At 39.5% G+C, this 72,089-nt stretch overlaps 1 protein-coding gene across 4 annotated transcripts; it reads left to right on the plus strand.

Moving 5' to 3' along the window:
• The first annotated feature begins 208 nt into the window (after positions 1 to 208).
• On the plus strand, positions 209 to 51,256 carry DCTD (dCMP deaminase). Of its 4 annotated transcripts, XM_032109922.1 has the most exons (7): positions 32,061 to 32,101; positions 33,403 to 33,453; positions 36,095 to 36,206; positions 37,561 to 37,696; positions 46,592 to 46,708; positions 47,904 to 48,000; positions 49,941 to 51,256. In XM_032109922.1, the coding sequence occupies exons 2-7, from the start codon at positions 33,431 to 33,433 to the stop codon at positions 50,017 to 50,019; spliced, it is 564 nt and encodes a 187-aa protein (XP_031965813.1). In that variant the 5' UTR covers positions 32,061 to 32,101; positions 33,403 to 33,430; the 3' UTR covers positions 50,020 to 51,256. The 4 variants fall into 4 exon arrangements, with proteins under 4 accessions (XP_031965812.1, XP_031965814.1, XP_031965813.1 ...); XM_032109921.1 differs by lacking the exons at positions 32,061 to 32,101; positions 33,403 to 33,453 and adding an exon at positions 209 to 243; XM_032109923.1 differs by lacking the exon at positions 33,403 to 33,453 and having other exon boundaries at positions 31,995 to 32,101.
• Positions 51,257 to 72,089: the final 20,833 nt, after the last annotated feature.

Genomic DNA, 72,089 nt, shown 5'->3' on the forward strand with positions numbered 1-72,089 from the left:
CAGCAGGCTCAACAGTCACACTCGCTCAGCCTTTACTGATACATGAGGTACTCAAGTCCCTTACTCATCCTTGTGTGCTGCTTTGCTGGACTCTTGCACAGGGAAGCCCAGAATTGGACCCAGCATGCCAGATGTGACCAGTGCTGAGTAGAAGACAAGGATCACCTTCCTCGATCACCTTGTATCACCAAGGATCACTTTGGCCTGGAGCATGTACTGGAGCATGAGGTTATTCTTCCCCAGGTACAGGACGTTGCATTTTTTTTTGTCGAACTTCATGAGATTCTCGTTTACCCATTTCTCCTCATCTTTAAAGGGCACACAAGCTTGCCACATAATACAAACATACCAAACCAAAGAAACTGCTGAACTGCAAACTGGCTTCTTGAACTGAAGGCCAGAGGTGCCCCTGCAAGCAAGTTTGGAATCAGTGGTGCTTTGCCTTTAGTCTCACTAGAAAATCAGAACAAGTGATAAACTGTCTCAAGATGGTGGTCTCTGCAGCTGTCAGTGATGTTGTGGACATCATCACTCTTAAAAGACCTTGGTTCTTCTACAGAAGCATTAATACGTGACTGTACAACTCAATATGCCACCTTCAGCAATTGAAACAAATAAAAGGGGGTGGGGTGTTAATATAAAGAAGAAAAATGGTGTTTTCAAATGCTAGTTCAGAAACTCACTGATCACTTAACGTTGACACCTTTTTTCCCAAATGTAAATGTGAAAGAAGTACAATACTCTTATGCAGCAGCATGCTTCCCACTCCAAGAACACAGAAACAATAATTTTGGGCATTTCTTTTAGATTGCAGAATTAGGCCTTCCACCCCAAGGAAATAAAGTGGAGTGTATCTTCAAAGTACAGAATGAGGTACAGCTTCCATCTAGTTTCACCCCCGATACTTAAACCAAGATTTGTGGTAATTTTTGATATATCACTGATGATCACTGTGCCCCCCAATGTGTACTGTCATACCTATACCAACCTTGCTGCTCCCTTCTCTGGAGGATCCCCACACCCCCACTTCTTGGAAGAGTCTTTTGAGTGGCTGTAGTATGTCTCTTCCTGTTGCTGTGCACAGGCTGCCAACAGTGACATCTGCTGTTACAGTCAGTGGCTGGGGTTGCCATTCAAACCATTCCACTCAGACAGAAAATAGAATCCAAGCCAAAACAGGAGTGCTTAGCCTGGGTTCTGGTCGGGAAGGGCTCTGAGTGAAGGGGCATACACTGCACATCCTGCTGTGGCCTCTGATAGCCACTCTAGCGGTGAGAGCTGGAAGAAGACTGTGATTCCATAGAGTTCAAGAACGGTTTGGACAACAGTCTCAGATGCATAATGTGATTCTTGTGGTTGTCCTGTCCAGGGCCAGGAGCTGGAGTCAATGATCCTTGTGAGTCCCTTCCAGCTCAGCTTATTCTATGACTCTAAGAAGCAGCAACTGGAGATTGAGGGCTGTTGACCCCTTCCAATTGGTGTGCCTTCTACGCTATTTTCAGGGAACGACCTGTTCTCAAGCTACATGTAACATCACTAATCACAGGTGCCAAGATGCTGTTAAGAGAAAACAGTGATCTGTCCAATTAAAACCATTTCTTAAATTTTAGATGGTTCTCATAGATCATGGGCAGGATAACACAAGCTTTTGTTTTATTTTTGGAAGAGGAGACAAAGAAATACCCTGAGGCAAGGAAGAAAAAGATGAGTTGTTTATGAAAAGAGATTTTTTTGAATGAAGTAAATCCTTAAACGAAATCATGTTTCAGAAAACAAAAAATCACAAAAACAACATTATAAAAATCTCAAAAGTGCATATATGCACATTTTGTATCCATAATACCACATGAAAGAGTAATGCTTTTATGTATTTATCTTTAAGAGCTCTTTTTTAATCTATCAACATAAATGAAGAAAAACTGAAAATAGATAAAACTTTTCCACTGTAGTGAACTTGCAGTGCTGCTCCTGCCCATTATCCTGTATGGCAAGAAAGAAAAAGTAGTGGTACCCTGCCTTTTAATGCAGCAGAGTTTAACCTCTATTCACAGTATTCCACATCTGTGGAATGTACTTCTCCAGCAGTCTCATTTTAATAATATATTCTAATCCATTAAATTCACTCTGGTGAAGTTGCTGTGAACCATGACATTTCCAAATCCAAGTAAAATCAAAAAAAAAACCAGACTACAGAGATAAAATTATTTTCATATGTTTAAATACACAAAACTATCATGACAGAATAATTATGTCATATATTTTGTCATGTCGTATTTTTTAAAACCATGTCAAATACTGAACTGAAGGACCTGCAGAAAACTAAGAAATAGCAAAAGAAAATAAAACCAAAGCCAAGCTATGATGGATGAAAGACAAAGTGTAATGAGCACGTCAAAACTTTGTTTTCTCTGCTGCTGTACCTGTCAGATGATACTTCTGCAGCACCAAGAGAAGTCCTGTTAGTCCAATCATTTCAACTCTTAACCTGATCCCATATTCCAAATGGCATCCAGCCTGGATACAGGGCAAACAATGTCAATTCCAGGGTATGACGGGGCTTCTTCACTTCTGCAAAGCCTTCCTTTTCCTGACCAACACTGGGCTATAATCTACATGGATTGATGCACATTATTTCTGAAATGTGACATTATCTCAATGTGTAGTTAGGCTTATTCATATTTTTGATGTGTATCTGTATAAGCAAATTGTTCTGGGACAAGTCGTAGGAGCAGGCTTTCTTGAAAGCAAACATGTAGCCAGTAGGAAGAAAACTACATTGCTAAACTAATCAAGGATAATGGAATACCAAACCTATTAAAATGCCCTAGGGTACATCACCGTGTCCCGCAGCCATAGGGAGGAGGAGAGAAGATCCAGCAGGCAGGAATTGTGCAGCAAGATTGATTGATTTAATTATTTTACAAACTCTTTTATAGACTTTTTTCTTCATAATCCAATTGGACAAAGGTCAGCCACCCCTTGGGGGTGATTGGCTAAAATCCTAAAACATCCATTGTCGAAATATTTTTCTACTATACTATAAACAAGACTTTTAAAGGTTGCAGGCATTTCATTGTTTACATAACTCTGCTACCTCTTCTGTGAGAGAGAAAAGTCTCTCACGGTCTTAGAAAATAGCAAGAAAATCCTTGCTAGCAGCATTTTTGTATCCACACAAACCAAATAGGAAGGTTGCCTTCAAATGATTCCAGGAAACCCAAAGAGCTGAATGTTAGTAAATGCTGAATTTTTAATTGAAGCAAGACAAGCAGGGGATTTTTGCATCCTCTTCAGATACTAAATTTTAATTTAGGTATACCAGAATTAAGCATAGCTATAGCATTGCCATCTCAGAATTCTTCACTCTTGTATTTTATCAAATGTATTTAAATTTCATCCTGAAAAAGCGGAAATGAATATTTCTATTTTGCAAGTGTACATAATATGATCAAATAACTTCTTAATCTCTTCTTTGGTAAGTTTTCCCTGCAAATCCAACTTCCCAGACACTTAATAATTTTCATTTCTGTCTTCTGTCTCCAATCCAGTCAAAGGAGCTCTTTTCTCTTTGAAATGTCAGAAATAGAGCTAACTCCCTATCACTAGTCACACTAATGCCAGGTATAGAGATAGGAAGCATCTGTCTACCTCTGCTACAGTTCCATTTTATTTTGCCGTAGACTGGATTAACTCCTTCTGTTACAGCACCTCATTGGGAAGAACCTGTGTCAGAGAATTGCTGCTGTGACTGAAGCTCCTCTTCTGAGACAGATTCCTAGGACTAAGGGTCTCCTCTACTGATAACCTGCATACTTCTTCCTAGATAACACAATCTTTTTTTTCCTATTGAATCCCTATTGTTTACTTTTGGCATCATATTCCAAAGCTCAGCCCATTCCAGTGCCATCTCCTGCTTTTTCACAATTTATTGTCAGAACAGGAAACATTTTATTAGTATAAATTTTTAATATTTAATGTGCCTTTTGCCACTTACAAGACAGAAGTATTTCTTGACCACATCTGCCTTTTTTTTTCTACATTATGTCTAATTCTGTTGTTGCTATCCATGAATGGAACAATACCTCCTGTGATACCAGAATGTGAAAAACTAAACTAACACAAAGTCAAAATACAGGACTCAAAATAGACATGTATTTTTGAGCTCTGATGCCATCAGAATTATTTTGAGGAAGCTGACATACATTTTAAGGTTTTCCAAGCAAGGATTTGTATATACCTTTATTTTACTTGACTCCATTTTGATTTATATAATGTATCGTTAAAAATAATTTTTAAAAAGGATTCTTATTCTCTTTTCACAATTTTTAGTATAATCTTAATACCATCCATTAATCTTAAAATCCATAAACTTTCTCCAGAAAGGCCCCACAATTTCCTGTGATTTTTTAAAAATAAGGGCTAATAGTTATAATGATAAGAACAAAAATATCATTAAGACCTTACTTCAGCCCTACTGGTCTTGCTTTATGTCATTGACACTTTATTTCACAATGTGTAATTTTTGACTAACCACAAAATAATTTGGACTGTTTATTAGTCAGTCCAGAATCATTTTGTAAAGATATAATAATTTTTGGTTTATAAAGTAAATTTGCAACCCAAGAAAACACACTCAAAAACCCCTGGGCTTAGAGAAATTCAGTAATCTTGAGTTTCTTTTGCTGAGGGCCCCTTTAACATTTTGACAAATCTCCTGGACACTTTTCATTTCCCATCTATTCCTAGATGGCCCTTTCTGTCCCCAGCCCTGAACCCTGCTTCCTTTCCAGAAAATCTCAGTCATCTTTCCTTCAGGGACAGCTTGACACATCGATGCGGGATAAAGGTTTAGCATTCCTGCTCTGACTCCCCATCTGTCTGGAAGAGCTATAGTAAGAGCACAGAAATGGACATAACCCTTTACTGTAGCATATAATTTTCTGGACATTTTTCTGGCATATGAAGCTGTGATTTATGGCTCAAATTAATGAACACACTACCACCTTCCCCAGGGGTGTTTGGGTGTTTTGGAGCCACCGGTCTGTGGCATTGGAAAGCAGCAGACCCTTGGTTTCTGTAGGAGCAACACCTGGACCTCTCCTTCCTGCTGAGAGCACTGGAACAGCAGGAGGTTTTTTGTCTCCTGGACTGTAGAAATGGGCCCCAGCAGCCAGGCTGCACTGCTTCACTGAAGGGGCCTGGCTGACTGCATCCTTATCCTCCCACAATCAGCAGAACTTTAGGTATGGAGGATTCTGTCATGCTTCTCCTCTCTCAGCAAAGCAGACTGATAGGACTTTTCTTATGGCTCAAGGTTTCTGATTTTCTACAGCCACAGGCAGACATTACAACAGGGATTAAGCATGTTGTGATCTACTTTCAGATTTCTTTTCAAACCACTAGCCCAGGTACTTGAGAAATACTGATCACTATCTGATAATTTTGAAATAATAATAATAGTAGTAGTAGTAGTAGTAGTAGTAGTAGTAGTAGTAGTTTGGAAGGCTCCACAAGAAAGTGTATGTTTAAAATGTATGTAGGAAGGGGATGAGCCAGAACCAATTATGTTAATACATTAATTATTATACTCAATAAATCAACATATTGTTATTATACCCAATTTATATTATTACATCCAGAGGGGAAACAAGTGTCACAAGCAGGTGAGTAAAATGTTTCTCCCGGCAAGACCAAACTGTGCAGAGCTAGAGATCTACAGTGTTTCAGAAGGCTTGAGGCACTTTCAGAATTCAGTCTTTCTAACTACCTATGCAGAAAAGTTTCAAATCTGTTTGCATGCTTAGATTTTAAGATCATGTGTAGATAACAGGTTGCATACATGCAGGTACAGTACAGCGTTTGCAAGAACTGGGCCTTGTAAATCAGCAGAAGCTTGGAAACCTAGCAAAATACAATTTTAAGTTAAATAGCAAAAATAATGGTAAGTGTATATATGTATAATTTGACAATACATTAGATTTTGCTATTGTCTGCTAAGAATGATACCTTTAATCTCTTGCTGCATCCAAACATTTATTTGACAAACATAAGCGCAATTTTTTTCATAAATATTACAGAAATTGTGCCTCAAATAAAAATATTGTTGCCATGGGACAAAACTTTAGATAATATATGCAGAAGTTACAGTAGCATCCAGGAGTTCATATTTTGTAGCTATTTACATTAGGGAAAACCTGTCTTAACAGTTATATTTTTTTCCTCAGCAAAGTGCTTTCAAAACATTTGCTAATTAAAACCTTTATATCTTTTAGACAGTAAAAGTGCTTTTTCCAACCTGCAACAGCTATGTAACTTATTTTATTAGTGGTTTGGTAATAGAGTCAGATAAACCTTTGATTTAATAATTAGCATTTATAGAGTGCTTTCTGCCTTCAGAGCACTTTGCAAACATTAACTAATTAATTCTTGCAACTAACTCTCCTGTAGTTTGGGGAAACAAGTATATTCATAGACAATTGCCAATTCACCCACTATTTGTTCCTCTCTGTGTTTCTAGGTCATTACTGACAGTGAGTTGGCATACAGTGGTGTTGAGCTCTGTATAAACTTCCACACATACCTTTCTCCATTTGGCTGGGTGATATACAACATCTTTCTTGAAGGGATAACTTTCCCTAGGGCCTGACAGGTATCAGCTCCAGAGGCTCGGTACTTATGCCCCTTTTCCTACTACACTGTCAATGCCCTCTTCCCTAGAAAAGAATCCCAGCTGTTTGGCTTTCTTACCCTCTAATTTCAGGGTTATCCCAGCAGCAAAGCTATGAGGTGACAATGTGCTCACCTGGATGATGGCTGAAATATTTTCACATATCTCACATCTCACTCAGGGGTAGGTTACCCTCTCCTTTATGAGTCCTGCATCTTCTTTCTCATGTTCTCCTGATGGTCCTGCTCTGGAGTAGTCTGCCTTATCACTTCTGCCCTTAGTAAGAGAAGAGTTTCTTCCTTTACTAGATGAGTTGACTTTTGCTTCCAACATTTCTTCTTGTGTACTGGGCAACTGATGCTGGCAAGGGTTGGTGCTCTGGTTCAGCTGCAGTGCTTGTCATGGAGGCTGGAGTAGCTGCTGTGCCAGTCACTGGGGTTGGAGTAGCCACGTGCCTGTCAGGGGGCTTGGAGTAGCTGTAGTGCATGTTGCAGGTGTTGGAGTAGCTCTTGTGCATGCTGCAGGTGTTGGAGTAGCTCTTGTGCATGCTGCAGGGTTTGGAGTAGCTGCAATTCCTGTTGTTTTCTTATCAGATCCAGACACTTTCTCTTCCACTCGTGGGTGCTGAGTAGTGTTGAGCAGGGTTTGGTTGTCGTGGGCCAGTCCCCAGCATGTTGCAGTGATTTGTGTCTCTCTGGAATGGTCAGGGTGATGGCATAATTTTTCCAAACATTTTACGAATTATTCAGTTTTCTCCACTTGTTCAGAAGTGAAGTTCTGAAACACTGCATGTTTGCACTGTCTGAGGTACTTGCTCATACTATCCCCCGTACCCTGCCGCTCATTACTGTCCAGCCATGGGGGAGTTCTCTCGGTGATATTCTTAAATAGCTGTTTAAACACGACCTGAAACATTTTCAGGAGTAGGAGACATATCAGCAGGAACACGCTGGTTTGAACATCCTGAGGATATAAAAAATTTTCAAGAGCTGTTTGAACTAGCCTGGAGGAGAAGGGGAAGGTGAAGGAGAAAGGGAAGGTGGAGAAGCAGGGGAAAGTGTCCTCCTTTGTGTTCCCCATAGATTGAATCTCTGAGTTGAAAAGGTAAAGAGTGTCATTATTAATAATTAATAGTTCTGAGATGGCTCCCAGAGTACTGAAATGACGGTAATGCTGAGTACAAATACCAGATTAGTTTCACGGCCAGTAATTTTATCCTATCATAAGCCAGTGTTACAAAGTACAACAAAATTATACCCTTAATCCAGGCCCTGGAGGTGATAAACAGCACAACAGGGATCATACACAGCAAATAAAGTGTTACATAATACAACCCTGAGAACTAGCACAACAGCTCTGACAGGAAATAAGTCAATATTGTGACCAGCAAGTGTTAAACAATTTCAGAAATGCTTATAACAAATTTGTTTTAACACACTTTTGTCAGATCTGCCATTACATCAACCCTTTGTGTGTTGGATGGGGCGTCATGGTTTAATCAAGCAGGCAACTGAACACCGCACAGACACTTGCTCACCAACCTCCTGCTACAGAGATGGGAGAGAGAACTGGGGGCAGGGGAGGGGAATAAAATTCGTAGGTTGAGATGAAGACAGTTCAATAGGACAGAAAAAGGAGGAGAAATAGTAATAATGATTATGATAATAGTAATAATAGTATACAAAACAAGTGATGAACAGTACAATTGCTCACCTCACCCTGATCAATGTGCAGACAGTTCTTGAGCAGTGGCCACTGTCCAGCTTTCCCCTAGTTTGTATACTGAGCATGATGCCATATCCCTTTGGCCAGTTTGGGTCAGCTGTACCAGCTGTGTGCCCTGCTGGCTTCTTGTCCCCAGCCTGCTCACTGCTGGGGGTGGGGTGAGAAGCTGAAGATTCCGTGGCTTAGTGTAAACACTGCTTAGCAACAACTAAAACATCCGTGTGTTACCAACATTATTCTCATCCTAAACCAAAACACAGCACTGTACCAGCTAGTAGGAAGAAAATTAACTGTATTCCAGCTGAAACAATTATTCTCTTCATCCTCTTCTCTACTCCAATCACTCAGCTCTTTTTAGTGATTTTGTCTGGGAGGGTTCAGCGAGGTCTGCCGAAGCCGAGCAAAGCAAAGCAAAGTGAGGCAATGCAAAGCAAAGCAAAGCTTTGGATACTGAGGAGGCCCCTCCATCTTCTCTCAACCCAGCATCACAGGCCACTTGCTGGTGGTACGTGCATACTTCAGGAAAACGTGGCAGTTTACACAACAGCTTTGCCCACAGGTGCTGGGCACAGGGTGCGACCATCAGACAAGGAAGAGGCCTCAGCAAGGGGTTGCAGTGGGGCCTCTCCTTGGGGTTCCCAGTCCCTGCACCTCACACAATCAGTGACATCCAACCAAGCAGGCATGTGAGGCCGGGAGCAGGGAGTGGGCATTGTCAGGGTGCAGCACTGTACCCGAGTGTCAGACTTAGTAGATCTTCCTATATAGTGGTGTTCCTCTGGACTCTCTGACCTCACTAATGAACTCTTCCCACTCTGGTTTACCTGGTGTTAGCTCTCCCAGGCCATCACCACAATATGAAGACAAAATCTGAAAAGAAGCAGTATTCTCCTGCTGACATCTTGCTTTATTTCTGCCTTGAATACCACCTGCTACAAGTATTATTGTAAAACTGGAATATTGTTTGTTCCCTTTCTTTCCTATGGATTTATTGATTTGTGGCCTACAATAATGCAGGTTTCCTGTTTATTGCATCCCGTGTAGCCACTATGTTATACTGCATTTTACCCATATGATAGATCTGTAGCTCTGTGTATGTTACAAGTGGTATGAGGAGAGTAGAAGCTGCAAGGCGGCTGTGACATGGCCCTGATGGTATCAGAGGGTAATGAGGAGTCACTTGCAGGTTTTTGACTCAGCAAGGCAAGTAAGCTCTCTTGATTCACAGGCTTTAGGAAATTTCCTGAAATTAAGATACTCTTTTTACAGAAAATAAAGGCCATTAATAAAATTCAAAATTAATGGCTTGCATTCAGTGAAATTTAGAATTCCATCATGTACAAATGTCCAGTTGTTTATAATTTTTTAGTTTTGCTAAATGTTTGGAATTAGTTTGTCAGATTTTGTAAGTATATTATTTATTGGGTGATGAAATTATGAGCCAGAAATTGATTGTATTACTGCTGTGTATCAATTTCTCATCAACATTTAAAAAATCCAAGAAACTTCAGGATGCTTTTAATAGCTCAACCAAGTTTTCATATATCCTGTGTCTTTGAGCAAGAAAAACAGAGCGAAACAGCAACAGAGAGATATCTGCTAAGGCACACTTTATCATTACATTCAGATAAACAGTACAATTAAATAATGTAGGAGGTTTGTAAAGGTTAGAGAATTAGGGGCTAAGAACCCCTTGGTGATCGGCTGTTTGTTAAGTATTGAAGAGTAACTTTTTGTGATTCTGTTTCTGTAAGCTGAGCCTGTCAAGTGGATAATACTAGGAAACAGAGCAGTGCTGTGTTTTGTAATTGATGTGCCAAGCCTATTTCTCTATGGAAATGAACAGATTTTTTTTAATTTGCTATTTTATTGTATTTATAATTAGCCGTCTGGAAAAAAAAAGTTCTCTTTTAGCATCTGCAGTGATGCATTGATTCTTTCATTACAGCAAATACACATGACCCCCGGTGTTCAACTGTAAACAATAATAGTTACTGGCTTCATTAGGAAGCCAGCAGATGGCTTATAAGTTCTCATGGTAGCATTTATCCATTTGAGGCTTGCAGTGTGCAAATGTTTGTGTTTTAAACAGGATGAAACAATGTAAAAGGGACTCTGTGCTTTGTTTTTATTAGTAGCAATTCATTTGTTTTGCAGATTTGAATCCAAGTATTTGAGTGCACTGTCAATATTTCCTGGCTGCAGGTAAAATGCTCTCTGGGCCTTACTTCTGCCTCTGTGCCATTTTCTGTACCAGAAGAAATGAGGCTAAGTACCACTTCCAGAGCTTTGACAGAGATGTATTTTTCTTAGCAGGACTCATGTTATAGACCCAACCATGTTTCCTTTCCCCTTCTCCTTTCCCTTTCCTTTCCTCTTCCCTTCCCTTTTCCCTTTCCCTTCACCAGTGGTGCCCCCTTTTATCAGAGAGGCCGTACTGCCCATAGTTTACGCTACACAGACTGGGGATCTGACCATGACAATCATTAGTGCCCTTTTGTCATTCCAAAACATTTACAGGGCCAAATTTTTGTGCACAGATTTGGAATACCTGATGAATAACAGCTCATTTACTGTCATCACCAGTCTGGTGCCCAGAGTGTGATGAACTTCAGGGAGCTGCCCAGATAGGCTGCAGGCAGTTGCAATGATTGTCAAACATAACTGCCACATTTATTATCTCAATAGCCAGAGCTATCTAAAGACCAGTTAATGTTCAATAACATTTAGTAGAGCACAATAGCACTTTTAAAGCAGAGCAGTGCGTGAGACTTTGATGGCTTTTCCTGTACTGCAAATACAGCTCAGACTCTCATTCCTCTTTTCACATACTCAGTTTTGTTGTTAGCTGGAATCAAGCTACATTGTCAAGATGTAGAAGCAGGGGTCTTATATTAAATATGGTGTTAAATACCTTCAGTTCTCTTTGAAAGCACAGACGTGGTGGTGCAAACTCCCTCAAAGAGTTGCACCACTGCGTTACAACTGGATCTGCACATGGAGAAGCCAATAATTACTTCATAATTTGTGTTCTTTCAGTATTGGCTGCTCATGGTTTCTTCACATAAGCGTTTGACCATTGGTTTTTACAATATAAAAGTAGAAATCAGCCATTTGTTTTAGAAAGGACAATCAAAAGTAGAAACTTTTTATAGGAAATACCCTATTTTGAGGGTTTAAATGAATCTGACTGCCTGGGTCTCATGTTTCCTTTCTGTACAATAAGAGCATGAGTATCAAGTAGGGAAATTCAAGTAAGCAATGATCTAGTGAATCTTTAGGGTTTCATATTGTATTTTCATTATATTCAGTTTTAAAATTTAAAATTACTTTTGTTTGGAGTGACATCTATATATCCTGGAAGAGGTGTTGGAATTTTGCTTTCAGAGCATGTATTTTCATTTTTTATCCTGTTCTGTTTTATTAAAAATAGTATTTGCATAAAAACTTCCTTTCTTCTAAGCACATCTGCTCTTGCTTCTTCCTCACCTGAAGATCTAACCCTTTGCATCTGACATCTTCAATGAAGAATAAGCAGCAGGAGCTGATGAGCTTTCAAGAAGTAAAGATCCTATTTTCATGCAAATGTACTAGTAATTAAAGTCGATGGGAGAAAAGAAAAAGGGAACTCAATATGCAATACCTTCAAATTTAGTTTGAAGTATAATAGTTTTAAACTTTTCCATAAGAACACCCAGATTCTTTAAGTGGTTTCATTTTGAGAACAGTAATAATTGTCATTCAGATTAATGGGTTAGTTTTTCTAATCAAAAGACACCTTTAAAATAAGTTTAGGGGTAATACTAAGAAGTTTTAAAGGTTGGGGGTTTTTTTTCCCTGTGGTTTGAAATAAAGTTAGTTAAATTCCTAAGTAAACTGAAATTGCATTCAAGCCTGTGGGTGAAGTATGGCTGTACTTAAACATTCAGCCTAAGGCCTGCTACAATCCCAACATGACTTCCACTACAGAAAGTATGTCAAGCTGTATCTTCAGCATTTACTGTTGTGTCATTAACCATCTCACTTTCCTGAAGGAAGCAGTTTATTGAAAAACAAAGACTGGTTTTTATTAAGTTTTACCATTCCTTTCAATCACTTCAAATCTTACAAAATCAAGGAGAAGATACTTTGTGGTAGTAATGCATTCCATAATTCTATCCTTTTAAAATTACTGCAGGAATTCAGAGAGAATTAACTTTCGCCTCAGAGAGACTTAACTTACACCGCTTCTCTTCTCTTCTAACATTTGAGATCTTGAGCATTCTCTATTCTCATGACATGAGCACAATTCCCAATAAAATAAAGCCATTGCCTAAACATTGAACCTAGTTCCATTCATCTTTGAAGCTCTAAGGCTGCAAATTTGGAATGCATAAACAACTTTTGCCATTTTATCTTATGCTATTTAAATTCCTTACTCTGTATGTAGAACTAGTCACAGTTCCCAGGAGATATGTGTGTCTTTATTGATTAGAAGTAAGTTTATTTCTGGTGGGTTTGGAAAGACAGGGCATAATATATATATATATATACACACTTATATACATACATATATATACTTTTTTTTTTTTTTTTAAAGCTACATAATTTAGATCACATAGAATAAAGGATTGAAGTGTCGATGATTTATTGATTAAGGCTTATGTTTGGATGATGTGGTACAGGAGCTAATAAATAATGTTAGACCACCGTATAGACCATAGCTGATGACCATTTACTTATAAATGAGCTACCAGTAAGTACATTTAATATATTAATTCTTTTCAATATAATAACAGATAGCAAAGAACTCACAGTAAGTCCTTTTTTTTTAATAGTACAGTGGTGAGATTGCTTCCATTTCTGCTTCTACCCTCATTTCATTTTCACAGCTTCATTCACTACATGCCTATTAAATTTATTATTATATTTCTTCCAACTTACTAGAAAGACATAGAAAATTTCTGGACATTTTGAAAGCTCCATAAAAGAAACAATCAAATGGAAAATTGTCAAGAACAGGATCCCAAGAAACTATTCTCAAATGTATTGGGCCTATTTGTATTCATCATTGTACTCACCAAGAGTAGGAATAATACCACTGATGCCAGTTGTGCTAACTGCAGATTGCTCTATTTTGCATATTCTAGCAAAAATGGTTATTAGTATTACAAAATGAGCATTCAAAAGTTAGAAGCTGACAATATTATGAAAAGAAGTGTTAGGAGATTGCTTTAAGGAGGAATAGTAGGGATAATTTGCATATTAATGTGTGGATACAAAATCTGGAAATCTACTGAAGGTGGATACCTGAAAGTCTTTGAGGAAAAATTCTTTATGAAAATATTAGATATGAAGTATAGAGCTAAGATTCATCAGAGCATTTGACAGCATCTTTATATTAGCATCACCCAGTAAGATGCTGAAAATATCTAAGATGTGTTAAGAATTAAGCACAAACAGCCACAAGCTATTTCAAGAGAATCATAAAATAAAACTACGAGCACTGTCTATGCTCACTTAGATAGGTTTAATAACATAGAGGAGCTAAAAAAGTCCAACACAGAATGGGTGAGCATGGCAGAGATTAGTTCATCCCCTTGCTGTGAGAATGATTCAGATGGGACAAGGAGAATGTTTATTTTCTTCTCAGTACCTTGATCTCCAGCAAAAAAACCTGGCGGGAAGGATCCCCCACAATCACTGCTTTCAATCCAATTTTCTCCATAGGCATCTGACATCAGTAGCAAGACACTGCTCTATGTAGTGAAGGTTAGAACTCACTGTGAAAAAAAGACCTATTCTATTCTATTCTATTCTATTAATTTTCTTATGTCACGCTTAGTATCTTGGTATTTGAATTCTTTCAATAGTGATGTATCATTTAACCTCTGTCCTAAAAATACTGGGGAAACACGTATGCATCATTTTGGTTTGTGTCATTGAGGAAGGGTCTGTTTTATGGTGTAGCTGGTCTTGCAGATGAAGCAGAAGGCAGTGACCATGTGTGATTGTCTTTCCTTTCTACAAGAATTAATTCTATTTTTATTTCTTTTCCCTATCTCTGTCCCTCTAGAATTTTGTCTGTCATACAGGTAGATTTTATTCTGATAGAGGCTGGCAATAAAGCAACTCTTTCAAGCCATAGCCTCACATTATTCATCCTCTAGATTTCAGTTAGCTTAACCTGAGGCTGCAGAATACTGGGATCTCAGATCTTCAGATTTCAAATCAATGAAAAAGCAGTATGAGGAGTGCAGAATGAGTTTTATGTGACCAGAATTTACTCTGATTTTCAGAAGATGAGAAACAGGCTAGAGCATCTGGAAAGGTGCAGGTCTCGCTGTGCTTTGCTGTAATCTAGGTAACTGAAGTAAGAATAACAAAGCAAGACCATTATCTACAACAAAGAGAACTGCCTGAGAGCAAGCATTAGTCCCAGATGCAAAGATACAAGAATCCACAAACCATCCATAGCTATGGACTGAGCTGGTCACTTACTGCTTATTATGTTCAGAGTAGTGCCTCTGTGAGCTCTTCATGTAGCATCACTTATTTCTTTGCTTCAGCTTCAGCCAAATGTTTATTTGGGAGCTGTTGTCAAAAGAATAAGCTATCTTGATTCTAATGAGTATGGTTATATGTGAAGTGTACTTTACACTTGGTGTTGCCTTATCTTCACAGAATCACGGAATCGTTTGGGTTGGAAGGGACCTCTAGAGATCATCTGGTCTGATCCCCCTGCCAAGGCAGGGTGACCTCTGGAGCAGGTTATACAGGAAAATGTCCAGGTGGGTTGAATGTCTCCAGAGAAGGAGACTTCACAACCTCCCTGGGCAGTCTGTTTCAGTGCTCTGCTACCCTCAATGTAATTAAGTTCTTCCTCCTGTTGAGGTGGAACTTTGTGTGTTTTAGTTTATGACCATCTTGTCTAACTCTTTCTTCTTTTGCATTTGGAAATTGAAAAGGCAGGTGGGAGACAAAACCTCCATGTGATTTATGTAAATCAAGGATTTGGTAGCAATAGCACTGCTTCCAGTCACTGTTCTTGAGTATACACCTTGAGGGTGAGGGGAGAATTCACACTGCAGTACACAAAGTGCGGGGGTATACACACCAATGATGAGTTTAGCATATACTGCACTGGTTACAGACTACAGCAACAAGGAACATCACTTGATGCTTAATACATACACTTTTGAAATACAGTGCACGAAATCCCTCTTTATTCCCAGAAATACCACAGCAGTCTTCCAACAAGGGCTGTCCTCTACCTCTGTTCCTCTTTCTGATTTTTTGACAATAACTGGAAAATTCTCAGAGTAAAATTCATTTTGCAATTCCATCAATCTGGTGCGTCTGCTGGAATAATTACCAGTTCACTGCATAGACAAACAAGTAAACTGATGGAAAGAAGTGTTAATCTTTGTGTTCCTGAAACAAACTAATATTGTAGTTTTCAGTTCTTGCCATGCTCCTTTGTACTATGAGTCTGGATTTAGCATTCTCCATCTTCTGTACATTGTTTTTGTCCTTTCTAGCTGCTGCCAGATATTGAATGACTAATGGTATTTTACATTCTTACCAAATAGTTTGAACATAATTTAATATAACCATATATCTAATTACCTGATGTTGTAAACTTTTTATTGAACACCACTAGGTCTTTGACACGCTCAGTACAACCCATAATTTAGGGTAGAATCTCTGTTATTTTTTTAACATTCTTACTTTTAACATACTTACTTTTATACATTATAAATTTTCACTTTTATAGCATATGCATACCCACCTTTTTTTCTCCACTGAATTTGAACTATATTATCCTCATTTCTGTTCATGATCAGGTGTTACCTGTATTCCTCACACATCAATTTGCACACCTTGAAGCTCTGTCAGTTGTCCAGTGTTTTAGTGTGATGAAGATGTGGATCTAATGTAAGCTTTCTGCATTTGTCATCTTCCTTTCATGTTTTTGGCCATTCTTTGACTTTGAAAGCAAGCCAGTTTGTTGTCCAGTTGACAATTACTTTCTTACCTTCTTACCCTATTCATTAATAATCTATTTGGTACTGGATTAAAAGCTTCCTTGGAATCCAAGTTAACAATATATGCTTCTATACTTTTGTCTGCTTTTGTTGTCATTTTCCCAAAGAAACAAAGCTAGTTTGTTATGCATGATTTCCATTTTGGTAATCTTCACACCAAACTATTAAATATTCTATTTGTGTGGAAGATCTGGGCAGTTTACCAAAATAGAAGTGTTCCTCTTGTATTTTTAGATACCTGTCATAGTGCCATAAGCAATATTTAACATTTTACAGACAGTACAAAAAGCAATGTGTTTGGTACTGTACCCAATGTAAAAATATGTTTTCACATAACAGAAATGAACTACAGCCTAATAGAGAACAAAGTAGATTCCATCAAGAAATACTTTAACATGTCCTGAAACATATATTTTGTGCACAAAAATCTGCCAGTCAAGCTTTTACATCAGTTACAGTTTCAAAGAGTACCCTGGGGTGCGACTCTGTTGCAATGTGAAAACAACAAAAGAAATAGGAGTCTGCAAAAATGTCACAAACACATGAAATCTAAAAAGTACCCATTAAATTTTATGGAAGAAGAATTACTGTTCCAACCTATTAGGCTGTTATATATTTAAAACTGGAATTCCTTTAAAAAGTCTTGTCACTGAAACCCCAATGAATTCCACAGTGATTCATGGTGAAAAGAAGTCTGATTTGAGACTTTTGCCATATGCTGTTTTTTACTTCACTGAAAATTTTGTGGGGATGTTAACGGTAATATAGACCTTGATTAGCAAAAGAATTTTTTCTTTGCATACCTTGTATTTCTGTTCTTTGTGATTTTTTTAGTGGATACAGATTTTAAATAATGACAAAAATTAGAGGAAAATGTAAGCATCTTCACTGTTGGCTTCCTGAAATCCAAAAAACAAAGCCTCAGTTTGTGACTCTCCATGAAGAGAAAGTTGTGTTCTATATGCAAAGCATAGTCCCATAAACTTGACCACTACAGCCAGCTGCACAAGTTGGTAGAGCCTTAGAAGACTGGTTCTCCAGCCATTCATGTGACTTAATGATTTTACAACACTGACTGATGGGTCCTAACATTGCTTCTGGAGGGTTTCTGGCCCCTGGACATTGTCCATCGTGACAGTTGATCTCTTGGAGCATGCAAGCCCAAAGCCCCTTGAACCATTACCAGATGGAGTTGTAACTGGGGGCCAAATAGTGAAGTGACAGAGCTGGCATCTCCCTCTACATAATCTTGGACCAGCAGATATCCCTTCTGGCATATTCTCTTTCACTCCCTTCAAAGAGGAAACATAGTTTGTATTGTATGTTTAGGGACTTCGCTGGTCTCTGGGACTGCAGCAGTTCTTCACAACGAACCTTTGTCCCACTAACCATTAATTGTATGGTATCACCAGCACAAACTGTCATCTCATTATTGGCTCTCATTTTAAATTGATTTATAAATGTACTGGAAAACATAGACAGACCACTGCAAATCTCCACTTTTGACCTCTTTCACTACGAATACTGACCATTTACTCTGATGCTCTCCCTTTTATCTTTTAACCATCCATGCAGTAAGGCTCCCTTTTTAAGTTGTTATTGTTTAGAGAGATGCAGGGTCCTTTAGCCTAATGTTGTTACTAAGGAACCTCTTAAGGCCTGCCCTTTACTCCCAGGGGGTTCCAGTTCTTACTCTCAGTCTCCCTATCCCTGTCAAGATTGTATGAAACAAACTTTAATCATAGCCTAGCCAGAGCTCAGGTTCAAAGAGTGGACCTGGAAGTGGTTTATGGTTAGGCTTGATGATCTTAAAGGTATTTTCTTACCTAAATATTTCTACGATTCTATGAATCCACAAAGAGCAATATAGCAGATATTGCTTCTGAGATATATACATATATATAATAACTTATGATAGGTCTTTTTTTTTCCAGACATTTTCTTCCACATTGAATCAAGACGCACACTCTTTTCAACCACCTTTTCTGAACTTTGTCAAAGGCTAACGCTGAGCTTAGGCTGAAGCCTCCTAGCATGCTTAAGGCCCCTTGAATAATGCTCTCCCTGGGAATCTCCTGGACACCTGTCCTGCATTTCCTTGGAGTCCCTTTTCTACCCTCAGCCTCATCACCCTCTGTAAGTTTTCTAGTTTTTCAAACCTTAACCCTAGACCTTATGACTAGCCTTAGCCTGAGGCTGGATTCATGCTACTTTCAAATCCTATGTGCTAAAGGGATCATGCCTTAAAATAAGAGGTACAAATGTAGTGCTAATCCTGTTAATGTTTTAATAATCTAATGGTACTATTCACTCCATTAATGCAGAAAAAAACCGTTAACAATACAGCTAAACTTGTTCCTATAAACTTTATTTTTCCTACTCAGTTTCTGTGGTGCAGTGCTCACCTTCTGCATGTCCCAATGGGTCCTAAGGTTGACAACTTCCATCTTCCTTAAAAAGATTGCTTCAGAAATGGACATGTCATTGGCCTCCTGTGTCCTTTGATGGAAAGATGTTGATGTTCACAGTAGGAGTCTCTTTCCCCTCTGATTTGCTATCTGCTTGGGTTTTCCTACAGCAGTTTGCATCCTTCTCATTGGTAAAGTCCAAAATTTTCCCCACAGCCCCTTTCAATGTAAAAAGCCACAGTTACAATGGGATAGTTAAGCTTTTACCATATAAAGTATACACAGACTGTGATCAACCCATGTAGGTAATATCCTCTTGACCACTAGATAATTGTCACATACACACAAAAGAAAACCCCGAATTAAAATCAGCTCATGTCAAGACAAGCACAGACAGCTCCTGAAACCCTGCACTATCATGTCACTGTGGAGTGTCTGGCCTTTTACTTGTATTGACAAAATCCTATTTACTAAGCTACATCTGAAAGCACTGAAAATAACAACACAGTGAATAGTGTCTCATTTTACCAGTAAGAGGCCTTTGCTTTTCTGGGCCTTTTTCTTTATTAGAGAACAAGAGTCACACTCTTTGGAATAATTTTTCCTTAGTCTTGCCCCAAGGCCTATGTCAGACCGGGCTGAACTTGCTTAGGATGCCCTCACATAATGTGCTCCCTGTAAACCAGCACCCCCAAGTCCTGTCTTGGTGGTCTTTTTCTTTTCTACCTTCAGTCTTACCACCCTTGTAGACATTTGGGTTTAGAAAACCCTAATTCTAACCTGAAGTCATGTCTTTTGGAAATCAATATCATCACACCCATATAATCCACGTCCTTTTTGGCTCCTTTGAAAAACTTTTATTAGAATTGTAAAGCAGTATCTTCCTCAACAGAATGCTAACTCTTTTCAAATAAATCACATCTAGCCAGGTATGTCCTGATTCTGTTTCTTATCAAAGCTTCTAGTAATTTGCCCTGTACACATCAGACTTAGAGTCCTACTATTTCCAGATTTTCCCTGGAACCTTTTTTAAAAAATCCATTTCGCATCTGCTGCCTTCCAGAAGCAAAGCAATTTTAAGCAATAGGTTAAACCCTGCAGTGAGTAATTCAGCTCTTTTGTCCTTGAGTTCCTTCAGAAATTTGGAGTGTATACTATATACTCCTGGTGATTTTCACTTTATCTGTTTATTCCGTAATCTCTTCAATTTCAGACTGCTCTTCAGATGAGTTCCCTGCCAAGAAGGGTTCTGGTTTTGGAATCTTCCCAGTTCCTTCCACAACGAACACCAATGCAAAGGGTTCACTTAGCTTGTCTGCAATGACCTTGACTTCTCTGAGTACTCTTTTATGCCCTGAAAACAAACTAGCCTTACAGTTTCTGGCAAATTTCCTGCTCCTGATGTGTTTTGTAGTGAAAAGGATTATTAGTTTTGATTCCTTTGTTAGATATTCTTCAGGTGCTTTTTGGTCTGTCTTATTATGTTTTCACATTTAACCTTGCAGAGTTTGTAACTCTTTCTTCTTGTGCCATTTGAACATGACTTCAGCATTTTCTAAGATAGATTTTTGCTTCTAACAGCCTTACTTACCCTGCTGGTTAGTTACACCAGCTTCCTTTGCCCTTTCTGAAGTCTTTCTTAAGAGAAAGTATGTACTTTGACTATGGTATCATTAAATAGGTTCCTTGGTGCCTGTACAGAGTTGAGACTCTGAGCTGCTCTTCTCTTCGTTTTAACAAACTTCCTCTTTCTTACTTTGTTACTCCTTTTGAATTAAAACAGAGCTGTAGGGAAGAAGTGCCTGGATGTAAGCCCTTAGCTGTTCCTTGACCATGATCTAGTCTAGATGTTTTTGAAGGAGATTCCTGGCAGGGTTCCCTTCCTCAGAGCTGGGTCTGTAGAGAACAAAGAAATTAAAATGTGGGAAGATATGGGGCAATATGTGCTGTTCTAGGACTTTTTGTGTGCTTAGTTGCCCTTGCTTTTTTCCCCTAGTCTTACGGATATTTAATTCATGCAGCTGCCCTGCGCTTCCCTCCCTTGTAGCACTATTGGTTTCAGTGAACAATTGTCCCTATTTGTACTTTTTGTGGCACTCTTACTGGCATCGCATCTGGAATGACAATTGTAATGAAAATGATGCTATGCGCTGTCAGGTAATAGGTATGCCTTGAGCTTCCCTGCTAAAGCACCAGGGACAACTCTTCATGCTACGTGTTCAGTGACCCAGATGTGTCACGAGTGTGGCACACACAGGGCTGGCGGAACCAAAGGGAACAGCTCAGTGTCGAGGCCCCTGTGCAGAAGTAATCACGTGGTTGCAGTGAGACTGAGCAGAAGGAAAGTGTAGGGTTCTCCTCTCGTCAGCCTCATATAAGGGAGCACAAGCCTTGGGTAACTCAGCTGCCAGTCAGGCTCATAGGAAGATCCATTGCTCAGGGTGATGACCTGCTTGTCCAGATGCACCATACCTTTGGGTACAGGGAACTGACTGCCTGGTCTGGGAAATCTGTACCATATCTGTACCATGGCTAAGACACTGCAATTACGGCATGAAAAAATCAACAACTTTTCAAATAATGAGCTGTAAAAATAGTAACAGGCAGGGGTTCTTCTCACTTCCTTTCCATGGCACTTCTTAAGACTTTGTTCTAAGTTTTTTAAACACTCATATTTCTCTGCAAACCAATTCAGAAACCTTTGGAAGACCTTAGGAAAAGATGAAAATACTTCAGCCAAAAGGTGAAATCCAGAAGTTAAAACTTTTGTCTGTGCCCTGGCACTTTCCAAGTGATGGAAACCAGTGAGAAAATTGAAAGCTGGGGTCCTGACTACCATTTTAATTAAAAAAATATTGTCAAATGTTAAAATAAACTTGTAGGATTAACCCATTCTGACATATTCTAAATTTGGGATCAAAGAGATAAGCTCGTCACAGTGGGCTCCCACAGAAGTTGGGGAGATAAAATTCCTGAGGCTTTGATCAGCTTTGGCTCATCCTGAGCTGTCATTCAGTGGTTTATATCACTGGAATATATAGTCATGGTTACAGTATGTTCCTCCTTTAGTATGCACAGATCTCTGCTCTGCAGAAAGTAAAGTATTTTAAGCTCTTTTGTAAGATCAAGATTAAGATCTTGCATAGCATAGATAGTGGGTTTTATTTATTTATTCTCTAGCAGAGAGGTACCACTGTTACGGGCAGGATTTCTTCTCTATTGGTTCACTGGCTGTATCCCACTTCCTGCACTATCCATTTTGAGCTATAGCTATCTTACTTATTTTTGTTCTGTGCATTAGTATTTGCCAGCGGGTGGTCATGAGTACAACAGAAATTCTGTGCAAGCATCTGGTACTTCTGACAAGGTTTTCTTGGTCCTGCTGCTGTTGAATTATCAGGAGAATAGAGCAGAAAAACATTTTTAGAAAGCTATGTTTGATGCCAAGTGAAAACAAAGACTACCTCTATCAAGAAACCTTTCTTTCCTGGGTACCTGATGCACTAAAACTAGCTAGATATAAATGGTTTATTAATATTTTCTCAGCTTCAGGCTTTGAGAATAAAAGCATTATCTCTTACAGACCGTAGTAGTTCTCATACAATCCGCAGCTCATTTCAGCAGCTATCACCTTTCATTTGTCAGCTCAGAAAAATTGACAAACTCAATCCAATGTCTGTTATTGACTGCAAAAGCTGCTATTTTCCTGGTAATTATCTTAGTTCATGCCACAAGTCTGAATTTAAGTGCATAATTCAAATTCTTTTGAAGTTATATGAGTGTTAGCTGTTTCATTCCTCTGTGTCATGCTTGACAAATTTGGGTCTTATTTAACATTTCTAATTATTTTTTTTTATCTTCATGGAAATTATTCTTGTCAAGTCATTCCATTAAAACATAGTTTTGGAGCTAGAATTTACTCATGGAAACATATTGTTGTCTTTGCATAAGCAAAATTTATGAGTTCAGCTCCTTTCCCCAATAGATTAAAATTTGACTTTGTTTCCATTGTGATTTTAGAGGCTTTCAGATTCACTTAGTTCACTTTCAAAAAGTCGTTAAAATTCACTTTTTATCTACAAAACCTAGAAAAAATGTGGGGGCTTTGTAAATGAAAACTCATATTTTCAGACTAAGATTTATTGGCTCCACCTTTTGGAAAACCATGAGCTATCAGAAGCTTTGGAACAAAATAATCAGAAGTAGTAATTATGAAAGCACCATGGAGGAAGAGCTTTGATAAACAAATAGTATAATAGTAACTGAGGGGACAGAGGAAATTCATGTTTGATAAATTGCACTTTGAAGTTTATCTGGAGTTGCGTTTCTTCACAAAATTGAGGGCACTATTACTTTTTTACAAAAATTGATGATTTTCTAAATTTGGAATCAATTCGGAAGAATATGGCCAGAGAGGCTGCTCTGTCATTAAAAGACTGAAAAAGACTGCTTTTTAATTATGAAAAATCTAGAAAGATAGCATTCTAAACATGCTAAACAGTAGCCACACCATAAGGTGAACTTTATTTGAATAAAAAAAGAATTTTAATTCTAGATCGATCTTGAAATGTAGGCTTGTAAACTGTAGAAGTGTTCAAACAGTCCAGAAAATGAGTGAGGTAGATGACATGATGAAAAATAAGGGAAAGGTCAGCTTGGACTAGGACAGATCATAAGACTGCAAAAAACTGTGTTAATATAGTATGTATTTATGTTAATATAATATATATAATATGTAATGGTCAATTTTAACCTAGTGATAACAAACTTTTCTTTATATTTAAATAAAGTTTTGAAAAGACAGGATAACTTAATAAATTTTTTACTTCGCCTCTGTAGGTGACATATGACTGTAATTGTAAATGGTTGGGTATCAATATTGTTTGCTTGACGGATAAGAGGTTGAACACTATAAAGGGCAATAACCTGAAATGGGGTTATAGTTCCAGACAATTTTTTTCAGCTGATTTCTACAAATAGGAAATACCACAGACTACACAAATCTGAGACTCCAGCAATCTACTGCCTGCCCACTGAAATATGTGTAAACACTGTATGGAATACATTAATGAAATAAAACATCTGTGGGTGTAGTTTCTGCTCATGCTTAAGGCAATTTATGTTTGTTTTGTATCTTGAATTGTGAGAGTTTGAGTCCCTCATACTAGTATTGAGTTCCTTTAATAATATCTAACCTTGCTATTCTTATTATTCATGTAACAGCATATTTTTTTTTTAAGTTCTGTATAGGTCTTGCCTCTTAAGACATCTTTCAGACATGAGTTTACAGACTAATTATGTATCAAAATTTTTTTTTATCATTATTATATGTATAATTTTTTTGTTTCTCTGTGTCTTACATTATAAAAAGAGGTAAATAAAGATAAATATTTTACCCAGTCAAAAAACATTATATATGTCTGCTACAGTAGTATGTCCTCATATCTCCATTTTTCCTCTAACATGGAAGCATCTTATTGCCTTTGCTGCTCCTCTGTATTGTTTCACCTTCTGTTGTATTCTTTCAAATCCTGGTAACACAGTATTAAAGAGATGCTGATGGAAATGTCTCATATTGCAGTGTTTCAGAATAGAACAAAAAGCAAAGATATTTTGTTTTTAATAATGTTCAGAGAATATGAATTTCACCATATGTTTTGGCCAACAAATCTAATTCTTGGTATTCTTCTCAGGACTGGATTTATGTGCAATTGTCCACTAGAGTGCAGGCTGAGACCAACAAACTCATTTTGTTCCTGTCATAAACTGACTTTGAACCCAGGTGCCTTAATGTACATTGTTAGTACATTAAAGCACTGCACCTTCCAGCTTCAGCTCTGAGTATATATACTGCTATCAAATTTGATGGATATAGCTTGTGAAGCTTAGTGACCTAGGGTGGTGATAATAAAGTATTCTGGAACCTGGATAACATTTTATTCTGTCACTATGGTTTTTTTGCTCTGGTGACATCAACTAATTTGTAGTGCTTTGTAGGAAATTTCTGTATCCAGCTTTTTAGCCGGAGTCTCTGTTTCCTTACACTGCTCTTACTCCTTTCTGTCAGAATGAATTTCTTTCAGAGACAAAATATTGCTCAATATTGATCCCAGTGTGCTAGGTAATTTCAGGTTCTTGTACTGTAGATCAGCTGAAGTGCTGTTCAAAATATTGAAGAATTTTCTAACACAAAATGCACAAATAAATTGACCCATATAATATCTCCCAACAAGAATCCTCTGTTGTCTAATCCTTTAAAAGACCATTAAAGTCAATTTAGCAGACTTTGCATAAAAACATTTTTATTCTAAAAAGTTGTACTAATAAGAGTAGCCAGTTTTCACAAAATTCATAAAATTCTTGGGATTTTTGACCTGTTTCTTATTTTTGCCTGTGTAGGACATTCATCTTCTGTGGAAAAATGCTCACCCTAGAGGACATATATACCAGCAGAGTGATTTGGAGTTCTTCTTAATATCCCTATAGAACCTATTGAAGTTTTTGTAGAAGTAATAGTGAGTTTTTTAGTTTACTTTCCTGTAAAGGAGGAATATCACATATCTGTTCCCTTTTGCTTCCTCAGTTTTGAAAAAAATAAGGCACATCTGTTATTTAATTTTTTTATCTCCCTAGGCTGCTGTGAAGGCTGACTTCAAAAAACAGTTTTTCTTCAGTACTTTGAACCCTAAAAACATTCTGTTGTATTCTGAGAAATAAGAATTGGATAAATCTAACTAATGTCTGTCTTCCCTTTCCACAGTCTATAGCCCATCCACTTTCGAATTCCTTAATGATCCCTGCTTCAAAAATCACATCCTGCTCTTTGCCTTCTTTACCTAATCGTCTCTTTTATATAGCACAAAGCTGCTGTGGCTCCATGCTAGAGATCCTCATTTACCATATGCTGTCTTTGCCATCTAAGTCAATGTCTTCCTAATGTGGATATGTTTTTATTTATAATAAAAAGTTTTAAAGTTTTAAAATTACAATGGCATAAAAAATATGGATACAAACTGAAAGATAAAAAAATAATCTTAGTAGTAGCAAGTGCTCAGCTTGGGCTATTTCAGTCTGAACAAATCATGTTTGTCTGATGTAGACAACTAAAAGCAGAATCTCATAATAGGAAAGTGCCAGGAAATGTTGAAAAGGAATCATGCTGTCAACTCTGCTTACGAAATAAATTAGGTTTACTAATGGTTATATTTCCCCTCATATCTACAGAGGGAGAACAGAGTTCCTGTTCTTCCAAGTTAGGATGTCAAATGTATTTCCTGACAGCTCCAGCTCGCTTTTCATTATTGATAAGTTAGAGCAGTGTGGCTGTTAGCTGCTCTCGTGTAATTAGTTCAATGAGTTTAGGAAACAGCCAGAATGTAAAAGAGATGAAAAGAAGTCACATATAGAATGATAGTGGCACCTGAGCTCCCTCTGCCCTGATGCCAATCTAACACTCAGGATGTTACAAAATGAAGGCATCGTGCCTTGTGTCTCACAGTTCTCTTGGTGTTAAGTCCTAGAGACAGAGCAGTTATCCTCCTACTGATGAAGGAAAATACCTTTGATGCTAATTTGGGGAATTGGGCATATTGGCAATTTGAAAGGCAAGTAGGTTGAAGGGATTTCATCATGCTGACGTGAGATACAGGACAAGCCCAGAGTGAGTAGAGCAGTTCATTTTGGGTTTTTTTTTTAACTTAGTTTAATTTTGCTAGTGTATCTGAGAATCCTGAGATATTGTCTTCCCCCCCCCAATCCACAGGTTAGCTGAAAGGGTCATTCATCTCTTATCACAGAATGGATTTAGCACATTTACTTAAAACCTTCAATGCTAAATCCCATATAAAGATGTAAGAAAATGATTCTGTATAGCAGGTCTTGTATGAAGATTAACACACTGTAATAATGAAATCTAAAGATACAGTTAAGATAAATGACAGGAAATTATACATAAAAATAGGAAAATTCTCTATAGAGGAAATCTAAAGCTTATCATAAACAAAAAAAATTTGAGAGGAACAAGAAGCTTGAACAGAAATTCCACTGAGGTTAAAAAAGACAAGCATAAGTGGAATTTGTAGCAGGAGAAGAAAAGGAAAGACTACTAACAGCAAACTAATTTGCCCAGATACAAAAGGATATGTGTATTTGATCTAATTTGTATGGAAAAGTAAAGATTTCTGTCTTCAGAATGTGTCTTCTGTAATGATTACAGATAACGTTATTTTCCAGTTGGAGTTTTTGCAAGTTGGTGCACTGCAAGAGATTTTGGGACTTAGGGAAAATTCATGGATGTAGTATGAAAAGCTACTACATCATCACAGGAAAATTTTGCCAAATCAGAAGGGGTGGAAATAGAAGATAATCTTCTTAGATATTAAAAATAGCCTTGAAATATAAGGGGAAGGTAACAGAAGAAATAGAAAGCTGTGAAGTATGTAGGCAGCTGCTGAGTCCAGAAGCAGCATGCCAAGAAAGTGAAATTTTATACTGAAAGCAGAAAATAAATTTCTCACTTCTAACTAGGGAATATCTGTGATCATCACTATTATGGGTGGACAAAGAAGGTAATTCATGTTTTGGAAGGAATCACTAGGATTGCCAGAAGACTTGAAGTCTGAGACTTTGTGTCTCAGTTTACTTTCCAAAGGACAACTTAGCAAGAATATCTGTGATTTCCGTTTCTGGATGGAGAGAGGAAAAAAGATCACATCCAATATCTTCCGTTTTTCTAGCACCCATCTTTGTCCTGTTGTCCTGGTTTTAGCTGAGATAAAGTTACATTTTTTTCCTAGTAGCTGGTACAGTGCTGTGTTTTGGATTCGGTATGAAATTGTATGAGATTGCATAAAAAGGGGAATCTGGATGCAAGGACAGGTATGAATGGAAAAGGAATTTCAAAAGTAGAAGGCTGGTCAGAGACAGATACAAACATTAGGAAAAAACAGAGAAAACATCAGCAAATAACACACAACATACAGATAGAGCAAATCTAGCTGGACAATATACTGATGCCAAAGAAAGAACGAGGTGTTCAAGGTACTGCAAAGACAGTATCTACCTAAACTAGAACCATCAGTATGAATAAAACAAGAAAACAGTCAAAATTAGGAAGTCACCATATGTCCATAAAATTTTTATGTGAGATGAAAAATAGTGTACTTCTAAAAATTGATCAGAAGACTGTTTAAAGAGTATTATTTATATACTAATTTCTGACCCTGGTCAGAATAATGTGGAAAAATTCTGGATTTAGGGAATTTTGCAGAATTTTGTCTGGAAGATTGAGAATGTGATACTCAAAATAGTATCTCACTTAGACAGGAAGGAAGAAAACTTAAGTCTAGCACTAGACTCTAGTTTTCAAGAAACAGATGTTATAGAAAGGTAACATAATAAACAAGCCGTCAAAATCTAAGACTAGAGAAGAGTAATGATTTCCTATTGGGCCATGAAAAGCAGAGAAATACCTTAATATTGGCTTTATTGATCCTGACAGATACTCACCATACACAAGAATCTCTTGCATTCAGTGTTTACAAATCTGTAAAAAGGTAGGCATCTAAACACAGATTTCAGTGTCCTGAATTTTGGCACCTGAATTTGAAAATACTGAACTTGCAACAGGCTTCCATCTGCACCATAATTACCATGATATCACCCTATTTGGTTTTAATCAAAGGCTGGTAACAAGTTGCATTTCTTACCATCTTTATTAATAAGTAGTTCCAAAATTCTATAATATGAAGAGTTACATGCTAAAGTTAAAAATCGTATAATAATTCTGACACATATCTAAAATATGCTTCCTATATAAAATGCTACAATGTAAAAATCTAACAGTTTATTGCAGCCTCCTAATGGGCTGGTTTGCTAACAAGCTTCTGCAGCTAACCCTGTTTAGGTCTTCTGCAAAGGGGTTCCAAAATAGGACTTTGTTCACAGTGCAAACCTGACATTGCAACAAATATTATTTGAGCAGTGAGGAAGCCATAACTTAAAATTCTTTATTAGATTATAAATAGAAATTCAGAACTGCAGCATATACCAGAAAGTGCATTTGTATTTAATATATTCCTCAGACTGTAAGCAAGTATAGATGGAAATGTTTAACACAGGTAGAAATTCCTATTTGTAAAAAATATTTAGAAGATGAGTCTTGCCTAAAAAATAATGTTCTCTAGATATGAAAATTATTCTGTCCATGAGCAATTACTTCTCTGTAAGACAGAGAAGATATAAAGGCATACTGTCATATTTATTTGTTTGTCTTTCTCTTCAAACCTAGTAATTAGTTCCTGAAAAATTAATTCTCTTAGAGAAAAAGACAACAGCTCATTAGCAATTTCTTTTTACTTTTCCCTTAAGTTTTGAGAGTGATTTCAGGGTGGACTACCAAATTGCATGCTCCATATTCTGGCAAATAGCAAACATTATTCTCTGAGCAACAACTTATACATATGGTACATTTGGGGAGAGATGTTGCTTGCCAGCAAAGTTAAAAGAGTCTGTTGGCAAGAAGCAAGAAAGTGGGGAGTGGGGTCTGTAACCTGGGGGTTCCCCAAACTCAACTTCATTTCCTTTTATCAAAATTGACAAAAGGTAGATGTGAATGTTTCATAAGAAGTAAGCTAAAAATATAAGCAACTTGACAGATGGTTATATATTTAGCTTGTCTTTCAAACTTGTATCACTTTTCGTTAATAAGAGCATCTAAAGTATTTGTAATCAGCTCAGATTGTTTATTGACATCTATCCAGCAAAGTCATGATAGTCCACGCTCAGGACCTTGTTAGGAAATGAGACACAAACAAAAATAACTTGTGAAAGATTACCTGAGATACTCGAGGCTTTTTGACATACATCCTCCTTCTATGGAACAAGAGAGGAACGTGCAAGGACAGGACTAGGGTGTCAGATATGAATTTTAAAGAAATTCGGCCTATTTGAATGCACGACTGTCTTAACAGGGGTTTTGAGTTAGAGCCCTCTAGTTCTGTCACAGAGAATGGTTCTGAGGCAGATGGAAGGTTCAAATAAGCTTCTAGATCTCAGAGTTAATGGAGAGGAGGATGCAGACAGCTGATCCAGGGTAGCTGCTGCTTTTGCAAAGCAGGCAGATACCAAAGAAATCTTATGGAACCTGCCAGGCAGCATGACTTTGCCCCACACCTGCAGTAAGTCAAGTTACCTACCCTCAGCACAACCCTGCGTTTAGAACACAGGATCCTGGCCCAAATCTTACCTAGTCCAGGTGTACCTTTCTTCCCATGTGTGCTTGAAGAAAGAGGCTGTTATGTCAGTACAGTAGTACACTGTCAGAAGAACAGTCACAACTTGGCCACGAGAGAATTTTCCAGTATAGTTCTTTGAAAACCTAGGGGAAATAAAAATGTAGCAAGGTTTCCAGAAGAAGTGTCATTTAGCAACATTATAGGAGTCTACTAACTAAAATCCACCAAAAGTTTTCCTCCTCAGGCCATATATCACTGCTGTATTATAAGTAGTAGTAGTAGATGTTATGGTTTATCCTCAGAATCCTAATTATGAAAAATAACAAATTTGGCATGGGTAATTGTAGTGTTAGGATTTTAATTCATACTTTAAGAGTGCAGAAACAGATATACAGATAGTAGAAAACTTTTTGAACTGAATTATGCTATTTTATCCAGATAATTGAGTGCTCTTTAACTCTCTTTGTGATCAACCATAGTCAGGCCTTTCATTTCACCCTTCAGGCTTATGCTTTCCTGAGTGATGCTACTTTCATTAAATTTGTTTTCTTTTTCTTGCATTTAAATAGTTCCTTTTTGTTCATTAACAAACCATACATGAGCATTTGTTGTCCATATGAAATTATGCCAATAGAAGTCTTGCAAACTGAAATAGCTATATGTTTTCTCACTCTGAGGGCTGGAAAATTTGTCAGTTGAAGTATAACAGGTTGCTTTTTGCCAAGTTTTCTGGTTACAGCTGAATAGGAATATCTGTGAAATTAAGTAACATTTTCATATTTGATGGTTTGTCAGTTGTCTTAAAAAAAGCTAACTGATACAGCAATCTTAGTATGAAAACATATTAGCAATGTGTTCCTCTGTGTTGATCACTGAAGGACCTCTCTGTTTTGGCATAGCTTCAAGAATAACTATGAGCATGGCAGGTTCCTTGGCTTAGCCATCTTCTTGCACACATTGGTGTAGTAAGGTACCCACTTGTGCAATTTGCTGTGCATATAGTCAGTGAGGGGGAACTATAAAGACAGCTTCTGAGATAGGACTGCTGTGTACCCGGTTTCCCAAAAATGTCCTGTTTTTCCAACCTGAAGCATCCTCCTGGAGAAGAGGAAGATTTTTGACCAGGCTGCAGGAAAACCATTCTCTCAGCCATGGTCTGTTGACCACATTCTGATCAGTGGTGCAGTTCACATGCAGTGTGAACCCACGGCTTGCGCACACAACCCCCTCTTGGGGATGCTCTCAAAGGCAAGTGTTTTCTTTTTGTCCATCACTGAGTTTGCTGCCCCTGTCACTGCCTCCAGTGGGAACCGAATTGGTCACGTTCGGCTGGGTTTGGGCAGTCTTCGCTTGATGCCTCGCAGCCCCGTGGAGCGAACATGTGTACCTTGCTCCCATTTGAGTGCTTCCGTAAAGGCATGCCCTTAGTGGCAGCCAGCTAGCCAGGGTAGGCGGGCTTCTTCACAGAAGGAACACAAACACACCATACCAGCATTTCATATTTATTATCATACCTCTTATTTTGCACTGTAATGGGTTATATATGTGTATGTTCAGCTACCTGTGCATCCTGGGAGACTTCTAAGACCTGGCAGCAGCTGGAGGTATTAATAAACCATAACTCAATTTCCACATCAATTTTACATCCAGAGAACAAATAAAAACTCCGATTTTTAGACGTTTTAATATGTTAATGTCAAGCTTTAATAAATAGCATTTACCTTACGAGCGCGAGCTGGGCAAAAACCCGCAGGCTTGTGTCAAAGCATAACATTAGAAGCAACATCTGTCAGAAAATTGAGCAGAACATTCAAGTAATGGTTTTATAGTGTCGCGGAGGCTCGCAGCAGTCACGGGCCAGCGGGATGAGCTCCGGGGCGCTGCGGGCGCAGCCGAAGCCGCGCTGCCCCGGGCTGTCGGGGCGCGGTCGGGACCCCCGGCCCGCCCCCGGCCCCGCCCGCCCGCGCTGCGGCACCGAGCGGCGAAAGCAGCGTGGCCCGGCGGGATGAGCGGCCCCGAGCCCGGCCACCACCGGAACGGGTACGCGAGTGCAGGCCCCCTTCCCAGGCTCTTCCCTCCCGTCACCCCGCGGCTCCCGCTCCCACCGCCACCGCGCTCCCCTCGCACGCCGGCTCGATAAACTTTTTCGGGGCGGGACGGGCCGCTGCCGCCCGCGGGTGAAGCCCTGGTGGCGGGGCCCGGCGGCCTCTGGGGGTGGGAGAGCGGGGAGCTGGAATCCTCCGGGGCGGGAGGGAGGAAAGCTGGAATCCTCCGGGATGGGAGGGAGGGAAGCTGGAATCCTCCGGGTCAGGACGGGGAGGCAGGGAAATAAAGGTCCGCGCAGCCGGGGGCTCCCCCGCGCAGCACCGGCGGTCGCCGTGCTGGGGGAAAGCCGTCCCGGTGGGGAGGCGTCTCCCGAAGCCCCCGAAGGCCCTGTGGTGAGGGCATGGCCTGTTTTACTTGGGTTTTGTAATCGCTGGGATAGGAGAAAGAACAGGCCGGGAGTCGTATGTTCATTATTTCCGGAAATGAGTACCGGAGTGAGTAATATGCAATTAATTAAAGTCAGAAGTGACTGTAAAAGTGAAGTACATTCATTGAAGAGAAGTGTTCTTGTACTGCTTAATTGAGGCTCAGTATTCATACACGGTGTTTGTCTTTACAGGTTTGGTGGGTTATCTCCCAAGAAAATTGTGATTATAATTAATTTTCAATGCACTGAGTATTGTTTTTCTGTAAGAAAGATTGAGTTTTCTCTTTCAAAACCTTTCCTCTCAGTATACAATGTGTAATGACCATATCTCAATCCCTGTAATAGGGGAAAGGTGAGAAGCCTCAAGTAAAGGAAATCCCACATTCATTCGATCTAATAGTGATCATAAAAGATAAGATTTAAAGAAGAAGCTTGTATTTATGATCATCAAAAGCCCATATCCTGTTTGGCTTTTGGGGAACAAGAGCTTAGCTGAAGACGTTTATTTCTTATTTTTAATACACATTTCATTTTTTACCTTCATTTCTGTGATTTCAATGCCAAGGTATTGACAGTTGGTCTTCAGTAGTATACTTGATACTGAGGGAAAATACTGCTAGAATACAGCTGTAACATAATGCACATGACATCAAAGATAAGGAAGCAGAAGAAAAACTTAAAAAAAGATGGAGGTTGATCTCATACTCACCAGTTCTCCAGCTGTACTATATTGTTGTGTACCTGACTGTCATAACTGTTGTATGAAAAAAATTTGAGCTGATAAATTCTGTTTTAGGATTCTCAAAAAAATTTTTCATTACGGTAGACCATTTTTTAGTTAGCTGAATGACATTTGTTCCTTTTTCAGATGGTGTTACAGCTTACTTGAAGCCTAGATGGATGAAAAAGAAGTGAAAAGGGAGGCAGTGTTCTCTAGTTACAGAATCTTTTTCTCTCTTTTCCCTTGAAATAATCTTTACAGAATTTTCTATGGACTACTAACTGTTCTAAATTTAGGGGTTTTTTTTCCCCATTGTTCTTAGCAGTATTCTTCATGGCTTTCAGTTTCTGCTGTTTTGTTCATAAGTTCTTATGGGTTATCCTAGGGTAAGCCTTGATTGCCTGTTTTACAGCTAGCTATAGTAATTTTCTAGAGTAGCTTTCATTCATGCAACTCTAGAACTTGCAAATGAGCATAAAGAAGATTATCAGCTGCCCCAAATCCATAAACTAATTTCATGTGTGTGCTTGACTGCTAGCCAAGACCTTGGCTTTCTGCTCAATCAGGAAATTAAGTGGTTTATACGCATTTCACACTCTTGAGTTCTTGTGCACTGAGTTGAGGGAATTATCTTGCCAAACACGGTGATGCTAAGTAGAAGTAATTGAGTAAGGGCTTTGGGGGGTTTTTATGTTCTCTTGATGTAAGCCTTCTGCTTATTTTTTAGATACGCTCCTCTCCCTGTGAAGTTGGTACTCTGAGGGACCTCCACTTACATACAGCTCTGTATTTATTACAAAGTAAACACTACCTTTTGTTACGTTTTGAATAAGTACAGTTGCTAGGGAATAATTTAACAAAAAGGAGATCTCATGACCTCTTAGTTCAGAGTACTACTATCTTTCTGGAGCCCCTTTTCCCAGAATGTTTTATTCAGTGTAGTTCTGCATTGTGTTTCATCCCCTCTCCAAAGACATCACTGTGAATGTCCCTTAGCCAAGAGTGATCATTTAAAGTCCAGTTGTGTTTTAGCTTTGTAAATCCATTTTTAAAAAATATTTTAAATAATGATATAACTGAACACTTTCTTGATATTTCAGTTAACCTGTCAAAGTTCAGTTTGGCACAGAGTGGTGTGAGGGCATGTCTTTAATCTCTTCTTTCTCTGAGCACTTTTCCTCCTTGGTAGGATATAGTCCCAACCCTTTAGTTACAGTGATTCAAGCCAGTTTGGGTGTTCTTAGAATCACACACTTGATTTGTGTGTTGGCTTTGACAATTGACAGTTCTGGGCACTATTTGCGGTGTTGTCAAAGTGTGTGAGAGGTGTGTGAGTTACATCAAGACTCTGTGTTTCTTCCTCCTTACTTTGAGATGGTAGCCCTAAAGATGATCCTCATTTGTTCCAAGAACAAGCCAAAATTGCTAACTTGTAATGTGCCACATACAGACTATTCAAAACCAGCAATTTATCTTTGGTAAATAGCACCATTGGAGGTTTCTTAAGTACAGTTTTTATCATGTGCTGGCGCATTGTCTTCACTCAAACCAGTGTAAACCTCTTTATGACAAGCTAACTGCATAGCCTCTAATAATGGGTTTAGTTATAAAAATAATGATTAACTAAGCACTTGCCTTCTAATGTTGTCTTCTGAAAGTGCTGGTACTAGTGTTGCTAGGAGATGTCTTGCTGCTCGCAGTTACCTGTGATGTATTTTTCTGCATGGCCGTACATCACTAGAAGGGTATCTTGGTCTTAAGCTGTAGCCTTTGGTAAGTAGGAGCCCAAGAAGAAAAGTACTGTGCCCCTTGTATTTGATAGGCTAGTCAATGTATTTGAGATGTTCCATTGGTTTGGTTTTCAAGTTGTAGCAATGATAGGTGAGAGAATTTGGGGAAATTTCTTTCAATTTGATCTTTTGTTTGAAATTTTCAAGGCTTAAATATATGTGTGGAGAGAGAGATGTCTGCCTTCCTTTGCTTTGAGCTGAAAAGCACAGAAATTCCCCTGTTGTGTCTCTACCTGGTCTGAGCAGGCTTTCACCCATAAGCAGGCAAGAGAAAATGATATATCACCTTTTTTTCCTTTCTCCTTCCCTCAAATATACCCTTCAGGGCAGGGAAAGAAGCAACCTTTTGTGGCACTTTTATCCATTCTGTCTAAAGGAAAAGTTCTTGAACCCTCTCCTGTCAGTTTTCAGAAGGCTTTCATAAGACCTGATGTCAAGAGAAAATTGGCAGGGAACTGTTGGAATGGCCTCAGATCTTTGGTGGTAAATGTTGTAACGAGAGGTAAACTTGTAGTGATAACCGTATAGTCAGAAATTAATGCCTGCAGAGGAAGTTACCAAATAGGAAGCTACTGAGCACTTGTCATAGGCAGAACTACAAAATAACTTAGATTAGAAGCTGGCAGTTATCACAGTCATCATAAAAAAGATTATGTTGTTTGGGTGAGAAGAATGCCAGTACATGATATACCTCAACCTTAGAAATATACAAGGTGTTATCTATAAAGGACAAATTGCTCTGTCTTTGAATTGCTCACTGCTTTGAATATCTCAGCCTTCTTATCTAAAAATGAAATTTGCAACCTCGCTTGGATGCCTTTTCCTTGAAAGGAAATGTTGCATGTATAAGTTCCTGGAAAACACATAATACTGATGGTTTTACTGTCAAAATATTAGTGAATGTGTGGTCTTAGCCACATTCTGATCCTGGTTACTTTAAACTGTGTACATTACTGTTACTTTAAACTGTGCACATTAAAATAATACAGTTTGTAGTAACTCTAGGTCTGTGATGTTTGCTGATGGCTGTTTTTGTCTATAAACTATAGTTTCAGCAGTGAAGCATCCTGCAAAAAAAGAGAGGATTATTTGGAATGGCCTGAATATTTTATGGCAGTAGCTTTTCTGTCAGCACAAAGAAGCAAGGATCCAAGCTCTCAGGTAAGAAGGCAACATATAATAAAAAGATAACCTAATCTATATTGCATATCACATCAGATGTACACCTAGCACTTCCAGGGATTTCTTAATAAAAGTTGTTTCAGTGTATAGCTATTCAGTTTTTAACGTAGTCAGCACCTTCTGTTACAGAAATTCTCTTATTGGGCCTGACCTCATGTGTATAATTCTGTGTACATTTGTAGCTTGGAGTTTTATAATCATCTTTCATCTGGAAGTTAAATAACACATGCATTTTGTCTCCTTTTTTCAGTAAAATGTCACTTTTAGAGGAGGATTAAAACTGCTGGAAGTTTTAGGTTGTAGTTTTTTAAGACACAGCATTTTACAAGTTTCTTTTCCTCACCTGTAAGAGTATTTGTTTGGTTGTTATTGGGTTGACTGGAGTTTTCTTCTAGTTTGTTTCCTCCCTCAGGATCCCCTTTTCCCTATGCTTCACTGTCAGTTCCCATTTTTCACATCTTCCATGTGCCTCTGTTCAATATTGTTCAATATTGATTTCAGGTGATTGATACAGCTCCTGAAATGCTATTCTGCAGGATCCACTCATCCTGTTAGATTTCCTTTGTGTGAAAAAAATCAGGAAGCAAATCCCAGAAAAACAATCTTTTCACTTACTTGCTGCCTTCGGTACATTACAGCCCTTAGCTCTCTGAAGGTTATTCACTTGGGGCTAAATTTTTGTTACCCAAGGGCAGGTTGATTAAACACATTGTGTGAATTAAATCAGTACTAGTGCCATTTCAATAAATAATATGGGACAGAAAACATAAAAAAGGGACACTTCATCATTCTTTAAGAGGAGTCCTTTGTAGACTTGAGTTGAAGCAAAAGAGGTGGGAGTTTAAAAGGTTTGGAATTTAGTGCGTGTTTGTGTAAACAAGCCACAAAGGCCTGTGAGGCCTGCATAAGCAAGCCAACACTTGTATTTCTGTTACATCTTTCATAACTTTTCTTTTGCTCCTGTTGCTCATACTGTTGCTGGAAAAGCTGGTTTGGGGAGTTGAACTGACGTGTTTACTAGGGTTCGTTCAGTGCTGTTTCTGCTCCCTGAACTAGGTTCATTTCATAAGCAGTCAAGAAACAGTGCTGGCAGGCTGGGATGGGAACAGCATGACCAAAGGAGTAGCAGAGTTACATCTGCCCTGATTTATTTCAAAGCCCCACCAGTTAGGTACAATTGTAGCCTTGCTCACTAGATGGTGTGATTTAATATATTAAGTGAAGCTTGTATCTCTTAAATGAAAACTGTAGGACTGACTATTCATGTCTCATCTTTATTGTTAACACATTGTTTTGCATTCTGTTGGTGCTATATAAATCTGATTTTATTTAGGTTGGTGCCTGCATTGTAAATTCAGAAAACAAGATTGTTGGAATTGGCTACAATGGGATGCCTAATGGTTGCAGTGATGATGTACTACCCTGGACAAGAACAGGAGCAAATAGACTAGACACAAAATATCCTTATGGTAAGGCTTCTTGAGGTTGACAGGTTAGACTTGTCATGTCTGTATATGTGAAAGTTCAGCTGGTAAAGTATTGATCAGTTTTTCTTCCACTCACTTGATATTGTTAGTGTGCCCATATGTGGTACAACAGGAGAAAAATCACAGTCTTTTTGAAGGACTGACTTCCTGGTGAAATGGGTTCATACATATTAGCCATTTTGGATTGGGTAGGGAAAGCTTGTAAATATAAAGCAGCTCATTAGCACACAGTTGCAGTGTGTGCAAATGATTGCTGCTTCTGTGTGTTCGTCTCCACAGAAATTACAGAGTGTGTATATGCAAAACAAGTAATTGGGTCTAAAATACAGGTATTAAAATTGTAAACTCCAGTGGTTGTGGGAAATTTCCATTTCAGGTGTTGATGGCATAGGTTATACATGCTATGAGGAAGCTGAATATTTGTCTTGGGTGTCTGTGTGCAGTGAGGTGACTTTCACTGTTTATTTCAGCGTTTGATTTGATTCACATTTACTAAATGAACAAAAGAAATGAAGAGCAAGGATGGTTTCATGGTAAATGTGGTTGAGTGCTGCTTTGGATCTTGCCTTTGTCTTTGCAGTAGGCATAGTTTGGCCTTCTGTAAATGTGCTTTGAAGGGCCTTCCGTGAAATTTTGTGGACCTATCAGCAGGGCTGTGCACTTGCTCCTCTGGATCAGGTGTGATTTCCAGGAGCCAAGGACACTGGGCTGCCTCAGGCTGCATGCCACGAGCGCTGTCTGCCGTGCGTGGGAATGGGGTTGAGAGCTGCCGTGTGGCCTGCAGTGGCTGATGCGGGGAAGAAACCTTGGGTAGGATGGGTAAGAGACCATCCAGTCCCTGTGCTGCCTTAAGTCCCCCTTCGTCTTTCTGTCCCCACTCCAGCTCCTGCTGCACTTGTGTGTGTGAGACCAGTGCAGCAGAAGCCATGGGCACAGGAAAAACAGGTATTAGGAACTTCTTCATCCTGTGCTGCATCTCAGCCTGTCCTGAGCTGAGGAATGACAAGGAGGAGAAGCACAAAAGGGAGAACAAGAGCCTTGAGAAATTTTCCCTTCTCCCTGCTTGGGTGGGGGAAAGTCAGCACCAGAGTTCACCTTTTGCAGAGAAATACTGCTCTGACTCTTTTCCAGTGACCAGTATTTAGCCCTGCCTACTAATTCTGTTTCTTACTTGTAACTTTAACAGTTGGTGTGATAGAGAAATTAAACTTGCATGAGTTTTGACATAGCCTGAGTTCACTCAGAGCTCTCTCTAAAAACCATTTTCTGGTTTTCTATAGCATTGAAGTGAAAGATTATATGCAGTGGCTCAGCACATAATTCATCAGTTTGATATTTTTGACTTCTTAAAACCCCAGTACTTTGTCCTTGTTCACTTCACCAATTTATTATAAAACCTCTAATGGTAACTCTTAAGCTCGAGACCATTTCATATTATTTTTTGTAATATAGGGCCAAATTTGAAGTCTGCCCCTGCTGAATTTGAAGTCTGCTCTAAACCACTGGTTTTACATGTAGTGCTGTGACCATAATGGTACAACTTAGTTATGACTGCTCTTTATTTATAGGTGAGGAAACAAGTGTTAGTCCATTGATTAAATATAAAGCACTGAAAACAGAATATTGATTTTGGTTGAATTTTTATGCTGCTGTAAGGTCTCAGTTCTGAACTAAAATCAGTATGGGTAGTGTCTGGCATCTGAGCATGTTCCAGGCTCTCAAATCTAAGCTGACCAATTTAAACTAAAAGTGCTGTGAGGAATCTTTGTACAAGATGATGTGAGAAATTTTTTCTTTTTGTTAACTCTGACTGCAGAAGATGTGGAGCATGTGATGTTTAAAAAATGAGCTAACTAGTAACAGCTTGGAGTGCTGAGTTGATTTCCAGGAGTTGGTCTAACAACTGCCCTTTCCCCCATTATCTTAGTCTTCACCTCATTAAAAAAAATCACAACTTTGTAACACAAAGTGTCTGCTGTGATGAATAAACAACCTATTTTGTAATTCACAGATCATTTAAACTCTAGCAATTTCTTATTAATCTTGATAGTACAGTTGACAGACCAGACAAGTATATATATTAAAAAAATCTTCTGCTTAAAAAAATTCTGGTAGATGCAGAGACACATAGAATTGCTGCTAAAATCTCATTAAACTGTCATTTTTCCTTTCTCCTTTTGCTAATCATCACGACATTTGTGTAAATTGAACTTCTTATCCTTGCATTTTCCTAACTGGCTTGTTCAGAGATGGTACAATCTTACTATGTACTCCATTAGCTAATTATGGGAATGATGGCACTTTCATCACTGCAATGTAGCTTGAAGAATTAGATAAAGCTGATGGTAATTGTGCATGTACCACCACACTAAGCTGGGAGATGTCTTCTGGAGCTACTTCATGCATCTGCAGCGCTATAGAAAAGGGCTGGGGTTAGATCTGAGTGCTGACCACCTGGTCTTGGGTATTGTTGTGGGTTAGGCATAAACACTTAGCTCACTTCCCATCTGTTTTGCACCACTCTGGCTAGCTTCCTTCAGATGAAAGCTTCAGTACTGCTCTTCCAATGATGCTCTGGAGGGCAGGGTGGAAAAAAGACTGCAAGAAAACAGTCATCAGGTATAGGCTTATAATGCAAAGCCTGCTGAGATGGTATGCTTAACCCTCTTCCTTCCCTCAGGCCACACTGGCAGATGTGCAACACATACTCTGTTTCATGCTCTGAAAATCTCTCTCTGGTGGGCTGCATAAAAGCATTCTCACTTCTTTATGCCCTTTGAACTGAGACATACAAAATAACTGTAGTCTCCTGGGACTCTTGAGACGTGGATCTTGAGGAAACCCAGGGCCAAGGGCAGTGTATTGCTGATGGGACTCCTAAGAAGGACACGAGCCAGTCTGTGCCAGTTGGCCTCAGGGCCAGGGGCCAGTCCCTGGCCCTGTCTGTGTTTAGCAGCATAGACATAGTAGGGGATTGGACCCAGAGGCAATCTTTGCAGAAGGATGTTAGGTGATCCTGTAACAAATCTATTGAGCTCCAGCAGAACTGATGGATGTATTGACCCCACAGCTCTGAGCAGGTTCACTGTTTCATGGCTAAAAATCTTCCAATTTCCACCCTAAATTTATCTGTGTTTAGTTTATAGGTTCTTGTGTGTGCCAGCATTGTTCTTTCAGCTTTTCTTATTCACTGTGGTTAACCCTTCCTCCTTCTCTGTGCACTTACTGATAGCAGTTACCTTTTGAACTTCTGTTGTAAGGTTAAACAAGTCCTGTCACTCTTGAATTTTGCTGTATCTTGAAACTTGTTGGTTTGAAATTCACCACTGTCTTGGTTATCTACGTCTGCTGCAATATACTGTATATATCTATCTCACACCCTCAAGAGTGAGTTCTGCTCAGCTCACTGTTAGGGGCAGGGTTGTGCTTGATTAAGAAATCCAGGTGTAACCTGAGCTGCTACTGGGAGAAGGCGTCAAAATGTGGTAGGTAATGTTCACCTTACCTTAGAGGATGCAAACATTCGCAAGGCATTTGGATATTACAGGAATAGTGACATGCATCACCTGTATTGATACAGTGCATTCCTTATGAGACTCTTGAAGTGGATAAAGGCTCTTCCTTCTAGTTTTAGTGTATATTTGAACAGTATAGCCTAGTTATGTCAGAAAGCTCAGGGTGTTTTGCAGAATGCCATTTTTCACAGCACAAAATCAGGATTTTGTCATTATGTTGGAACTGGCTCCAGGCTGCCAGTCAGTGACAGCAGCAGGGATGTGGCTGTGCACATGAGAGAAATGGAAGGCCAGTTTTACTGAGATGTTATTAAACATTTGCTAAGATGTTACTAAAAGCTCTTCGTGAAGCATTGTGTTCAGTACTATGTGCAGAAGCGTCATAATAATTAGGCAAAATTCTGTCTTTCAGAGTCAAAAGTGTGCCCTCTGTTTCTGTTAGATGAATCCAAGTATTTGTTGATGCTCAGTTTCCTCTCACCAATCATTTAAAATACTACATTTGTCTCCTCTTAACACAAATCTAACAACTAATTCTAGTTGCTGTGCTCCTGTTATGCCCTCTGTCTCCACTGTAATCTAAGAACATCCATTTGACAACCAGTCTCTAATTAAGAGTTTTAAATTAAAATGACTGGCAAATTTAGAAACCTCTGAGCAATACAGAAAATATTGAGTAAATATGCTTACAAATATTTATACAGGTTCAGATATGGTAAAATATGTGCTGTGGCAAAAAGTATGCTCTAATTGAACAGTACCTGCTGTGTAAAATGAAACAAACTGTTATCAATGTTTCCTTGTGTTAGGATTATGAGCTTTTTTGTCAATTTTTCAGAGAAATGAACACTCAACAATATTCAGGCAAATGTTAGTTTTATAGAAGCTGTTATTTTGACAACACAAAATTTGATAAGGCACTCTGAAGAAGTGTGATGCTCTCTCTCCAACTGGCAAAGATGATGCTTTAGCTGGGAAGGGTATCTAGGAGATGGTCTCCACTTACAGCCACTCACTCTTGTCCTGCATGGATTTTTGTCCAATTCTGGTGTCATACATCAAATCTGTAGAAAGTTTGGAGATTTAGAAACGATTCCTCTTGTTCTACTTGCCCACTAAGAAACACCTCTGTGTTCTGTTAGGAGTAGAACCAACTTGGAGCAGGATGGGAGAAACTGTGAAATAGGGTGGGTTAGCTAATGCTGCTCAGGTTTTGAGAGGGGCTTCTCTGGTCTGACCACAGCAAGTTTTGTGATGTTCATAAATGGGCTGAGTGGTTCCCATCTTCACTTCCCGGTTCTTGTTATTCATGGAGGAAAGCAGTGAGGCTGGGCTTCCATTTTTCTTACTGCAGTCTGAAGAAGCTTGGGCTCCCAACAAATCTGGTGCTGGTATCCTGGCCTCTGTGCCCTGACCACAGCAGCTGCTCCTCTCTAGCACACAGAGTGAGAGAGACAACAGCAGGGAGGGCTGAGGGCACTGCCAGCCCAGCATCAGTGTCCTGCCTGCCCTTAATGGAGCGACCAGCAACCATCCTTATGCTTTCAAAAAGGTTGACAAAAAATAGACGTCGTTCTACAAATTCCAGATCCATCAACCACTGTCCCCAGTGGTTGTCACTCCAGACTCTATTCTTTAAATTAATGTTTTGATACCTTCTATGATTCTTGCTGTGTTCAGTGTCAGAGTTCCAGCAAGTAAAGGATAACAAAATTCCTAGTCTGGCTCAATTAGTAATTAATAGCATTAAAAAGTCATTCTCCTTAACCCTTCCTCTGATTGCTTCTTTAAAGGGTCTTTAGCGTTATGGTGGTCCCTAGCATGCTCTTCATCAAGCATGTAAGCCTTTAAACAGTATTAAACACTTTGACTAGTCTTGTGGTTCTTATAAAATTGCTAGTCAGAACACATTTAGTATGTGGGAAGAGTACTTCTGACTCTGCAACCCACTGGGAACATGCTCATGTTAAGTGTTCAATCCTGAAAATTTACCATTTATAGGGTGAGCAGGGGCCTCTTATTTACAGGTGAGCTTAAGGATGAATACTACCTCAGCTAGGCAACACAAACTAGCCTGCAATGAGAACAGATAGAAACACTAGCAATTAATACTACCAGTAATGAAGCAGTCATTCATTGGCTTTTTTCTTTCCCCCCCCCCCATTCCTCCCCATGAACATAGTAGCAGCTGGTGGGAATGTCAGAGCACACACTTAACTTCTCGTTGCATGGTTATTTCTTCAGCTAATGAAACCTTTTGAGAATACTTTTCAAGCTGCTTTTCCAGAATGGAAACCAGTGTTGTGGACTTGATATTATGTTGGCTATATGTGAGTATTTTTTTTTAAAAACCCAAATCTCTGGAGCCCCTCATAGGGTATTGTAAAAATTCTTAGTTTTACTAGTCTACCTAAAGATACAGTTTTCAGAGTTCTGAATACTGTGCACCTGTGAAAGGTTATTTTAAGTTAGCTTCTTACTATCTCAGAGAGAACAATTTGTAACTATTAGCAGGAGCTCTTAACAGATTAGAAAACTTCATTACACGCCAAATGTAAACTAGAGTCAGAACAAGAGGAATTTTGGACTTCTGGATTTGTTTTCTGTCTCTCAGAAAAGCTGGGGAGGTCTATAAGAAAAATCTGGGGACAATAGACCTATCTTACCTAGTCAATGCCTGTTTGTGAGAGAGAGGTGAATATGAGTAAGAGGGAATTAAGAGTGATGGGACAAAGCCTAAAAATACTTGTCTGATGCCAGTACCTTCTTAAGGACCATCTGGCATAATATCCCTTGATAAGTAGCAGATGTCAAGGGAGACATATGAAAACAAAGGCACATGTAATGATTGTTCCCCAGAATATACTCCCAAATCACAGCAACTGAGACAAAGTGGTTTGGTATTTAATAGCCCAGTAGACTAAAAAAAGTAATATTGGATGGAAAATAATGACTTCTGGAATCAGGGCGGGGTTCTGGTCCTGTACTACTTTCTGCAGTAAACTCAGTAAGAAATACTTGGTTAGGCTACTGCACACATGAAAAACATACCTCCTTTTCTATTTAAAGTGGAAATCTGCTGGGTTTGTTGGAGACTTAAGTACTTTTTGTCTTCGAATGATTAGTCTCTGTTTCTTACTGCTGTCGCTGTGTCTTCTGTCCACATGAGAGAGTTGTAATTTTTCTCAACTTCAGATTGTGTGAAAATGGTCAGGAGGCAAAATTTATGTTTTTCCCTTGCTCCAGCTGATTATCTTCTATAGTTATTTTTGGCCTGATCTTGTTTTTGCTTGGGAAGAGGTTTTTTGTTGAAAGTTTGTAGAAGTCTGCCAAAAGAACCTTTTTCTCTCATTAGTGCAGGAAGGAAACTTGTTGCAATACTAGTAATGAAACTTGTCTGATTTTATGGCTGAAGATTTCTGAGTTTTAGTGAAGGAAAAATATTTACTAAAGGAATGAATTTTGTTTCTTTTTTAGTTTTGGGAGCCTTTGAAAACATCCTTCTTTCTGGTGGCCTTCCATATTTTAAACTGCTGCCTAGAACATAAATATATTGTTCAAAGAAACTTAAGAGTGATGTTTCTGTCCTGTTGACATAACCCCTAGTTCCAGTTGTGGAAATAATGTCACTCTTTCACTCAATCCTCTGTAACCCCGGAAAAATAATTCTCTGACTATTTACTGTAAAGGCTTTATAAGATTGATGCAACTTAGGAATATACTTGGAGTTCAACATATTTTCTGGATTTTCTAAATGAATACGTTCATATAATTGCATCTCTCACACACTTAATGGCATATGTTTAAAATACAGTGGGACCCAATAACAGTTGCAATAGAAACAGTAATAATAGTAAAAGAAGCCTTAATGTGATGGTTCTTGGCTCTTGGTTGTTTTTTTCTTTTTCAATTTCCTATTTTTTGTGTTGGTTTCTGGCTTTACTGGTTATGAGAACGTACGTGGACAGCGTAACATGGGCATGGTAGAAGCCAATACTGAGCTTTTTTTTGTAAGTGTTTGGTCCCTTGTGACTTGTCTGCATGGGAAAGTTTGTGTGCTGTAAGGTAGGCTGTAAATTTGTAGTGCATTAGCTGTTATATAGAAAATTCCATGTAGACATTTAGTGCATACGGAAAACATTTCCATTCAGCAATGATTCCTGCGTGTTGAAGGTACTGCACTCAGTTATTTCTGTGGTGAGATCATTCACACAGAGGTCAGCATACAGCACCAAGTTTACTATGAAGTTGTGCTGTGAAACTTGGTCTGTTTTAATTTTCACATGGGCACAAGGGAGAAGAAAAGGACTTTTTAAAAAAATCTGTTCTTCAAAACAAGCAGTAGAAAAACTCTCAATGCTGTCTGCACATGCAGGTCTCTAAATGATCTCAAACCCACACCACACTTCAGCATCTGTTTAAGAAGTCAGGGCAGCAGGCAGTTTCTTAGTAGGTAGGTATATAAATTATGCAACTTGCTGTTATTCCTAGGAGTAAACAGGAAGTTCTCGTGGAGATGCTAATGTTTTTTTCAGAGCTCCATTGTGGATGACACAGAAACTGCACTCTTCTCAGCTGTGTTGGTAACACTCTAGATAATCTGCTGATGTGTACCTTATAAGCACTGAAACCCTAAGGTGCTGTCTGTCCAGAAAGAGCTACTGTGTTTTGGTGGAATAAGGCAGGATGGTCTGTTGCTACCTGGCCTATCTCAAATCCATGGAGAAATACAGGACTTTGTTTTTCTGCTTGGGAAGTCTGGCACCTTTTAATGAGCAGTAAAGTCACTTTAATATTAGAGCTGGACGTTTTTATGGCCAAGTGTGTCTTGTGTATTCTGGGGGTAGGAGAATCCTGCAGCAGTGCTGAGCTGTTCTGAGGCCCAGAGGACAGAGCTGCTTGGTTTTACTTGGCGATTCTGCCGCCTTTCAGAGCGCACAGCGCGCTCTTACAACCATCAGACTGTTCCTATCTGTGCATGTAAACACATAAATGAGCTGTTTTATACTGGCAATTAGATACTCCAGAGAGTTGTGAAGCTGTGAGATATTGCTTCACTAAGGGTGGTTGCAATGGCTTGGCCCACAGCCTACAGCTTTGTTGCCTGCAATAGGTGTTAGCAAATGGCAGTGCTAATGCACTTAATGATATCATTACTAATCGGCAGCCTGGTCAGAACAATTGACCTTCATCGATCTTGGTATTTCTGCTTTTATTTCCTTCTCTGCCCTTTGTGATAAGCTGTGCTAGCTATTTGCCTTTGAAAAGATGTAAGCAGTTATATTGTAACACTTTAATTTTAGTTTGACCGATTTATTTCAATGATCAGTATTATGAATAGTTTCTTCCCTTGTTTAATCAGTGTGCCATGCCGAATTGAATGCCATCATGAACAAAAACTCAGCTGACGTGAAAGGCTGCAGCATGTATGTTGCCTTATTTCCATGTAATGAATGTGCAAAGCTCATCATCCAGGCAGGTAAGCAGTAGTGCCAGCTTGCTTTTTCAGGGTTGCAGTCCTGCCTGCTCATTGGTATCTTCTAATAGATGTATTTGATGTTAAATTGCTGATGTTAGATCTAAATTAATTGCACTGTCAACTTCATAAGATGCTACTTGGGGGGGTTTTTGCATCTGAATGGTGCCAAATTTTTCCAGTGCTAATTGCATCTACTGTGATTCTAAACGTGCTTCTAATTTAGGTTTGTAACTTCTTCGACCAGGAGCTGCCAAAGAACAACACAGGCTTTGCATATAATTACTGTCAATTTTACTGTGCTCTGGCACATTGAATAGAGTAGGGCAGAAAGAAATAAACTTCTGCATGAAAAAAGGTCTGTTGGGAGTATATACATGAAAGTTTAATTTGAATGTGATGCATGGTAGATATTTGAAGATTTTAAAATATCTTTGCTCATAAATGCCATAAGATTTCTATGATCCTCCTTTAATTATGTCTTCCATTACAATTATTATAAATCTGTGCCACTGCAGCAAGTGTGCTGGCCTAAATGTGTCTCCTTTTTTGAGATTAGGCAGTATCTACAGCAGGCTTCAGTTCTGTAAAAATCTCTGCTTAAAGTAGCATATATTTTGCTCATTGAGTGAAGTCATGCAGTCCCGGCATGGATTGCTGTTCTGGGAAGTGTCTCTCACTACTAATGGCCACAGGAATCTAGGAAGAAAGCAGCAAACAGAATGCTTCTTTATTTTGGTTCAGTATGGTTTGAAATCAAGAGGGATGAAGAGGGAAAGATAATGGTATTCTGCATTTGTGCTTCATACAATTCTCTTACTTACAGAATCAAAATCAAATGGTCTTCAAGGTAGATTGGCTGCTTGTTCTCAATGTAGTCACTCATCCTTTTCCTTATGCACTTAGATCAGCTCTAAATTGCAATGTATTGCTATTCATGCTGTCTGGCAAACACAGGAAGATGTTGATCAGCTGTGAAACACTTGTGAATTCTCTTTTGAAGCCTTTGTATTTCTCCCCTGCCTAAGTGATTTAGGCAAAGATCACTCAGCAATTTTACACAGCATACATTTATGAGTAGAGGTGTACCAAGGAGTTGTAGAGCATGTGGATGAATGCTGCCTCTTCTGATTTTGTGCACCAGACATTGCTATTTTTTTTAGTGCAATTCCAACATTTTTTCATGTGACTTCTTTAGGCATAAAGGAAGTTATTTTCATGTCCGACAAGTATCATGACACTACAGAAATGACAGCTGCACGGCGGATGTTTGATTTGGCAGGTATTATATATAGGTGAGAGAGCTTTGAATTAGCTTTATTTTTACTGTGGAATGGAAGAAAAGGGGGGTGTGAGAGAGACCAACTTTAGGGCAAATGTTTTTCTTCTTTGAGTCATGTAGCATTTCATTCCTCTGTAGCGTTTGTAGATGGATTGCTCTGTAGAAGAACTGGGCTGACAGACTGTTGAACCATTCTTTTGTCTAGTGTATGGTTAAAGTTCAATTTCGCAACGTTTGTATGAGAAAATGGTGCATGACTCATTTTGTTCCTGGAATGCAAGTGAAATTGCAAAGGGGGTGGTATTTGTTACATCGTACCCGGGGTAATCCTCATTGACCCTGCCTTGAGCAGGAGGTTGGGCTAGATGACCTTTAAGTCCCTTGCAACCTGAATTATCCTGTGATCATGAGTTGGACTGAAACAACCAACTGATCTTTTTGTTGTTATTGTTTTTGTGGATTACTCCATCCTTATTGAAACTTCAGTATCTTTTTGTTTCAGTCAATTTGGGAAGGTGTCCAACAAGCCACCTGTAATTAATTCTTGGTACATATAGCTGTTCATCTTCTTTGGTCAGCTTTTTTTGTGAGGAAAGGGTAAAACTTGGAATATTTGCCTTAAAGTAATGATAATCTGAAAAATGTTTCAAGGGTGGGGTTTTTAAAGACACTGACAGAGATACCTAAAGACAATCTGTTCAACAGCTAGGAGTAACATGCTGTGGGTGAGGCTAATTATGTAGTCAGGGAGGCTTTGCAACTCTAAAAAGTTTTACAATATTAATATAAAGACTTTGAAAAATTTGCAAACATAACAATTCTGACAGATAAAATTTTAGGATGAAAGATACCTACTGGGCTAAGAAACATCCATGGAAAAACAAAGCAGTACTTGAAATTCAGTTTTAGTCTTTCAGTGTATTTCCTGCCTACTAAGACTATTTGACTAAGAAGCATAAATCATTCTCTTGCAAGTCAGATCTTGTAACTTTTCCAGGGTGAGAAATGTTTCTTGCCTTTCAGATTGCTATTCTGAATAAAGCATTCAGAGTTTCTGTGGTCAGCAGCATGTACTTTCCTGTGTTGACTGTTACTTATCCTTGTATCGATTGCTAAGGATGTAGGTGGTACTTAATGAATCTCTTGAACTGAACTGCAGAACTTAATTAGGCACTAAATCCACACTATTTGCATAATCTTTTGTTTACTGGAAGACTGGAAAATATATGCTCAGTCCCCATATACCTTCCATGCTAATTGCTGTAGCAGATGCTCTAATGATAATAAAAGGAAACATTTTGTGGCAGTATTAATTTTTGAGTTCTAAAGTTACAATTTTTAAATTATTCCCTCTTAACTAGTTTGGGTTTTACCCAGTATGGCATAATGTGATCTATTCCCCTTGCACAAAAAATATTTTAATATGCTGACACAAAGCTTGGAAATGTTTTAGAAAAACTTGGCAGGAAAAAATTGATCAAAATATCAATATTATCAAAATGTATTCCAAATATCTTTTTTATATGCATACATATACAGTATATTTAAATATTTTTCTGGATTCCTATATCTGTGTCTACATATTTAAATATATTTTTTAAATATTTGAAATACTAATATATATGAACAAAACTCCCAGACCTGGTAGCAGGATGCCACCACCTGCAGCTAAGTTGTTAAAAGTCCTATGACTCCTGGGTGATTTATAAACTCCAATAGCTGAAGAATGTACAGGGTAACCCACCCCATGTGTCTTTTTGTCTTAGTCTTTCTTGTCTGGGTTTCTCTCAGTGTGGTGCACTATAATTGGCTCCCATAGAGAAGAAAACTATGAGAATCCAAGGATGTGTTTTTTGGGATTTTTTTATTCCTTCAAAAATTTAGCTGGAACTAAAGCAAAATGTTTTAACTACTCACTAACTAGTATCTGTATTTTTCTTTTTTTTTTTTTAGGGAATTCAAGCCAAAGTGTAACAAGATCATCATCGACTTTGATTCAATTAACAGCAGACCAAGTCAAAAGCTTCTGTGAATTATGTCTCATTATGTCTTTAGAAGAGTGTGATTATACTTTTCTAAAAAGCTGCTAATGCCTTTCATCTCGAAGTTACTTGCAACTTTTTAAAGGTTCCTGTAGCTAAAGTAGACTTATAAGAAATCCAAGGCATAAAATGTCCCCCTTAGTTCATCTTGTCATGTGGAATCTAAATCTACTTAAAAATTTTTTATGCCTTTATCAAAACTGCTTAAAAAGTGGAGACACGTAGATGAAACAATATATGTAAAGAAAACTGTTCTGATTCTTCCTGTATTCATCCCCACATGCTCTGATGGGCTGTCAGCAGAGGTTTAGACTCAGTTTAACAGTGGTACTTGTAACCAGTAGTACATTGGAATATGCTAATATATGTTGATCTCTCTGTTGGATATGTGCATCTTTAAAGTTGATCCTAATAGAGAACAAAAAATGTTATCCATGCAAATGCTAATCTTCCAACTAGCATAACACTAATATTTAAAAGGGTTTACAGCCTTAAGAATGTGTGGCATTCTGCTTGTTACCCAACAAATGAAATTCTGATTTTTCTTTTAATTGCTGTCTGACATTGCCATACTTGGGGAGGGTTGAGAGAGGAAGCTGTTCTGAGAATTGTCCATGCTTTACAGGTGCTTTCAAATCCTTGTTTTCCCCAAGACTCTAGAACTGAAGGGGGTTAAGGGAGTAAATAATTTGGCTCTTTACCTCTGTGACTCTTGCACTGAGTTTGCTTCCATGTGTAGAAGAAAATAATTTTATTGGCCTAAGCTGTTTCTAGATAATCAACATAGCTCAGTTTTAAACTCCACCTGTAAGGTATCTGAATCATTTCTTGTCCTTTGAGAGAAATTGGAGATACTCAACCCATACCCATATCTGTGCCAAAAGATGTAATTACGGTGTTAGCTTGTTTCCCAGTGCTGACATAGTACCTCCATCTTCATAAATGTTGCCTAAAATAATATCCTTTTTAATTTTATCTTGAGATCTGGGAATAGATTTGAGTTCCTTTTCTCTAATTTGATTTTTAAAAATTAAATATGCCTAATGGCTTTGTTTAGATAACATTGGTGGTTGTTTGTTTTGTTGTTTTTGCTGTTGTTTTTTTTTTTTTTTAATGTGGTTATACTTCAATGAGCTTTTATTTTCTCTACAAAAGCTTTGTTTCATATTTTGGGACATTATGTAATTTGGCTTCATACCAGTATTATTAAAGTCTTATTAAAATCCACTACACTGAAGTAGACTCATTATTATAATATTAAGTCATGCACTTGGCTCCAGAGCGCTGCTGTTTTTGCAATCATATGGAAAGCATATTTTGTGCATTTGTGATATTACATAAAGTATAATTTTCATGAACCATTTGACCACTAAAGGGATCACTGTAAGATAATTTCAGAGTTTCTTTTTCCTACAACTGTTTTCCATGTCAGAATTGGTATGTGGATTAGTGCCAGAAGAAGAAATTTGCACATATGTGTGTGGGGGGAGCATGAAACCTGAAAAATTACTTTTATAAAATGTCACTAAGCCAGTTTATGCACATCTTTTTCTTTGGTCTGAATTAGTAATTGGAAGCATTTTGACTTATATGCGTCTGACAATAGGACAGAGGGGAGAGAAGAAGCAGAATTTTGGGGTTTTGCAGAAAACTGCAGAAAATTGCTATTTTCTTCGTATATAATTGCTAATGTAAGTTCAGATTTAAAACGTACATGCATTGTTATTCAAGTTACTTTATGTGTTTCGTGTTAGGCCTTGGATACTGTGAATATATAATGTGCATAAAAACGTGACAAGTTTTTTGAACAATGTACAGATGTTTTTAGGAAAGTAATTTTTCTTTTATAAACATTTCCCCCCCCCCCCCCCCCACCGGACTTTCCTGGTTGTGTAACAAAAAATGGATAGAATTTTACAGTTCTCCTGATCAGGTTTTGATCTGACAGAGGCACACATACAAGATACCAGAGCAATGGTCAGTTGACTCAGGTCAGTTAATGGATTCTAATTTCCAGGGCAAATTTATGGAAAGGGAAAAAGCATGTGCACAACTCTTGAGACAGTGTGTGCTTAGTTTGAGAGTGATGTTTTAGAGTGAATCTTAAAGAAGTTTTGATCCTTACCCTGTGCATGTGCAGAACTCTCTACACTTTTCAGGTGTTTTTTGGTTTTGTTTTAATGCTTCAGGAGATAGTGCTTTGACATCCAAATGAGCAGTTAATAGAGGTAACCAAGAAAACAGCTAAATATAATAAACTATATTTCTGCTGCTGAAGCTCAAGTTTGAGATGAATAGAATCATTTGGACTGGAAGGTATTCTAGACATTATTTAGTCTTACCGCTTGCTGAAAGCACCATGGACTTACAATTTACATCCAGTTGCTCAGGCCTTGTCCAGGTGAGTGTCTCCAAGAACAGAGATCCTGCAGCCTTTTTTGGCCAGCCATTGCAATGTTCATCCTCTGTGATACAGACACTGCAATAGGATCCACCCCGTGGATGCAAGGATCCAGGTGGATCCTGTTCTTCCAAGCTGCCTTCCATCCACTGGCCACTCAGCCAGCTGGGAATTGTTCTGTTCTGCGTGCAGGACTTCATGAAGTTTCCATCAACTCATTCCTGCAGCCACTACTCAGCTGGACTTTGAACCGTTGGCTCTTCGTCCCTGATGGTTCACCCACGTGAAACTGCACAGGTCCTTCTGTGGCTGCCAGCACCACTCCCATGGCAAACCGCCCCCCAGACTGCCAGGGAAGGGGAGGTGACTGCAGGCTCAGGTTTCAGTAGGGATTGCTTGAAAAACCTGGTACAGCAACCTGAAAGGAGACTCTGGGGAGCACTTTGGTAGTTACTTCGGAACCATTAACTGGAGGAAGAAGTCATGTTCAATAAAATGCTGAATTCCTATCCAGTTCAATTTAACTGTCTTGAATCTAAATCCTGCCAGAATCTAGATTTTCCTTACAAGTATTAGTCCATTCCCTTGTCAGAAAACCCAAGGAACTGGCAGTCTTATTGACATAAATTTCATTTAAGAAAGGGTGGTTTCCCAGGCTGGCATACTGAGTAAAAGCATAATTGCATCTTTGAAGCTTTGATCACTGACTGCATTTTATTGCTTTGTCTATTAGGAATATTTTCACAAAGATAACAAAAAGCGTGCTGCGACCAGTACAGTTGTTCTGATTTCTCAAATAGCCTATGATAACACTGGCAATAGCTCTGCATTGCTGAGCCTGAGAGCTCCTTGTACATAAATGCAGAGGCTGCAGTAGTTCATCAGCTAACAAAATTAATCTTGCAGGGATTTTAAGCTATTGACAAGGAGCAAAATGAATGAAAATTCTGGCTTGTCATCCTTGGCTTTTCTCTCTGAAGCTGGAATATAGGAGTCTTTATGTGAGTGAGGTGGGACACGCACAGAGGCCTCACCTGATGCCCTGAAGCAGCAATTGCAGGGGGCTGGGACTAATTCTCACCTGGTGCCTGGGATAAGTTTATGAGCTGCAGCTGGGGCTGTGGGGAGCAGGTGGGCTTTAGGGAGCCAGGAAACGGCTGTGGAGTAGCATGAGACTCATAAAGAAGCAGCCAGCAGTGCTCTAGTAATCCAACAGTGTTGGTTTGGATTGCTGCTGTACTGGGAGCACTTAAGAATGAAGTACAGAAGTGACCACAGCAGAAAGGCCATTTATTTGTAGCTGTTTCTTCTCGGTTGTGGGTAAGAAAAGGATTTATATAATAGAGGGCTAAAAGTGTGAGGTACCAACTCTTTCTCTCTTCAGTGGTGATGGCTCAAAGGGTTTGTACTACCATAGCTTCTTTTAGCAGATATATCTCCCTTCCCTTTAAAATCCAGATTTATCTAATGTAAAACTCTCTCTGATTTGAGAACAGAAGGGTAAAACTTGTTTCAAGTGCTTAGTCTGTATCTACTTCGTGTTCTTAGCCTTGGGAACTACTGAAAGGCACAGTGCAAAAGCATTGAACAGAGCTGACAGTCTAAGAAACCCTACGTGAAACCTTTAAATCCACATTCCCTTCCTTTTACATTTAATGCACCTGTTTACTTTCTCTGGTTTAAAGAAAATTGGGGGGGGGGGGCAGGAAAGAAGGGAAAAAAATTTAAAAATGAACTGTCTCTGTCTCCTTCAGAAAAACCGCTGCCTTCCTGGCATTTACAGCTCAGTTAAACAGCAGTGAAAGCTTTAATGAAGCATGTGGTTAATCAAGCTATGGAAGAGTGCAGCATTTGATTTTGATTTTTTTTTTTTTTTTTTCCCTTGTGTGAGAGCTTAAGCACAGCAGCTTGCTTCCTAACACTGTTCATCTTCAGGAGCAGTGGGTTTATGTCGTCTGAGTGCTTCAAAGACACTGATGCGGCTGAGCTTTGAACCCCTTCCCTACTGAGGAAGTATCCCAGGAGGAAAGTGCCTTGGGCAGCTCCATGCCTGGAAGGCACCACCAGATAATTGTGGCGGGAGGGCTGCTGCCTGTCACTCCGAATGACGAACGAGAAGGGCACCATCTTTCTCTGAACTGTGCAGCAGAAGGGCAGCACTTAAAACGGAGATATATGTGACAGGATACATGAATTACAGTCATTTGTTTTGCGTATCTACCTGATTTTTTTTTTTTCTTTCTTTTTAGAAGGAATTAAGGAGTAGGGGTTGGAATGGGAAACTGCTACTTCTGTGTTGTATGCTTCAAGATTTGTGCTGGAAATTCTTGCCTCTGCTAGGGCACTCCCCTTGCTAAATATGAGGCAAAAGAAAGAAAATCAAGCTCGATTTGCCGGATTTTTAGTTGTTGACATTATTTACTGTGCTCTTAAAAAAAACCTGCCCTGAGGAGAGTGAGAATAATGTGCTCCAGCAGCAAAATATGCGTAATAAAGAAGCAATTGCCTACGGTTTCCCGGGATTTCTTACTCAGTTCTGTACCTCCCTATTCCTCCATTGTTTCAAACTAATGTGTACTTGAATTCTGCCATGCAAATATTCAGGAAGGCTCCCTGCACCAAAGGAGAGGAAACGAAATATATTCAAATCCGTGCTTTAGTTGTGTCTTGATTTGCCAGAGACCTGGGTACATTCTTTAGCTGGCTGTGTAACTGCTGTTGCTGGTTGTTGACTCGTGCACAAGTCTTTTATGTGGCGTATCTTGTTGTGAGAGCATTTCCTTTCCTCCACTGTTCAATCAACTCTGACTGCTAATCAGAATGTTGCTGGGTAAACAGGACTGATTAAAATTAAAATTTTAATTTTGTGTTGTAAACAATATGGCACTTTAATATTTTTTCCTGTTATTAAAGATACTACTAATAATGCATCTAGTGTTTTGTGGTACAGTTTTCATATTTATTTCTTGAAGCACTGACAAGTTTTGCTTAAGAGCTTCACATTCAGATGCCAGGATTTTGTTTTCTGTGTATTCTCTTTTTTCAAGGGTGACTCACTGTACTTAATTATATTGGATATGGATTTTTTTTTGTTGTTTTTTTAAAATCTGATGGAGAAGAAATGTTTCTTTGACAACTGGAGACATCACACTGTAACAAACAGCCATATCATGAGTGCCTTAGTCTCTGTGAATCTACTTGTTACTGTAACATTGCTTATCTAGCTTCCAGAGAAAAACCAGGAGCTAATTAGGTGTGGAAACACTAAGAGTGTTGGTCGGTTCTTGGAGACTTGCCCTGAGGGGAAGGACAGGGAGACTAGGAAGTCCTAGACAGCAAAACAAATTTGTGATGGGATGTTGAAGTCTGGGGATGAAAAGAAGGGAGAAAAGGAAGTGTGTGGTTGCGTGAGAGGTCTGTTAGCTGTCAGGCTCTGCAAGGCCAGAGGAAGCTTGTCTGGAAACATGGTAGGGGGAAAGAACCTCCCTGTGATTTGGTGAAAAACAACTGGAGTGAGAAGGAGGGTGGGGAGTCTGAGCATGTCAGACAACCATGTTCTAAACTGAAGTTTTTCAAAGTGTCTAGGGAGTATGTATGCTGAAAATCCCTGCTTCTTTCGTGCTAACTGGAGTAATTTTCTTATGAATAGGACAGGCTTCATACGTGCTTCTAGTGTGCCTGGTCACCCAGAGATCACTGCAGAGCACGTGTGTGGTACGTACACTGAAATTCCTGTGTAGGCTTGATGCAGCTGGACTACAGCCTCTGAGCCAGGGAGTCCCACAGACAGTGACTTTTGGGGACTGCAAAGGAAGGGTGACTATTAAAAACGGGAACGAACTCCCGGTTCTAAAGTGATTTCAGCTTTCCTTATGTGGCCTAAAGCATAGGGGTCCGCGGGTAGAGCGCACACCGATGGTCCGGGGAAGCAGAGCAGGAGGGCTCCCGGTCAGCGACGAGTATGGGTGCTGCAGAGCTGGCGCTGGATCTTCTTCTTCAGAGCAGGGATGTTCCCGATGTTCAAGGTCGAGCGGCACACCGCACTGACCTGGATGCCCCCTTTTTACACTGTTTTTGCTCCTTTGGATTGGTCTCTGTTTGGATCCTTAATTTGCATGAAGGTTAAGGCACGGATTGGTCCTTAGGGATTTTGTCCAGGCTGGCTCGCTGCTTGGGGGGGGTGCATTTTACTTAGGTGTAACACAGTACCCCTTTTATAATATAATAACCAAATCTTTTAACAGTACATGCATTATTAACATAACAATTACTAACTATTTAACAATATTACTATTAACAGTATAACAGTTTCTAACCTATTTTTGACAACTGTATCCCACCGAGAGTCACATCCCTACTCTGAAAATAATACTGACCAGTAGATTTCACAGTGCGGTGGCCCCTGGTGATTTCCAGGTGTATGCTTTGACTACTGCCTCCTCCTCCCCTCCCTGCTCTCTTGTATCCTCTCATTGTCTCTTCCTGCAGACCCCATCATCTCTTCTGAAGCCTCTTTCTCTTCAGGGACTTCTACAGAGATGTGAGCAAGAGGGCTGTGTGGCAGAAGTGGCAAGGACACGGTCATGGGTCATTGTTCACCCAGCAGGGCTGTAGGTCTCTGCTCCTCCCATTGCCCTTCCCAGAAATATGGGGTCTTGCAGCATTACAGCCGCCTCCGCAGGGTCATGTACAGGGATGAGTGGGAGCCATGGTGGGCACCTCCATCTGAGGGACACTTCTCTCCTGGGGCAACACCATGGTTCAGGTAGGATGGCTCTAGAAACAGGATGTCCCTACTGCTCTTCCCCTCATTGCTCATGCTGGTTCATCTTCCTGTTGGAAACACTCCTGTATGAGCATAGGTGAGCCAGGTCACTGCCCAGCAGGATACATCTGCCTGAGGCTGGGCCTTTGGGATCCTAGGCACCCTAGGACTGACAAGCCTAGAGAGAGATCACTGATCACAGAACCACAGAATCATCAAGGTTGGAAAAGACTTTTAAATTGATGAACTCCAACCACCAGCCTAGAACTACCACCACCATGTTCACCGTTGAACCATGTCCTCAAGTGCCATATCCACACATTGTTTGAACACTTCTAGGGATGGTGACTCCACCACTTTCCTGGGCAGCCTGTTCCAATGCTTTACATCTCTTTCTGTAATTTTTTTTTCCCCCTAATATGTAGTCTAAACTTCTCCTGGCACAGCTTGAGGCCATTTCCTCTTGTCTTATCACTTATGACCTGGGAGAAGAGACAGAACCCTCCCTGGCTACAACCTCCTTTTAGGTAGTTGTAAAGAGACAGTCTCCCCTGAGCCTCCTTTTCTCCACACAAAACATCCCCAGATCCCTCAGCTGCTTCTCATAAAATTTAACTCCAGACCCTTCACCAGCTTTGCTGCCCTTCTTTGAACTCACTCCAGCACCTCAATGTCTTTCTTGTAGTGAGGGGCCCAGAACTGAAGACATCACTCAAGGTGTGGCCTCACTAGTGCCAAGTACAGAGGGACAATCACTGCCCTGGTCATGCCATACCTGACACAAGCCAGGATGCCATTGGCTTTCTTGGCACCTGTGCACACTGCTGGCTCATGTTCAACCAGCTGTCATCCAGTACCTCCAGGTCCTTTTCCACCAAGAAAAATATCTGGGATGGTTCTTGCTGTGTGGCATAATAAAACAGTGCTTTCATACATTTGGGTTGAACAAAAATCTTAATAGGCTGATCCCACTGTTCACTTCTGGCCAGTTTCTTTTCTGTTGATCATAGCTTAGAGTGCAAGAAAAGCTGCACCTATCCTTTCCTGTGAGCTAGGTAGCCTGTATAAGTGAGTGTGCATATTCCCCTTACGGCTAAGATGAATATAGTACTACATATTCCCTGTTCATGACAGAAAAAATACGTGCTTAACTATCCTTTAAGTCAGCGGGGCTAAAGCTGATGATGTACTTACATCCCCTCCTGAACCAAGGTCTATAATGAGATGGAGCCTGATGTCCCTATTGGCATTCAAATATCTCCTTTCTGACAAAGTCTGAGAAAACAGAGCTGTACAGTTCAGTAATAAATATTCTGATTTGAGATTCTGCCCTCAAGTGGGGCTACACATTACCTGGATTGATTTTAAATGCACTTTTAGCTTAGACTGAAGTAACTAAGGTATTCTTTCCCATACCCCCAGTGGGGTTGGGAATGGACTGGGGAAGAGCAAAGGAGAGCTGTTTCAGGTCACAGCTTTCTCTAATGGGTAACTCCCTATAAAAGTCAAAATAACTGTGTGGAATTGCAGCTTCACTTTTGTTTTATTTCAACTGCTTTTTAAGGTTAAGGCAGAACTACCATTATCAGGCATGCAGAGCTGACTGACTTCACCTCAGGCAGAGGAGGAATATCGAGTAAGATGAATGATGTTTCTGAGAATTTGGCATTCAAGGGAGAGCAGGTCATGCGTTCACACACCCAAATGTGTTTTCTTTCTAAAGAAAAATCTCCAAAAGAGAGAGAGAGGGCAGATTCTGATAACATCTGCGGGGTTTTTTTCTGTCTCTTCTTGGTTTCCTTTTATTTTTTTTATCCCACAGACAGCTTCTGGTCCTGGTGCTTAAAACTCTCTGGCAGTAATACTTAGGAATTTTGTTATTTTTACTGAGTACAGAAAAAGAGCCCTTTCCAGGGTGCATGCCTATACATGTGTAGCAGACACCTCTGGTCCCTGCTCTCCTCTGCTGTGCTGCCCAGGAATGCCTGCAGATTGGGTAGTAACATTCAGATGTGAGCAGCAAGCACTGCAAAAAGCATGTCAGCCTACGTGGGTTGTCTGTTCTGATTTGAAAAAATCTGTTGAAGGATGCAGCAGGGGAGACAGGCTGTGGAGAGGAACTTAGGAGGCCAACATCTAAAAAGAGAAGCCTCTGAAAAGAGCCAGGAGTTGCGTTTAAGGAAGGCAGATTGATCTCCTTGATGTCAGGCAATGAGATTTGACAGATGAGCAAAGTTTAAAAAAAAAAAAGTTTATCTCTAACCCAGAGATAATGTTACGACCACTGAGAAGTAGAGAATGAACAGAAATTGCATACTTGGAGCCTTGCCCCTATGTGTTGCAGGGCATGCTTACCTTGAATTTCAGTTTCTGGGAGGAGACTACAAATGGCAGGAACGCCTGCCCCGCGGGCTGAGCAGCAGCCACCCTGTACTGCCCCAGCCTGGTATTTGCAGTGAACCTTCTGTGGCAGAAGGGAGAGAGTGCTAGTGCTGAAGGTTAACATCCATGTGTTCTCAGCTAGTGCACGCGTTGGCTGGGCAGGAGCCTACAAGCTACAAGAAGGATTGCTGGGGTGTGCTCAGTATGCTGCCTGAGCCTGGGATAAACAAAACCCAAATTAGTGGGGACTCTGAGGGGTCAGTGACTTTTAGCTGCTGACAGAAAAGTTTGATTCTGTTTGCAAAGTGTAACTAAGGAGTGACTTGAGAGATGCTGGGTGAGATGTTATTAGGGCTTGGAAAAACACATTGAGACATTTCTGGTGCTCCTGGCTGCCTTGCTCTGACCACCCTTGGACCAGGACTGTGCCTCTGTGGTTAGTGTTCTCTGGTGAGACCCCTCTCTGCTCCCAACCCTGCCTTTCACTCTGGCCAAGTTTCTTGATCTCACTGTGTGTGTGTTTCCTTCCCTGTGAAATGTCTCCTTTCCTTTGAGTTACTGGAAAGAGGGATCAGAGAAAATGGTGAAGCCTTTATAGTTATGACTCTCTTCCTGCATCTGTATGGGTCATGCACAATACCGCTACATCAAAATATTGCAAGGTCTTGCCTGTGAGTAACATCAGGGTTCCTTGGATAAATGGAGACTACAGTTCTCTCTGCCTACTCTGCCATTTGCTTCTGGACATTTCTCTTCTGAGCTAAATTGAAATCCCAGGGTCATAGTCTGATCAAGCTTAACTGAAAAATATTTTTTGTATAGTTACAAAATGAGAAAACTTGTTCATCCAAAACCTGTTATAAGAAAACACTTTAAAGATAACATAGTCTTCAAATGGTTTTTTAAAAGACCCAGGTATCAAAATCCACATCAGACAGTGAAGAAACTCAGTTTTCTGTAGTTGTTTGGGCATGTTGCATTAAATAGCTGTACCTACTGATGAAACAAATACATTTTGAAACTTGCTGTTTCCTTTTATTTATGATAGATTTTTATTGTAACAATAATTCTTTGTTACTAGTCATTTTACTGAAAGTAATACCTTACCAAGACTTTTTAATGGAGAAATCTAACATTTAAATTTTTGAATTAGCAAGTTTTAAAATTTAGCTTAAAAAACACAAATTAAAAACTTTTTTCCCTCTGCCATCTTCTAAATTCCTGAATTTTGTTCTCATTGAGTAGCAGATAATATTTGAAAGACTGAACACATTTAAATATGTGGGGATATTTTTACCAAGAGGGTTTGGAAGGAAGAGGGACTGAGTGGGTTATTTGTGTGGGTGATGAATTGATTAGATAAAGCTTTAGGTTTTGCTTATGGAGTTACTCAAAAGCATAGTCAAAGAATAAAGCAGTTGATTTTTTCTCTTCCTTAGTTCTTATCCTTTTGTCGTATGTTTGCAACATCACATACAATTGGTATCCATGGAAATTATATCAGGAGCAGCTGATGAACTCTTGGGAAATAAAGATCCTATTTTCATGCAAATATTCTAAATAGCAAAGAGGTGAGGAAGAAAAATGATTGATAAACAGAATTATTTCTGTCTTAGAATATATTTCAGTGTTTTCCTTGAGGCAGCAGTAGATTTTTGAAATCGTGTTCTTACTGAACACAAACTTTCATAGATCAGTGTGTGACTATGCAAGTTATGAAGGAGAAAGCAAAATATGAAATAATGCACATTGATTTTGTGTTGAAGTATTCTAGATACTCCTTATGTAATTTAACTTTATTGTCAGAACACAATCCAATAACTTTAGAAAGAGCAGGCACCTTCCATTTAAAAGCTAGACTGTGAGAGAGATGAATTGCTTGCCAGGAGCTGACTGTTGGTGATTAGTGTACTCTGTGCCACAGGAAAGCTGGGTCTACATGCTCCCTCAATAATGCACTAAAATCCGACCTTTCTCTCTGCTTTTAAATGAGAGCAGTATAGTATTCAAAAGACTGCTCTTTCTGTTGTAATTTCATTCCAACTTGTAGAATTTACTTGCACGGATGTTAACATTTGCTTTCTGTCCTACTGCCAGCACATTTTAATGCAGGCTCCTGAAGTGGGACGGTGTTCCAGTCTGTGTATGCGCACAGCCAAGGGTGTAGATTAATTTCTTAAATTTGGCTTCCTGAATCCTATTTCTGTTGAAAACTATGGATGGGAGCTTCAGTGAAGTAGAGGTTATTATAACACCTTAGAGACATAGCAATAGCAGGAAACATCCCATAAAGAAATACAACTTACTGACAAAGAATCTAATACTCCTTGGGTACCATGGTGGGTTGACCTGGCTGGACACTAGGTGCCCACCAAAGCCAGTCTGTCGCTCCCCTTCCCAGCTGGACAGGGAAGAGAAAACAGAATGAAAGGCTTGTGGGGTGAGATAAGGAAAGAGAGATCAGTCACCCAAGCAATCACCATCATGAGCAAAACACTCGACTTGGGGAAATCAAGATAAAGAGAAAGAAAACCAAATCTTAAAACTAACTTTCCCCACCCCTCCCTCCTTTCCAGGCTTTTTTATTGTCAAGTCTCCACCTTCCTCCTGCCAGTGGTGCAGGGACACAGGGAGTGGGGGCTGTGGTCAGTTCATCACACGCTGCCTCTGCCGCTCCTTCCTCCTCAGGGGAAGGACTCCTCACACTCTTCCCTGCTCCAGCATGGGCTCCCTCCCCACAGAACACAGTCTGTCTCCATGAACTTCTCCAACGTGAGTCCTTCCCGTGGGCTGCAGTTCTTCACAACTGCTCCAGTGTGGGTCTGCTCTGTGGGGTGCAGTATTTCAAGAACAGATGGCTCCAGTGGGGTTACAAGTCCTGGCAGCAAACCTGCTCCAGCATGGGCTCCTCTCTCCATGAGTGCGCGCTGGTCCTGCCAGGAGCCTGCTCCAGCATGGCCTTCCTATAGGGTTACAGCTTCCTTTGGCTATTCCCCTGCTCCAGCATGGGGTCATCTACAGGCCGCAGGTGGATACCTGCTACACCATGGATATCCATCGGCTGCAGGGGCACAGTTGACTCACTGTGGTCTTTACCATGGATTACAGAGGAATCTCAGCTCTGGCACCTGCACCACTTCCTCTCCCTCCTTCTGCACTGACCTTGCTGTCTGCAGAGCTGTTGCTTGCTCGTATCTCCCTCCTATCTCTGGCTGCAATTTGCCATTTAGGTTTTATTTCCTGCCCTTGTTTGTTCTGTTATCCCAGAGGCACTTCTACTGCTGTTGATGGGCTCAGCCTTGGCCAGTGGTAGATCCATCTTGGAGTCACCTGGCATTGGTTCCACTGGACACAGGGGAAGCTTCTGGCAGTTTCTCACAGAAGCCATCTCTGTAGCCCCCCTCCCACTACCAAAACCTTGCCAGACAAACCCAGTATGGACACATACATAAAGCACCCTTCCTTAATATTTTGTTTGTTTTAGTAATCAAGCTCCTCAAATTCCTTTCGCTGCCCCTTTCAAAGAATGCTTACAGCACAAAAACATGCGCACCACTTGTGTGAGGTAGCTCTCCTCTAAGGCTTTTCAAGCAAGAACTTAATAAAAATGTTGTGGTAGTCACATACATCAACCATCTCAGAATTAAAAAAAATATATATAGAGCTAATTTCTTGCCTTATACATAACTCCGTACTTACCTCTGTATTGTGGTCATTAGAACTTCTGTGTTACTAAGATGGGAATCACCATGAGACTGTTGCTGAAAACAAAGGTACGAAGGAATTGGTGCAAGAGACTAGAGCTGATGGGGTCTTGATCCATTTGGTAGGCATAGCCTTCATTAGGGGAGTTGTCTGGAACATCAAAACTGTCAGCAATCTAATCAAATAAATTTATGGTACATTTAGGTGGACACTTTAATGGGGATAAGCATTGTATCAGTTAACACCCCACCCCCACTTTGGTGAACCGGTATTTATATATTAATATATAACAGGTAATTACTGGGATCATGTTCCTGTAAACTCAGGCAGTTACTGTTTGGTTTCTATCCTGCATCACCATTGATTGTCTCAAGATTTTGGTTTGTTGTGGTCTATTTAAGATGTAATTTAGTCACCTGAAGGTAAATACCAGTGTAAAGATATTCACAGCCAATCCTTATCGGAAAAGGGGACAGGGAGGGAAAGTGGGTCATTAATTCTCACTGACTTTTCCCCCTTTTTTCTTGAGTTGTGGACAAATAAAGGTCAAACACTTCTAACCAAAGCAGTACATGAGACTAACGTGTCTAAAGTGTGATAGTTTCTTTCATCAGTTTCATCAGTTTCATCTGAGGAAAGTATCACATTCAACTGTGTTAGACTTCCAGCATGAATGAGGAGTTAGTTGGGCTGATTGGGTCTTGCTCCAGGCAATTACACAGGTAATTGCCCTCAAGTGTGTGCTCACTGCAAGTCTCCATAACCACTCTTCTGCCACGCTCCACCCTGATAAGGGAGAAAAGAAAATTTCTGCATCTGGGAAAAATAGCATCTAAAATACCAAAAGTCTTTGTGAGGGAGAAATACAGGAAAAGCTTATTAAGTGGTGTAAGAGTTAGCCAACAGAACACAATCGAACAGTTTGCAATGCGATTCAGTAGATCAAAAAACAAGTGTGAATTTTGGACTGTGTCATGGAGAAGAAAGAAGTTATCCTTCCTCACAGGACTGTTCTGTAAGGTGTCCTGCACACTGGTAGGTGCTAAGGTCCTGTCTAGGGCAGTTTCTGTTTTAGGTGATACACAGAGGGTGTAAAGATGATTAGGAACCCACAGATGAGGGGAGAACTCAACATGGGTAACCCTTTTAAATGATGCCTGAATAGCACTGAGGTGTTTCCAAATATTTGAAGTTATAGGGAGGGACTACTTGGCTCAGAAGCCTGTAACAAGGAACTGTTATGGGACTAAGGGACTAAGTATGGTAAAATAAAAAAAGGAGAAAAACTAAATATTTGGAGGAATTTTATTCTGAGAGCATCACTGCAAACCTGTAACAGAAATGCAGCTTTGGGGGCCAAACCACTGTTGCACAAAAATCTCTAGCTTGATTTGTATTCCAAACCAACAGATACTTGAAGGTTTGGGGTTTTTTTTCTTTCTTTATTCCTTTTCCTACTGCTGTTCAGTGGAGCGTTGTACATACCTATATACTACTATATATCAGACATGGTCTGATACAACAGAAAATGTTGGCATGAGTGTTTGCTTAGGAGGGATTTATTTTCACACCATGTTGACTTGTCCCTGCTATGGTGAACATGCTACCACGGTTTCCACCACAATCCACATCTTCAAGCATCTGCAATTTGTTGCAATAAAACTTCCAGCCTGAAATTTCCCTCCTGCTGTTTGGTCCCAGTGCACAGCACTTGTACATTTAAACCACTTATTTTAAATGCTTTCTAAACTAGACTACCAGGATAACTGCTGATGTTTCCACCTGCAAGTATTTTTCCTGGAGAAGAGTTTGACAGCATGGTGGTCTCATAGTAGGAAGGGACAACATCATGACATTAGGATGCCAAATGTCACTTGTGTGATACAGGTCAGAAATACTGAGTATTTAATAAAACAGCTAAATTGCCCCAATTGCTTTGATAATATAGTGATTACTGAGCCTGCCAAGTAAATTAATAATTTCGAGTATGTATTTAGCTCTTGTGGCTGGCAGCCACCTTTGTAACTGGTTGGCACTATAAAGCTACGGCAGAAGCCTTTAAACAGAGATTAACGAGCAGGTTAACTTTTAGCACATAAATAATCTGCATTCTTTAAAAGGTTGTGTGTGTATTTAAAGAACTAAATACCATAGCATGCCCTTCTAGGCCTTCCCCAGTACTCTTTTGTGTACCAAGATCACCAGGACCTCTCTGAGAGCAGTGTTTGTAGTTGTAGCAAATCTCCCCATAGTTTTTAAGAGTTGGTATGATGGCTTTCTATTGCTTCCAGAGAATAGTCATGCTCAGTTGTTGGGCAATATTCAGCATGCCCCAACAAGGAAATTTTTCTTCTCTTAGAGAGGTAGAAGTGAAAGGTTGACGTTAAGGTGACTTGGGGGTTCCTCCTCTACAGCTTCAGCTGTGAAGAGAGAAGGTCCAGCACAGCCAAAATAAGCAAGGAAGGACATATGAGCATGTGCTGTGCTTGGGGTTTAGTCCCTTACCTGTAAATTGAAATAGACCAATTCTACTCACTTGTGTTAAGAGCTGTTTTGGTCAGTCTTACCCTCCTTTTAATTTTCAATCTTTTACAAACTGGTATTTACGTGTAAAGGGTCCCTGCCATCATTCTCAAATATGGCACTGATTAAAAAAGACCCAAAAGCAAAACCACCTCTGCTTCCCAAACTCTAGGAACTGATGTTCTCTTTTCTTTACTCCACCCCTCACGTGCTTGCAGATTAACCATGTGAAATCAAAGGGAAAGAAACCAAGGACTCAATATTATCCACCTTGTCTTTGACTCTCTTCACACTCTGTCACAACCTTAATGCAATTTAAGATACCTAAGAGGTATTCATGGATGTGCTGTCTGGTGCTCTGAATCTTAGGGAGCCTTTTAAAAAATGTATGAATCTGTAATATAAAACAGGTAGTTGTGTGAGTCAGCTAAAGCCATGCTTACTTTATAATGGATAAGTGGCAGTGAATGCAGGATAGCTTGCAATATCCAAGGGGGATATGTACTCACTTGTGATTAACCTTCCTTGGCCATTAAATGTCACAGTTGGTGCATACACATGGAGCAGAAAGAATATATATTTGTCAGTAAAAAGTTGACTGAATGAAAGAAATCATGAAATGACATTTTTCAGTAGGTTTGTCATAACTGGAGCATGGAGGAAAATTGCTTTCTGTAAATCTTGGCCCAACAGAACAAAACACATTTCTTTCCAGTTGGGAAGCCATACTCACAGACATAATGAAAGCATTGTGAGCTCTGACTTTTGCAAACTCTGATAGAAACCAATCTGCAATCTTGACAGATATGATCTTTTGCAGGATGCACTGTTCATTTACAGCAGCTAGAGACCTCAATTAATTTATGAACAAGGACAGCAGGCTGTGAACTCCCCAACTCAGCCTAGGTGGAGATGTCCCTGTCTGAATTTATGTTCTGGTAATTTAAAAAGATTTATACAAAGCTTTTCTTTCATTTTCAGAGTAGATTAAAATTCTAATGGAAACCATTTGTATGCATTTGTTGAATTGAATAATATTTATTGCTGTATGAAAAAGGGAGTGAAAAAGAAAGAAAGGCTGAAAAACTTTGCTATCAATAAAGTTAGTGAGGCAGGAATAAATAAGTACAGAGGCAAAAAGGACTCAAACCAGAAAGTAATACTTGTAGAGCCCGTAGAAACCCTAGTGTTTTACAAAAGCATAATGAAAGCAATTTGCACCTGTTTCTGAATAAGCAGATAATAGGAGGCTACCCTACCCGGTGTGCGTGGTCTCTCAGTTCTTTAATTCATCTTGGCAGATACAGCGTGAAGAAAGTGCAGCTTCATCACAGACGTGCTGATCACAGCTCATAACATGCACTGTCACTTTGGTAGGGTATGGTTTTTTGAGGGGCATGTGATGGTCACATAACATATTCATTTATTCCTGGAAAAACTTTTTGGAAGCTCATAGATGACTTCAGAGCAGAAATCCAATTGCAGGAGAAGATATTATTAAGACTCATGCTTCTGAAGCCCATTAACTCATAATCTTTGTGTCCAGTACGACTATATTGGCTGGGATAAAGTTTTGGGATTTTCTTTTGAAGGAATAGTTTACAAGCACCACACAGGGGGACATGTGCCAGCACAATACAATGGTATACAGGAGGAGGAATAAACTAGAAGTATACCTGATCAAGAATTACTATAATTTTACTTGGCAGTTGTTTTCTTTGAGCTGTGATCAATAGAGTCAACCTATGGGAGTTTTGCATGAAAAGGAGCATGTAAATATCTGAACTGCTTCTGAAAAGACTTCTTGGTGAAAGAAACGTACTTTCATTAGCTGAAATGATAAAGAGCTTGCAGGTTCTCCTAAAGCTAGTGACAGTGCACACAGATGCAAAAGAATTCTCTCTGAATGACTCAGAGCTGGGATCCTGTTTCCACATCTGAATGCAGAAGTCCAGGCAAACCGCTGGCATTGCATGATTACAATAATGTAGATAAGCTGAAGCAAATTTTGGCAAGGACTGCAACAAGCTGGGCTAATATGCTGTACAGCCATGTGCACCAGAATAAAGGCAGGGGTGTCAGAAAGGAAAGTAATGCTGAGGAAGGGGCCAGTTCTTGGTGGGATGGACTGTGGCGGGCAAGAACACACTGATAAACTAGTAGGATTTGAAAACATGCATTCTGTATGCTCTTAGAGTTTATACAATGCATATATTATCCTAAAATGTTCAAACATATCTGGGAAAAACAATATCAACAAATAAAATATTGTTTTTCTTTGGGCATTCCTCATGACAAATCCATGAATTTAATTCCATCGTTCTCAAGATAAAGTGACTTTTGATGATAAATATCTGGATATAAATGAAGAACTAATGCAGGATGATATAGACATCCTAAAACGATGAGGGTTAGTTGTGATAGTATTGATGTGTTTTAAAGGCTGGCCAAATTAAACTTAGAACCAATTTATGACATTTTTATTCACATCAAATAGTATTTTGTTTTAGCTGTAATTCCATCGATGATTTGTTAATTTCTAGTAAGAATTTCATCCATGAAAACCAGAGTTCACAGAGCATAAAACACTATGAATCTTATTAAAATCAATAATATTTTCATTCATTTCTAAAATACATCAGCCAAAAAGATTAAGTGCTATCCTTTAAAGTGTATCCCTATTTTGATAAAATATAAAAAAGGCAAAAAATTGGCTCATTTTTCCAAGTATTTGAGTATGTAGGCCAGATTTTTCAGAAGACAGAAGTGGCTCAACCAAGCTATCCAACAGCATTTCTTTTCTGGGCTATCTGGTGGCAAAAGCAAGCATAAATTACAATCCCTTTATTGTATGACCACCAGGAATGTAAATCCTTTCCTCCTACCTTTTATCTTATGTTTCATTGAACTATCCAGTGTGTGGGGGAGTTTATTTTTTTTTTTTTGCATAAGGGGATGGCAAATTAATACATTGCATTTTCCTTCCACACACATTCTTCACTGCCTTTAGGGATTTCATTTGACAAAGGCCTCGCTAACGGAAATGCAAATTTTCTACCTGTCATAGAGTACTTTTGAGTCTGCTGTTTGTCATAGCAACACATTCCTCAAAAGCATGGCCATTTTGACTTCCCTGAAGCCAGGGGAATTGAGTCTGCACCTACCAGGGCTCTCCTAGTCCTAGCAGACAGTAAAGAACATTTTAATGTAAATTTGAATGAGAAATATTAGCCTCTTCACTTCTATGCTATAAATAAAAACCTACATAGATTGAAAGTCTTATTGATCTTTGATTTATTTTAGCCGGTGTAGTTTTGTTACACTTTAATAGACAGCAACTTCTTTCATTTTCTAGTGAAACATTAGTGATTGTGGTTTTGATAATATTTCATCTAATCTAACCTTATCTTTTGAGAGTTGGTTGTAGAAAACTACATGCAGAACAGTGGAGAGATCCTTGGGCTACAAGATTTAGCAGATTAGAAAATGTCCTTTATCTTTACTGTTCCACCCTAAATAAATCAGACATCCTCATCAAATTTTAGTCATATAATTATGCAACACACTTTTAAGAGCACAGAGAGAGAAATGAGTCTCTCTGTTATCTTATTTGTGTAAGAATTGAAAAAAAAAGCTTTCTGTCCTCAGTAAGAGAAAACCTTTTCATTCAGTTTTTAAGAGTTTGCACTTTTATTACTATCTAAATCTCAGTGGCCACAAAGGGTTGTGTTTAAGGTGAACAGTAAATGAAATCCTCATGCTTTTCAAGTAGTCTGTCAAATTCACAGTGACTTGGGAGATCCAGGAATTTGTGTGCCATATGTTAGTCCAGATGAACAATACCAACAGTATATTTTTACATAGCTAACATTCATATTTGACAGCCTTCCCTAGTGTACTTTCTGGCCTAAGCAGTATGTTCTCTAACTCCACTCCCCCTGAAACCAATTCCTTTGAGTAATCACACTTCTTTTTTCAGTCCTGACCTCTATTTTCTTTTTTAGTTTTGTTTAGTTATTTTCTTTCCTGGAGGGTTCTACTTATTTTTGTGAAATTGTAGCATTTCTTCACCTCCACTGTCCTTGAGTCTTTCTTCTCTTCCCGATCCACTCATTCTTCACTAGTGCCCTTTACAAAGTGTCTCTCACCATTTGTGCTTTGTCTCAAAGAGGAAGGAAGGTCCTTTCCTTCTCTTCCCAGTTTGACCCTTGGATGTAAGAACTATGGAAACTCATGGTTAGCACTAACACCTCACCCCAGTAACTTCTGCAGTTCACGCTCTCTATGTTAAACCAGGGTCCTGTAGTGTTATTTAAAAAATGAAATGCTGTGGTGTCACTCCTGCCTGAACAGGCAGGTACTTCTTGTTGGCATTGTCTAGGTTCTAGTTCCAAATTTTATTTTGGTGATTGAAGAATAAAGTAAAGGTGCTAAATGCCTAACAGGTATGGATGGATCCTCTTGCTTAAACAGGTGTTTCCATACAACAGACAGCAAAAGAAAACTAAAGTTCTCACATGATGATGATTTTCACACACATAGATTCTCCCCTCTCCACAGACTAGAGGAGACCAGCAGCAGCCAGAGCTGCTCACTGGGAAGGCAAAGAGTGTTTCAAAATGCTCCTTTCTGCAAAGAGACCATTCCACTGAAATGGAGGATGCTTTCCAAGGCTGGAGCTGCAACAAAGTATTTACTTAGCTGTAGAGATCATAATGTTCCATGGTTTATTTGAATTATTAAAATGCAATACTGCACAATAGTCATTATTGCAGAGCTTCAAAACACTTACTGACAATGCGGTCTTAGCAAAGGAAGTATAAGTCTTTAATGTATAGCTGTTGCAACAGAGAAAAAGGAAATCCATGTTTCATACTAAGCTGTGCTTTCCAGAGAGATAGAAGGCATTGTCTCTAATATGGATTCCATACAGATTTTTGTTGCTTTATATTTTAAAAATACCCCCCTCGCCATCCTCTCTCAGCAGATCAGATGTCACTTCACTTTCCTTTTCTTGAAATAACACTGGAAGCAGATTGTTGACAGCTCCAGGCTTCTGCACAGTCAGCATTACAAGAGAACAGTATAGACAGGAACAGAAGTCAAATGGCCTCCAGGAGCTCCATCCCATTAAAACAATTGCTAAGGGCACAAGAGCACAATAAACAGCTGTGGTTTGTCTCCCCAGCACACCACATGCCTTTCAGTTTGCCTCTGCATGGAAATGGGCTTGAGTGGTCTGACTGGACCCAGATGTGAACTTCTAGAGTTCAAGGCTTTCCAGGGCTTGGATTTTGGTTCCAGGCTGAGCTAGGAGTCCTTGTAAAGTTAGGTTCCAGATCAATGCTTCCTCAGATTTGACAGCACTTTAATAGTACTTTCTGTTATTGGCTCTGTTCTGCTCTTTGCAAGCATCCTGATCCACTTGACAGACCTCATTTGAACTAAGTACTGCAATGAAGAAAGTTAGCACCTTCCTAAGGTTCCCAGGGCAGGCTGCCTTCCTCAAGACAGTCACTGTTTTTAGCTAAATTGGTATAAAAATATATGTCTTGCCACATAATCATCAAGTTGCTGCTACAGAACATGGGCAGAGGAAAGGAACGGTACCGTCAAGGATTTCTTATAACAGAATAGATAAGGCAAAGATATCAGGGAGAGCCGAGCACTGTCCTGGAGAGCATGGATGGAAGCTGGATAACTGTCCTGGACAACTAATATCAGAGGGGGTATCACCCACTGGTGACTTAAATAGGTGTCATGGTTTGACACTGGCCTGACACCAGGCACCCACGAGAGCTGCTTGCTCACCCTCCCCTGCCACAGCTGGGCAGGGGAGAGAGGGGGGAAAAAAATTAACGAAGGCTTCATTAGTTGAGATAAGAACCGGGAGAAACACTTCAAGGGCAAAACAGGCTTAACTTAAAAGTTACAAAGTGAATTTATTGCTAACAGAATCAGAGGAGGATAATGAGAAGTAAAGTAAGCCCTTAGAACACCTTTTCCCCCAGCTCTTCCCTCCTTCCCACCAAAAGCACAGGCAGACAGGGCATGGGAGTTTGGTCAGTCCATCACCGAGATTCTCTTCCACTGCTCTGGGAGAGGAGTCCTTCCCCTGTGAGGCCGTGGGTCCCTCCCACGGGAGGCAGTTCTCCATGAGCTTCCCCGACGTGGGTCCACTCTCAGGAGCAGCAGCCCCACCGCCCCTGCTGCAGCGTGAGCCCCTCCCACGGGCACACAGCCCTCCCAAAACTGCTGCGCCGGGGCTCTCCCTTTCCATAGGG

This window comes from Corvus moneduloides, chromosome 5 (genome assembly GCF_009650955.1).
Source record: "Corvus moneduloides isolate bCorMon1 chromosome 5, bCorMon1.pri, whole genome shotgun sequence".
In the NCBI taxonomy this organism is placed as follows: domain Eukaryota; kingdom Metazoa; phylum Chordata; class Aves; order Passeriformes; family Corvidae; genus Corvus; species Corvus moneduloides.

What these genes read in the sequence shown, in the direction of transcription:
- DCTD (XM_032109920.1), top strand. Translation starts at nt 33,589, where the DNA reads ATGGCTTTCAGTTTCTGCTGTTTTGTTCATAAGTTCTTATGGGTTATC. An exon ending in GCAAGGATCCAAGCTCTCAG is followed by an intron (nt 36,207 to 37,560) that starts GTAAGAAGGCAA and finishes GATTTTATTTAG; the next exon opens with GTTGGTGCCTGCATTGTAAA. An exon ending in AAAGCTCATCATCCAGGCAG is followed by an intron (nt 46,709 to 47,903) that starts GTAAGCAGTAGT and finishes TGACTTCTTTAG; the next exon opens with GCATAAAGGAAGTTATTTTC.